Source organism: Melitaea cinxia, chromosome Z (assembly GCF_905220565.1).
Source record: "Melitaea cinxia chromosome Z, ilMelCinx1.1, whole genome shotgun sequence".
In the NCBI taxonomy this organism is placed as follows: Eukaryota; Metazoa; Arthropoda; class Insecta; order Lepidoptera; family Nymphalidae; genus Melitaea; species Melitaea cinxia.
Window position 1 is genome coordinate 9,553,515 of NC_059424.1, and position 72,089 is coordinate 9,625,603.

At 32.1% G+C, this 72,089-nt stretch overlaps 1 protein-coding gene across 1 annotated transcript; it reads right to left on the reverse strand.

Annotated features, from left to right (window-relative positions):
- Nucleotides 1-490: 490 nt before the first annotated feature.
- LOC123668771 (discoidin domain-containing receptor 2-like) lies at nucleotides 491-59,388 on the reverse strand. The gene is made up of 18 exons (XM_045602465.1): nucleotides 59,239-59,388; nucleotides 57,393-57,477; nucleotides 51,990-52,101; nucleotides 49,774-50,005; nucleotides 49,351-49,498; nucleotides 48,979-49,167; nucleotides 48,767-48,900; nucleotides 48,481-48,688; nucleotides 42,694-43,006; nucleotides 42,209-42,312; nucleotides 38,972-39,066; nucleotides 15,385-15,552; nucleotides 2,455-2,573; nucleotides 2,026-2,184; nucleotides 1,560-1,652; nucleotides 1,338-1,479; nucleotides 1,153-1,257; nucleotides 491-789 (listed from the first exon to the last, which is right to left on the reverse strand). Exons 1-18 carry the CDS (start codon nucleotides 59,386-59,388, stop codon nucleotides 586-588), a joined length of 2,760 nt encoding a protein of 919 aa, XP_045458421.1. The 3' UTR covers nucleotides 491-585.
- Nucleotides 59,389-72,089: the final 12,701 nt, after the last annotated feature.

Sequence of the window (72,089 nt, forward strand, 5' to 3'; positions counted from 1 at the left end):
TTCTTAATTTAACTTTATCTATCTACTAAATATGCAAATTGTGCACGTTATTTTGAATATAACTATTTTAAACAACCTTCTTTGAGATACACAACATATTTTAAAACATCGATATGCTGGTTAAAAGTCCAGGACTATCGATATTTGACGAGATCGATATTATCATTCCAAAGGGATTTTAGTAATAATATGGTTTACTTGCTAGTGCTACTAATTATAAAAGACTAGGGATTGATGTAGCGAATAGCAAGTAAACGTTTTTATTTAGTTAAAGCGGTCTTAAACTTTAGTATGCAGTTAAAGTATTAGATTAAATGGCTTACTATATAAATACTGTAATTAATACTGCCCGAATACCCTATCACAATACCTACGCAGTCTGTTATCAATTTCTAGGATTTGACAAACCCTCGGGCTGAAACTAAGAAACTTACGATAATATACTAATCCTAAACACCTCAAAACTAGACAAATGTTAAAAGCTCGTATGAAACTTTCATCGTTTAATCCATGTCACAAAAATTATTATTATCGATTAGGTAATTGATAAGATTATCTGGCAATTAGTGTTACAGCTGTCGGAGTTTAACGATGCGTTGGTGGTTTGTAGCCATGAGTCATTCGATCGAGGAATCTATGCAGGTCGTGAAAGCGCGGTCTTTGGATAGGTTCGCGTCGCCAACACTCGTGCATGAGGTCGTAGAGCTCGCGGCGGCAGCGCGGCAGCGGGGCGGCCGGCACGCGTGCTCCTCGGGCCCCGTAGCGCCAGTCGTTTGCGTTCGTCACCACCTTGCAAACAATGTTCTGAGATAATATACATCAAAACAGCTTGACTCTGGAGAGAGAGAGAGAGAGAGTAGAGGAGAAACTAAAATTATTAGCGTAAATAAATTGTTGCTAGTGTAATGAATTGAAACCGCTTAAACCTTTAAGATATGCGTTATTTATGCAATGCAAATAAAGGGCTTTTGTACGATGGCGTTACTTTATGATTTTATAGATAATGTGCATTATTTTTTCTTGATTATTAAGCTGTAGGTTAAAAGCACAAAAATCGTGTAAGTGGAGTAATAATAGTGTAATAAGTAGTAGTAACGGTAAAAATAGTGTGTCTCAAAGATATTTTTGTGTGTACGTAATAGAACTGCTTACCTGATCATCATTCATTTCTTCGAAGGGTTTTGCTACGCAGTAAGTGAGAACCTCCCAAACTGTTACACCAAATGACCAAACGTCACTAGCTGGTGAGTACATACCCTAAAAAGAAGTAGATTTACACGTCAATAAAATTATAAACAGTTTATATTTTATTATAATTATATTAAGTAACTATTTACCATCAGTAAGCTCTCCCAAGCCATCCAACGTAAGGGTATGCGCGATCCATCAGCCATTATGTGGTAGTCGCCGATAAATTCTTCGCAGAACATTGCGTAATCTGCCACTTTAATGTGGAGACCGTCGCTGACCGTTATATTTCTAATAAAAATAATTATATTATTAGCTTTGCATTAATAAAAAATAATTCTTACAGTTTGCAATCACACATGTAAGTTTACCTGGCTGCAAGATCTCGGTGTACTAACTCGAACGATTCTAGGTATTTCATGCCGCTCGCAATCTGGCAGCACACACGAATCAAACTCGCGTAACTGTTAGGAAATCAGATTAACGTTTATAATAAAAGTACAAAGCACATCAAAAGTAAATATTCTCACGACTTTTTTACTGACTTTAAAATAACAAAAATGAATTACATCTCGAATATAAATTGTAAAGTCATTGAAATAAAATTAAATCAATACATGTAATTAGCCATAAGGTTTATAATACTTAGCGAACGTTAACAATATCTACGTTTTAAATTCTAACAGTAACTTTATGCAGAAAAAATAATACAAAATTTAAAAATTACTACACTTTAAGTACATTACAGGATACTATAGATAACGTTATTCAGCAATTTTAAATCTTATTTAAGGTACATTCAGATTACGTGGCGTATAACGTGAAATAAGGACTTACTTCAATCTGCGTTCCATCTTCAAAATGGTCGGGAGAGGGATGGCGTCCCCGCGGTCGAGGGCAGCGCACGGAGGTTCGAGCAGGCTCAATCCAAGCACGCGTGCAAGTTGTGGATGCTTCAGGCCAGCGCCCCACGTAGCTTCGCGGGCAAACGCCGCCCTGGAAAGTATATGTGCTTTTTAACACTAGTTCTCGGTCGGTCTTCGGTTGGCTGGAAAAAATATCTTAAAGAGATAGGTTGCTATTTAAAAATGTTTACAAACAACAGTACAAAATTAAGTGCAATAAAGAATATAAGAAGAGTATAATCATGTATTTTAAGCATTTATTTTTTCCTTTTTTTAAATATATCTCTAATTATTTCAAAAATATTTTAAGCGAAACATAAAAACATTATTAGTAAAGAAATAAAATGATTTGTACTCTTACTTGATATCGCTATGGCAGCCGCGCCATAGGGTCTTGACGACAACAAGGCGGCGGCGGTTCCCACTGGGTAATTCCTCGTCGCTCAGTTCTTCTATACCATCCGTTTCGCAAATCTGGAGCTGTTAAATAAGAAATAATTTAAAACCATAATCAATATATACACATACTCATACACAAGTTTAGACAAAAAATAGTTTAAATGTTGAAAAAAAAAAAAAAAACAAACAATACTCTAAACGCTGAATAAACATTAAAAAACAACTGTTAATCTTTCAAGTTTTAGTTCTTAAGAAAACATAAAACGTGCGCCTAAAATTAAAAAAAAGGATTTTAAATTTACATTCTCATTCCACGGCACGAGGGGAGTTCTCAAGGAAATAGTTCTTAAGCACGTAAATAGTGAGGGGAGGTAGAGAATTTCCTGTATATTTCACAAAAGCCTACTTTGGCCCAGTTTCTAAGTTTACCGAGCGTGGAAAATGGCTTTGCGTCTAACGGATTTGCAAATCTTGAGAAAAAGCTCGCTTAAAATCAAGGTGCATAGTCTTCGATAGGGTTGTACAAGAACAAGTATATCCTCGCCTGATAATTTACTTTGAGAAAAAATAATAATACATTAATTACAGGAGAACACTTGCCTACAGGTGGTAGTGAAGTGAAAGAAAACATTTGATTTTTTTAATTATTATCGAGTATATAATAATTATTTCATTCCCTAAAATATTATAAAGGATAGAACATATTGTGTGGGCGGCACCACTTTATCCACCTAGTAGTTTAATAGTAGGGATAGGGAAAAGATAAAAGAATCGTGTAGTTATGATTCAACTCACATCGAGGGGTGCGGGAAAGGAAATCATTGGATTCGATAACTGTTTTAGACCTTCGCATAGAATGTCGAAATGGCCGCTGACATGTTATAATATATTTAGTTGAGGAGCACAGGGTATAAAATACGAATAATCCTAATATACCTAACATTAAAATAGGTATTGAAATGTGAAAATTTATGGGAAAGTACCAAACATTTTTCTTAAAGTATTCTACTTTTAATTATTTTTATGAACTACCTGTACGTTTATTTTACTTTACCATACAACCTGTATCAAAAATATTTGAAATTTTTATTCAACAATTTGTAACTGATAAGTAATTACGAAATGCTGACGCTAATAAATGATGCCCGATTATATTGTCAAAATGATATGTGATGTGGTTCGCTTGTGTTTTATTATACGTTACGAGTGGTACGTTTTGTGGCTTTCTTTTGTTCTAGTTTCAATATATTTATCACTTTTCTGTTCGATGTAATTAATATCTGCATACTTAAAATTGCGTAAAAACTAAAAGGATTAAAGTTTAGTATAATGATTACGTAGTTTCCTTCTTTATTTCATCATCACTACTTAGTATAAAACAAAGTCGCTTCCCTCCATCTGTATGCTTAGATCTTTAATCTATATTGTATGTTTATGCAAATATTTCAAGTCTTATCAAAATTTTGCTATTTCTTCATTATTTAGTAGCGATTTATATGAGATTTGGTCAAACATATAACATATATTACAAACAAATATTATATTACATAACAAATATTACAAATGTTTATAATTAAGTTATATTCAGGTGTAAGTAATCCCGATCCACTCAAGAAGTATTTTCTTTCTATGACGGTTACAGTAATAAAACTGTCTCAGTGTTTAATTAATTAGATACAGTGTGCTGAACAAATATTAGATACATCGTAAATAATATGGTAAAAGTATAAAATAAACGTTCATGGCTATTAAGGCGGGAGTTTGGGGTGGTCGGCGGCGGGCGTCTGTGTGTGAGCAGATTGCATTTTCTTGCTATGGCCAGTAATCAATTTTTATGAGCATTTTTGTAGCCCCGTGCTTTCCGTAGCGCTCCCCTTTCTATCCGGGCGGCTGATGTGCAAACTTTAGCCTCGCGACACGCCACGGGCATAAACTAACTCGCTCTCACAATTATTACCTCGTCGGAATTTAATCTAGTGAAATTTAATTTAGTTTACAGAAGTTTCGACGGAATCCCTCTTAACCAGTATTGTTTTAAGTTCCGACTATCATACAAGATACCAGCCGAATAACGTCGGGATACATAAATACGCGAATCTACGAAGTAAGTAAAGACTTTGAAGCTGAGTTTCAGACTTTAATTAATTGCGTTTTTTATCTTTCTTTGTTTTCATTTATATTTCACCGAAAATAAAATATTAAAGACACAGTTATTAAATCCAACATTGACGAAGGCTATGTTGAGTAAAGAGCATAACACATTACATTTGAATTTAGTTATGCTTTTTGAAGTAAATATTCTTTACGCACGCTTGACTTAGGGAGTAAACTGGTGAATGCGTGACGAGAGCGTTACGAAATGTGTGATCGGCCGAGGTGAACGGAAGTTGAGAGGGAGATATAAGTTAGTGAAAATAGAAAGTTTAACTTCAGTCGTGTGGTCTAAAGCACACTCTTTTTTAAATATATTCGTCCTATATTAACTATTCATTTATGAAGTATTTGATTGACAACTATTAAATACCTACTATTATTTTTCTATTTACTTAAAAATATATTTAAATTAAACTTTAGCTCATATGTGCGATTAAATTTACGTATTTATTATCATCCTTACATTTCAACTAACAGAGTTGGCTCTGGAGGCCAATTTTAAAATACATTCTAAGCGTGCAAAGAGCATTCAGCATTCAGCAAATATCGGACAGTGACGGCATTGCACATTGAGCAGAGTTCGCAAAAAAATATGCAGAGCTGGACGACTTTCAGATGCTGTTAAGTTTTATGTGATTATTCAATAGTTTGGTTCTGTATCTTCAACAATGCTAAATATTGTGGATGTTCTTTAGAAAAAAATCTTGTAATTACAAACTCAATCTTTTAATTTTTTAAAGTTATTTACGATAATTTTATAATTAATTATTATCAGTTACTCGCGGCTTGCTCTTGTTTTGTTGATCAAATACCAAAACATCTTTATTTAAATGTGCATATTATTTTTGAAGCTTACTCCTTTAGAGACAATATGAGGCCTAGAAGAATGGAAAAACATAAATAATATTAAATATCACGGTGATATTTCTTAAGGAGTAAACTAGAGATGTGAGTTATCACACACTTTTTTCATACAATATATTATAAAAGTATCATTAATAGGCGTCAACATTAAAAAGTAAAATTTCGAGGAGATACGCAGTAATTTGTGCTAAGTATTCCTTTTATTTAAAAAAGGTTCACAGATAATGTGAGCATTCTCCTAATTTCCTATAGAAACTTTCACGCTCTATTTTTCATCTGCTTATTTTTTTATTTCTAATCAAAAACCCTTCTAGCTCCGTTAATTACAAAAATTTTCATCTTTTCTTTGGCTTCCCAAGATAATTTATTTCCAAAATATTTAAAAAATGGACTTATTTATCTTCTATATAAGGAAAGTTTAAAAGCCCGTATTTCCTTTATAGAATCGTAAACTATGCATTTGATCATGTCATGATCTTCAGCAAAGTGTTGCGCATGAGCCCACAAAGGTTAATGAGTTGGTGCGCCGAAAAAAAAAAGAGCGTAGCAACGTGCGAAGTGTACAACTAGTTTCTAATAATAAGTCTAAATATGGTTATTCCATAAAATTTTGATGTTTAATAACAATAGAGTCATATGTATATTAACTTTCGTCTTTTGTGTTTTAAAAATTTCTAAAGATACTTCACATGTGCTTCGTAAAAGAGTTTTACTGACAAATTTTTATCAATTAGTCACACAGTAGTACAGAAAAACGAAGTCCTAGACTAGTAAAAATAAGTCGTTCATGTAACATTCACTGATAATTTTTTTTTATAACTTCGACAGCTCTTGTATTTTTACATTACATTTTAGTTACGGCATATTTATACGATATAATAGAAAGTAATGGACTGTGTTACATGTTCATATCTGAGATAATAATTTCTATTATTACTCTTAATTAGTTAGGGACATGAATGGCTTCGATGGATGTGATTTCTGGCTTCATTTATTTCTGATCTCTTGGTATAACATTTGGCCTATAAGACAACAACACTCGTAACTGAGTATTTTTAGAACTTCTGGTCCACATAGTCATATTGGAGCGACCTTGTGATTCTTTTTATGGAATAGCTATTTATATATGGTCTTGACTTTGTTTTTTATAATTTGAAATTAAGTCTAAAGTTGTTTGTTTTATTGTAATGAGCTAAATTCGCGTAAGTTCTTTGGGTAGTTTAGAATTTTATATTATTTTACTAGCTATGCCCGCGACTTCGCCCGCGTGGAATTTTAACAAAAAGTTATTGTTCTGTTCGTAGAGTTATAAAATAATTAAATTTCTAAAATAAGTCTAAATTATTCTTTATTACCTAAATAGTAATATAAATTACCTAATATATCTAGCCTAAATTACTCCTTATTACATCAGCTATCTGCCAGTGAAAGTTCCGTCAAAATCGGTCCAGCCGTTTCAGAAATTAGCCGGAACAAACAGACAGACAGAGAGACAAAAATTGTAAAAAATGTTATTTTGGTACATGTACCATGTATACATGGTACATGTACCAAAATAACATTATAACATTAACATCCATATGAATTTAGTAAAAAGCTGTTATTTCAATATTACCAATAGACACTCCAATTTTATTTATTTCTATAGATAAGTTTAATTACGACGAGAAGGAAAAGAGACAACATAGAGTGTTGACTTTACCTAAAATAAAATTATGGTATTATGGTAGTACGGTACTCTTAGACATAGAAATAAATAGCTTCACAATATCAATTATTCAGGTTTATGCACCCACCGAAGAGTGTGAAGTTTCAGAGATAGATGATTTTTATAATACTTTACATAAAGCTCACCAAAATTGCAGCAAAAATGTAATAGTAATGGGCGATTTTAATGCGAGAGTGGGAAAAACGAACCCTTTGGACGGTCATATCTTTGGAAAATTTGGTTACGGATTTAGAAGCCCAAGAGGACAGCAATTAATACATTATGCTCAAGAATATAATTTGTCCATTATGAACACTTTTTTTAAGAAAAACCCCAGCCGGAAATGGACATGGAAATCGCCAGACCAAAAAACTACAAACGAAATAGATTATATATTATCAAACTTTCCTAAACGATTCCATGACGTGCAAGTTCTAAACAGCATTATGTTTTCATCAGACCATAGAATGATTAGATCAAAAATATCACTTATACCAATGAAAAAAAGCCGAATAAAATACAAGTCTCCAAATTACACACTAACAAATCAAAATCATGCTGATTTTTTTTTACAGAAATTAAAAAATAACATAGAAGCTATAAAGATAGGTAATACATATTCGGGTCAAACTGTTTATAATATATTAGAAAAATGTATATTGGAAAGCCTAAAAATGGATAAAAAAGTAAAGAAAAGCAAGGCAAATACAATTCTTACTGAAGAAACTTTAAATCTAATTAAACAACGCCATCAGTTACAAATTTTGAAGCCAAAAAATTCAGAAGATAGAAGGAATCTTAGCTTAATTTACAAAAAAACTAATAAAAACATTAGAAAAGACTACAACATGTACAGATCAGACATAATAGAGAAACATCTAGTTAAAAGTAGAAGCTGCAAACGAGCATATAAAGAGCTCCGCACATGTAAATCTTGGATATCAAGTTTAACAGAAAACTCTACCAGTACAACTAGTAGAGATAATATACTTAAAATAGCTACAAAATTTTTCGAAAATCTCTATGATCAAAAAAGCACATGCGACCACGTTGGACCTCACAGTTTCTACTCTCAAAAAGAATCTACTGCTCTTGTATGGAATGAAAAAGAGATAGCGCAGAAAATAGAGAAACTAAAACCAGAAAAGAGTCCTGGCCCTGATGGAATCCCAAACGAAGCAATAAAACTCGGAACAACAATTCTAACACCAGTAATAACCATGTTATTTAATAAAATTACCGAAGAACAGAGAGTGCCTGAGCAATGGACAAAGTCGAACATAATATTATTGTACAAAAAAGGCGATCCAAAAAATATAAAAAACTACAGACCTATTAGCCTTTTGCCCAGTCTATATAAACTCTTCTCATCCTGCATATTAAGTCTAGTAACTGAAAAAATCGATGAAAATTAGCCAGTAGAGCAGGCAGGTTTTAGAAAGGGCTACTCAACAATCGACCACATTCATGTCCTCGAAAATATTTTAGAAAAATATAAAGAATTTCAAAGGCCTCTCTACCTAGCCTTTGTGGATTATCAGAAGGCATTCGACTCTATCTCACATAAATCAATCTGGAAAGCCCTTGCAGATAATAAAATAGACCAAACGTATTGCAACATAATACGAGACATCTATGAGAGGAGCACAAGCAGAGTGAAATTAGAAACTAGTGGTCCAGAAATAAAAATCAAAAGAGGTGTGAAGCAAGGCGACCCTCTATCGCCTAAACTCTTTATAGCGGTGCTAGAAAACATATTTAAAAACCTCGACTGGAAAGACCTCGGTATCCAGATAAAAAATACTCACCTTAGTCACCTCCGCTTCGCAGACGACATAATATTATTCTCAGAATCCAGTGCACAACTTGAAAAAATGATTCAATCACTACAACTAGAAAGTGAACAAGTTGGTTTGGAAATGAACCTAGAAAAAACAAAACTGATGACAAATTCTACAAAAACACCTATTAAAATTGGAAACGTATACCTAGACTATGTTGACTCCTATATTTACCTTGGAAAACAAGTATCATTCCATTCTAACAATAATTTTGAAGAAATATTAAGAAGAATAAATATATCATGGCAAAAATTCTGGGCCCACAGAGAGATATTTAAAGGAGAATTGACACTTTATATTAAAAAGGTAGTAATGGATAGTGGTATTCTTTCCTGCCTTACGTACGGTTCACAAACTTGGATATTCACTAAACAGATAAAAGAAAAAATACGAACATGCCAAGCAGCAATGGAAAGATCAATCCTATCTATAAGAAGAATAAACAAAACACGTAACAGCATCATAAGAAAAAGAACAAAATTAATAGACTTTTTACATCACTCTATGAAATTGAAATGGAAATGGGCAGGACATCTGGCTAGAATGCACGATACTCGATGGACCAAACGAGTGGTGATATGGGAAGGACCCAAGGGGAAAAGAAAGAGAGGAAGACCGAGCAAAAGATGGGTCGATGATATCCAAGCTATAGCAGGAAAGGAATGGCATATTGGAGCAAAGAATAGAAATCTGTGGTCACAAATGGAGGAGGCCTTTACCATATAGAGGGGTTCTCATTTATTTTTTAAGCTATTGATAATTTTAATTTATTGATCAATTTTTTTCAATATTTTCTATTCATATTTCGCAATTATTAATAAACTTAAATACTTATTATATCGTTTATATATATATTTTTATAAGAATGCAATTTTAAATGTAAATTTTTTTAAAAATTAATTTTAAAAGCTATAAACATTTTATCGCAATTATGATTTTAATTTAATTTATAGAGATATTTTTTCTTTTAGTAAATTGGTAAGGTAATTATAATGTAACAAACTATATGATAATTTATTTGTCAACGAAAATGTATGCTAAATGAAATGAGAAATAAAAAGGGTTATTTATTTATTTATTTATTACGGTATGGAAATGATAATATTAGTATTTAATTTTAAAATGTATTCTCTAATATTTTTAACTTAGGTTGTGCAATAAATAATAGATTAAATTAAGATTAATTATTAAGAGTTAATTAAAAAATAATTTTTAAGTCAGTGATAAATAGTGGTAATAAATCCTTTTACTTTGTGTTATAAACTTTTTAGTCAGTATAACTTACGTTACGTAGTTAAAAGTATCTACTCAGCAGTGAATTAAAATAAGGCAAAATTATCGTAATAGTACACTACGAAGAAGTATTTTTAGTTCATATACCATATAGTGTTCTTAAATACGCTGTTGCTGAGATGGTTCTTTTTCATTTCTCCTAAGTATGTTAAATACGATCCAATCAACTCAAATCGATTTTAATGTTAGTCGCGTTAGTGTAAGCAAGCTCATAGCTATGAAAACTTTTTCACGAAGTTATTTTTCCATCATAAACTGTAAAAGATAAAATCATGACAAAACGTCGAAATAAAATCAGGACAAACGTCAAAATTAAAACGTGTTTGTCCCTGTAAGACGCTCAAAATTTATTTGTGTACCATTCACCTAGGATTTTTCTAGTCACATTTGTAATATTTAACAATGGAAGATTTTTTAAATAATATTAAAAATAAACTAACCATGGAAAATGTAGTTGAACTCGTGGAAGACGGTAAGTCACACAAATATTTCATGTGAATATGTAAATATAATAACAGTTGTAATCGTTTTTCATTATGAGTATTCCATTATTATAAGATTAAAAACTTAAATATTGTGAATAGTCACCCAAATCGCCCAGGATTTATCCACGATACGGTTTTAGGTACATTGATCTATATAAAAAAAAAAAAAAAAAACTATGAAACTCACGTTTATTTTGTCCCCGTAAACCTTTTACTACATCGATTATTTCAAATATAAGCAAAATACTTTGAAATCGCCACATAAATATCTTCTGCGTCGTAAAACAAATAAGTGGCTAAATTTCGAAACCTTCAACCTCTAGTAGGTAGTTTAATGGTTATTATAGTAGGCCGTATGATGATTAGCATAACTGAATAATAGTAAACTTAGATGATAAAATCATCCATTTTAAACTGTAAATATACGCCTAAGCGTCTAGAGCGAGGTCCCGAAATGTCAAAGGGGAAATAATTAATATCAATGATAGAAGTTTGGTACTAGTTCACGAAGTGAAGGTTTCCACTAGGAATATTGTCTACTAACAATGTTGATAAAGGTACAATTATATTTTTTATAATTATCTTTTTAATGTTAGATTTATTTTTATTTTTCAATATTAAAGGAAAGGTCATTGACCAAGATGATTTTAAAGAAAAAATTAAAAGTGATACCGAAAATGATAAAATTGATAATCTTATGAAAATAGACAAACTTGCGCCAAAAATAAGTGAAATAAATAAAGTAAGCCAGATTGAAGAGAATGTTAAAGAAGAAAATAGTATTAATGATTCTGACACTTCTAAACCCAATTTCGTGGCTGAAAATCCTGGGCAGCAGAACAAGTCCAAACCTCGAAACACAGACCTGGCTTTCTTCTTTTAGTACTAAAAATAAGATTGCAAGTTTATTTAGCATCGTGATTGAAACCCCATTAATAGATCTAAACAGAATTGATACTACCTACTACGGCTTTGAATTGAACGGTATCAAAATCATCAAAACGTAACTAACGTTTAAGTTTTTCCAATTAAATAAGAAATATCTCAACCTTACACAAAACTATGTAAGTTTATGTATATTATTAAAAATATCTAAAACAAAGGATAGTATTTGAAAAAAGGTTTTTCATTTTTAGATTTCTCAGTTGAAAGCGATCGTTAGAGCTATTGTTTCACTTGTTTGCGATGGATTATTCGGTCTTACAAAAATATTTCAAGGCTATTGAAACCCAACTAACTCATTCAAAAGTTAGTAAAATTAATTTAACAACCGGGACTTTATTACAAAAATGCGATCTATATTAAAAACTAAATAAAATTTCGATGCTGTAAAGTTAACATTATTCTTCGCTCCGTTGTAGGCGAGCTACATATGTACGTAATCGCATTTTTTCCGACATTATAATATATATATATATATATATATATATATATATATATATATATATATATATATATAACATATTGTATATTTTAAATTACCATCTAGCGATTAATTGCCATATATTTTTATAACGTATTGGGTACTTTCACCTTGGCGTTACTTGGCGGTAAAAAATACTTGGCGATAAGGTTGACTGATCATTATTACAGCAATAAAAATTCCATTGGTTGGCTCGACTTGGTTCCCGACATTGAAAGTTTAAGGTATGACGTGGTCATCAAAATAAAAACATAGAAAATATCTTCAATTTAAGCAAAACAAGAAGTATAGGCTGTATAAACACTGATATGTGCCGAACCGATCCTAAAATTTCCATCTGGTGAAGGTATGTCGATCGGGTGTTCGGAAATCTAGCTAGTTTAAATTGTAACTGGTGATGTCTGTACATAAGAGATATTTCATATTCAGTCTGTAACATTCCACTAGAGAAGGATTCTCTTTTACGAAAATCGGGGACTTTACCCAGACAAAGGTAGGATGGTTTACAGAGGTAGCTTTTGCCAATATGGATAAGAGTTTTTTGTCTGATTTAATTTAGTGCAGTCTTTTGAACTTACCAGACGTCTTTAATTTTTATTGACATAATAATAAAATAATAATAAAAAAAATTCTACACATCTTGTCATAGAAATTAAACGCTAAGTATGGAGTAGACGTAAGACACTCACTGGACTTGTCCTTGAGCGTTGCGATTGTATTTTAAGTAGAATTCTATGTTTATGAAATGAGATACATAAATACGGCACTACAATCGATACAGAAGCTAAAAATATAGTTTTTAGAATTTTTGTCTGTTTGTCTGTATGTATGTCTATGTTTGTCTGTATGTATGTCTTTGTTTCTTTGTTTTTTAATTTATAAATTTATTTATTTTATAACTCTGTGAACTGAACAATAACTCTTTGTTAAATTCCACGCGAACGAAGTCGCGGGCACAGCTGGTAGTTGTAAATAATTTGAGTATGTAGATTTTGCAATTTGTGTGCACTAGGTTTTTAAAAATTTACCAAATGTAAATGATTTTTGAATTTTTAAGCATGTGATCGAGACGTAATAAAAACGTGATTTCTTTTCTATTATGTTAACTGAAAACAGCAAAGAAAAAATGAGATGTCAATATTGAAATTTTCATGTGTCACATAAGTGTTTCGTGTCATGTCAATTACAGAATTTATTTATTACTAGCTATGTCCGCGACTTCGTCCGCGTGAAATTTGACAAAGAAGTTTTTGTTCAGTTCGCAGAGTTATAAAATAAATAAATTTCTAAAATAAATGAGGCCTAAGTTACTCTTTATTAAATCAGCTATCTGCTAGTAAAAGTCCCGTCAAAATCTGTCCAACCGTTTCAGAGATTAGCCGGAACAAACAGACAGACAGACAGCCAAAAATTGTAAAAAAAGTTTTTTTGGTATAAGTACCGTCTATAAATCTATTTAGATTTACTAAAAAGCGGTTATTTTAATATTAAAAACAGACACTCTAATTTTAATTATATGTATAAACTAGCGACCCGTTCCGGCGTTGCACGGGTGCAATGCTGATACTAAATATAAAAAATATATTTGCGATGTAAGCGCAAAAAATATGTATATTTACGACATCACATTAGAAACCTCTAAAACTATCAGTATTTCTCTACTATATTCTGCATGTATTATAGATATGAACCGTCCTCTGGAATCACTCTATTTACTAAAGAAAACCGCATCAAAATTCGTTGCGTCGTTTTAAAGATCTAAGCATACAGACAACGGGAAGTAACTTTGTTTTATACTATGTAATGATAGTGTTTAAATTCATAAGTGGATTTGCTTATTTTGAACATTTTTAGAATGATTAGGGTTAAAGAACTAAAATCTTATAGCGAAGTGCGGCGGTACAAAGCAACAATCGCAAAAAATAAACACAAAATAATATTTTTAAAAATAGTGTAACTCAGTCGATAGTTTATGTAAATTTTTGGCTTTAAATCGTTATAAGTACCTATCCCGTTAACTCCCGTGCTACTGTTATTTTGTTATCAACTATGTCAATTATCTAATTAACTTCGCTTGGGTAGGTTGCTCGTACGAGTTAGTTAAAGTTGCAACCGATGTCGATTTTGATTTACCATAACAGCAACTAAGACGGGACCGAAGGTAAAGTACGGCGTTGCACAAAGTATATTTTAACGTTCGTTAAATTTAATGATCTTGTGACAGTCACTATTTTTCTTCAGTTTGATGTGTAAGATTTTAAAAAACCATGAGACAGTGTTATAGTTTTAGCGCAATTAGGAAAGTTACTTTTATGTAAATTTTATTGATCATATTCCATTTCATATGATTATAGTTAAAGTTCTGACTAAAAATTGACTCGACATATCTTAAACAGCCTAATCTATTATTTTCAAATGTTACATTTAGCATTAATAATTTTCTGATTTTAGCGGAATTATAACCGCGAGTTAGTTATATATTAGGCAGCCGTAATAGGTTATTAAATGCTCAAAAACATTCAGTATAACAGTTAATTTTTTGTTTGAACAATTTTAAATACATTGATGAAATTTAAGCGCTTGGACATGAAGCTAGATTAAGTAGACTAATTTGGATTCTATGTTCTAGGATATAGGCTTATATAGTTAAAAATATAAAACTATATCAACTATATGTATCATCATTACAGCCTATACAGTCCACTGCTGGACATAGGCCTCCACAAGTTTACGCCAAAAATAACGTGAACTCATGTGTTTTGCCCATAGTCACCACGCTGGGCAGGCGGGTTGGTGACCGCAGTACTGGCTTTGTCGCACCGAAGACGCTGCTGCCCGTCTTCGGCCTGTGTATTTCAAAGCCAGCAGTTGGATGGTTATCCCGCCATCGGTCGGCTTCTTAAGTTCCAAGGTGGTTGTGGAACCTTGTTATCCCTTAGTCGCCTCTTACGACACCCACGGGAAGAGAGGGGGTGGCTAAATTCTTTAGTGCCGTAGCCACACAGCACTATCATAGCATATCAACTATATGTATATCCTAGCTTAATACCGCATAGCATTGTGTTAGAAATGTTTATATAATATGCAAATGTTTATTATATATTATAAAAGGATTAGTACTTACTGTGCCATGTGGGCCCTCGCCAAGGAAAGTGACTGGTCGCATACGCCCCCGCGGGAAATCCAGCAGGGGCGCTACCCCGTTTGGGGGCTCGGCTTCTGGTAATTTTATGGAAGTAAAGAGTCCTGGTTGTGGTCTTTCTCGCCTGTACGACCGTTCGTCAGGATAGGTCTGTTGACAAAAATAAGAATAAATTATGCTTGAAGTACACGAGAGAAAACCTCAAGTGTCTGGAGAAGTTAAGTACCAAATATCCTGATTAACAAAATAACAATTCCAATTGATTTTAAATGTCCATTATAAATAAGAAAGCAATTAAAACTCATACGTATATTTTGTGTTTAGGTTTTAAGTTTGAGCCCTTATAATATTACAACGTATAGATACAGTTAATGAGATTTCTATGTCCCGTTTGAGATAGTACTTAGCGATGAGTTCTTTCAGCCAAACTAATTCAAAATATATATTTAGCGTGAGTAATAAGGACTAGCTGGGCCCCGTGGTTTCACCCGCTTTGATTGGAAATTTTTTGAATTGTTTTTGAAGGAAAAAATTGTCTTTCTTCTTCTTAAATCATACCTAACCTTCCTTTTTCAATAGTTTAAATTTCTTTGTTGTGGATACCGGTAGAGCAAGAATTATCTATAAAATGTATAGAAATGTGAGGAGTAATTATGAGGTTTTTTTCTAAAAAGGGAGGCAAACATTTTATCGTAGCGTATATATATAATGATAGGATGATATAAGAAAATAATATTTATTTACTGCTATATTAAAGTTATAAGTCTTTATATATATCGAAATAAAATAAATATATACATTTACCTATTATTATATTTTAATTAAAAATTTTAACAATATTTTAAAGTGAAAGAGAAAACCAGAAAATTAGATCTTGCAGTCTACTCTATCAACATAGTCACATAGTTATTGTAATTCTTGCGTTTCCAACAAAACTTTGTGTCGGCGTTGGTTCAGAGTTATCACAATTCCTGGCTTCGGGGCATTGTATGCATACGTAATTATAAATTCCTATAATACATTCTTTAAAAATGTTTATAATTACTAGTAAATAAAATTTGCATGTGTAATTACTACTAGTACTTGTTAATATTATTTACCAATAGTATAGTCGTAGACCAAGAAAAGATTGTCCTAGTGTCGGTTATTACGCAAACAGTCAGGCTTGATCCACACTCTAGGCAAATATTTGTATAGTCTATAAGTTGTTAGTTGTGGTCAGAGTGTTTGTGTTTGAGTTATTTCCGGATCCCTGACGCAGTTGACACTAACGGATATATTTACCTTGTTGTTATTAACTGGAAACTTCCCTATGTTTTAAACGTTACCTGTTTCTAGCCACTTGATATGGTTGGGCTTTAACGCTTCATTCCCATCCATTGCAGTCAATTAATGTTTTTTTTTTATACCATGATAGGCTTGCGTTTGTCCACTATGACACTGATGATAAGTGAAAATGCGGTCTAAGATGGAGCACGTTTACCTAGAAGTAACCTATTCACTCGCGAATTAAAAATCCTCAGGTTATAGTTTTCCGGAAACACAGACGCTGGTAGAGAGTTCCATTCTTTGGCCGTACAGATCAAGAATGTATTAGCGAATCGCTTAGTGCGTATAGGAGGAATGTCAACCATATAAGGGTGGCGTAACGCAGAGCTGTGTGGTTACGGCAGCAAAGAATATAGCCACCCCCTCTCTTCCCGAGGGTATCGTAAGAGGCAACTATGGGATAACACAGTTCCACTACCACCTTGGAACTTAAAAAGCCGATCGATGGCAGGATAACCATCCAACTTTTTTGCTTTGAAATACACACACCGAAGGCGAGCAGCAGCGTCGTCGGTGCGACAAAGCCAGCCCTGCTGTCTGCCCATCGTGGTGACTATGGGCAAAACACATGAGTTTACGCCATTTTTGGCGCGAACTTGTGGAGGCCTATGTCCAGCAGTGGACTAAGATAGGCTGATGTGTGTGTGTGTGTGTGTGTGTGTGTGTGTGTGTGGGTAACGCAGAGCGTCTGGTTGTACGATGGTGGAAGGAGGAGGGGGAAATTAGCTCGTGGAGTTCTTGCGCATACTCCTCGAAGTGTATCCGATAAAAAACCGACAAGCCAGCCACCCTACGCCGATGATACAAGCTTTGCAGCTTTGCGGCGACCAGTGTATCAACACCGATGAGCCTCCTGGCTCGTCTCTCAATTGACTCAAGAAGCTCCAGCTGGTACTTGACTGAGCCATCCTAAAGATGAGAGCAGTACTCCATGCATGATTGAACTTGCGCTTGATATAAATTTAGAAGCTCTTCCGGAGTGAAGTACTATCTCACTTTCGAGAGGACGCCCAGTTTTTTGGCAGCTGTTTGAGTCTTTGCCTCTATGTACGAGCCAAAATTGAGGGTGGATGACAATGTAACGCCAGAAGCTCCAGGTGGCCGGTTATGGGCATGGGCACACCTCGGAAAGAGGGAGTCAGATGAAAAAGACTCAGCTTTACCGAAAAGAGACGCGCTTGGGTCTTAGAGGCGTTAAACTTGACCAGGTTTGCGTCACCCCAATCAGAGACAGCTTCAAGGGACAAGTTCAGACGCTGAATCATGGCTTCCCTCAGCGATTGGATCTCAGACCCACTCGCTCGTGCGTCGAACACGTAACACTCGACAACGGTGCTACCATCTGCATACCCAAAGGTTCCGGGTTTGAGCAGGTCGTTGATGTGCAGCAAGTATAGCGTTGCCGAGAGTATATACCCCTGAGGAATCCTGGCATTGATGGCCAAACGATCGGAATCGCAACCGTCTATGACCACGTGGATCGATCGATCCCTCTAGAAGTCAGATATCCAAACACAGAGAGAAGTGGGTAGGCCGTATGAAGGAAGTTTGCTAGTAAGGCCGTCATGCCAGACCCTGTCAAATGCCTTCGAGATATCGAGCGAGACCGCAATGGCAAATATAACAATACTGTAAAGTAACAGTAGTCGAAATGTTACAGAAAAAAATAAAGCAATTTTTTAAAAATCATTTTTTGAAAAGTAAACTAACTCAATATATGTAGTTATATTGAGTATACGTAATGAATTCAAGGTATTTTGAGTATACGTATTGAATTCAAGGTATTTTTGTACCACTATCAAAGCAAATGAAATAACAATTTGTCGATGTATAAAAATTGTAGATTAAACTTTGTTGCTCTGTAAAGTGAATTAGGAAATAACAAAGGATAAGTGAAAAAATTTAAAAAGAAAAATCACAGATCATACTAATTATATATTAACGCTAGCTAACACCGCAAACCTTGTTTTGCTATATATGTTAAGCACCTTATTCCCCCTCCCCTATAGGTAATAAAAATAGATGTTGACTGATTCTCAGACCTACCCGATATGCACAGAAAAATTCATAAAAATCGGTCCAGCCGTTTCGGAGGAATATGGTGACATTGTGACACGTGAATTTTATATATTAACGTTTCCAATTTGAAAAAAAAAAAATTGGTATATAGCCCTCATTAAAATAGTTTTTCCAAACATTGGATATCAAGTTTAACGTCTATATTTTTAGTTTGTTACTTTTTTCTAGAATTCTTGTTGAACTAACCGTAGTCCTTTAAAAACCGATAAAATATTTTACAAATCATAGCAGTTAATTTTTATTTGTTAATACAGCCATCAGGCCTTAATAGATCACTGTTAAGATTGAAAACATTTTAGGGCTACGTTTTTTTGGGAATTTAGAAATATTCGTTGTTACTATAAACCATGTTTACAATAATACAAAAGAAAATATGTTTTTCTAAGTACTGACAAAATTTCTTAGGATTTTCACTTCGTCTAATAATAATGATTAAGTCTAGACTACCTAAAAGTAGAGATGCTATTGCAGTAATATAACATCTCTACGTTTAGATAGTGTAGTAGATACTCAGTATATATATATATAGGCAGCCATATAGGCATAGACGGGCAGTCAGTATATATATATATATATATATATATATATATACTGACTGCCCGTTGGCGCAGTTTGTAGTGCTTTCTGCTCCGAGGGTTCTGGGTTCGATTCCCACTCCAAGTCTGGGTGTAAAATAAATATTTATTTATATATGTATTATTTATAAGTATGTTTATCAAAAAAAAAAAAAAAATGTAGCTATATACCAGTCGGCTGTTACCTTTAACACAAGCATTAAGTTGCTTACTTTAGGAACAGACGACCGTGTGAGTATTGTCTAGATATTTATTTATATATCTTTAACACATTTCCATCTATACAAAGCCGCGGACAAACGCTAGTCGTGCTTAAAACACAAGAGTATTTTAAAAAACTTTTTATAACAAAATGGTATAACTCATCTATTTAAATACCTTTAATTTATATTTTATTCCCTTGTTCAATAATAATAGGCGGTCTGCTAAGCCTTTCAAAGCTGTAGTAAAACATTAACAAAACACCGAGGTGGTACGGTAGGTAAGTCGCTCGACTAATGCCGTCCTTACCCATTTATCATTTTACAAGCGACCGTATAACATCCCTAATGAGTAAAATCCAAGCATACCTTGGGCAATACCATTAATATTACAAGCCCCAGCCTTTCCCCTTTATAGATGCCCGCCTTAGCAACGTTAAATGTATGCTATGTTGAGTTGGGAGTTATTAATTTTGCGGTTTTCCTTTAAGATATGTTCAAATATTTTTCCTGTATATTTTTTTTCATTTAAATTATTTTTCCTTGCGCTTAAAGTCTTTAAATAAACGCCGATTAGGTTGATATCAGTCCCTTCGAGTTTATATCTTTACTACTGAAGCGGCAGTTTTATAGAGATCCATTATTTAATTCAATGTTGTGACACCCCTGCTCGTAGTCGGGGAGGGGAGTAGGGGTTTGTTTCGGAACATGTGACATATTCACGCGCCACTCGGGTGTACTTACGGGAGGTACTACTGCGGCTACGCGGTGCTGTATGTTACATATAATGAAGTGCCGTCAGGAAGATACTATAACCAGTAAAATAATACGTTAAAATAAATTATATGTTCTGTGTCCTTAGCTCCCACGTTTTTGTCCTAACTCGTAATATTTTTAAGTAAAAAGTTACAGTACTCAACAACGCAGTTAAAATTCGTCAAATTAAATTAAATTAAATTTCAAAATGTAATTCTTTAATCTATTATAGCTAGTATTTTTAAAGCAAGTCTTACGAATTGCTTTAAAAATACTAGCAAATTGTGAGGTGAAAATTCTTATTATTTAGATAAATTTACTTCTCTCCAGGATCTCATTAAATGCATTCGCATTTACGCGACTAACAATGATTACAAAAGTATTTCATTTTGAGACTCGTCGGAGTTGCTTACTGACGAAAGTACATGGATGTAGTAACGACTGAAGGAATACTTTGCTTGAATTTAGTTTGGAACATTTAAACAGTACCGACGTAGTGACGTAGTCTTTATAACCTTGTGGAGTAAATGAAATACCAAGAGTTTCAAACTTATTTTTTGCGAAGTTTTAATATTAATTAAATTTGGTTTTTAGTTCTTTTGTGATAGAATTTTAACATCGACATAATTTTTTTTTGTATTCAACCATCATTAGTGATTCTTTTGAAGCCAGAGTTTTTCGTTCAATATTTTATCATCTTCCGGGAAAAATCTCCAGAAATCGCTGATTCATCTCTTTGTATTAAGGTATACGGTAGCCAAAACAATAATTTCTATAATAATATTTAAAATACGAAACGCTTTGAAATGAAATGATCGATAAACTCACAAGATAAATTAAGGAAAAATTCTCCTCTGGATCAGAAATGCTATAAATTATTAGATCATACATTTGTGAACTTTTTATTTGAAGAAGATCAAGTGAAAATATGTGAAACTGATGCGAATAGTTAATATTTTATGTGACAAAAAATAGTTGATGTGACAATTATTATGTAACAATTGATTAAATTGATTGATGATTGTGTATAAGCTTGAACAAGAAACAGAGAAAGTATTCTTTTTAGATTTGAAGGTTTTATTTGGCGGGATAAAGCAACACAGGACTGTAAGTGGCAGTTTAATGGAATAGCGAGTTAGAATTAGTAATTTTAACTTTGCTAATAATAACGTAGAGAATGGAGGTGCAGTATTAGCAATTTATGTACAGAGAGAATAGAGATGTTGCATTTTGCGCTTATCATGCTTTTAGTTTATCAAAAAGTTGAAATATAGTTAAAAACAGCTAAAACTTTTATATATACGTTTATATACGTATATATATAAGTTTTGTATATAGGCTATCTTACAGACCCTTTTAAGTATGCGGTACGTGCATTCTATATACTTTTTTCTAAAATTTCTATACTATCTACCAAAAAAAAAAAAATCTTCAAAAGTCGCATTTCACTATTCCTCATTTATTTATTATCATACATTAAAATTATTAATTCTTATGTCTTAATTTGAACTTTATGAAATTTCAGCTAATTCGGTTTTTTTACACAAATAATCAACCATCTTGCGACATATCTTGACATAAAATCCAGATTTAAATTGACTTTTCTAGAAGCTACCATTTCATTCCTATTTTGTGGGTACCCAAGATTAAAGTAGCAGGAAATATGGCAGAAAAGCAACATTGACAGTTTAAGTTAAAAACGTAAACCCTTACGTAGTCTTTGTAACGTAATCTTTGTGAATGTGTAATATGTATCCTTGTAATATGTTTGTATAGTAATAAATAACAAAAAAATCGCTCACATAAAACACCACTAAGCAAAAGAGTGTCTCACCATAGTGCAGAAGTGGCGAACCAAGGCAGTAAATTTCCTGAACACGATCTTAAACGTATATCTGTTAACGTAACTGATATACAAAAGTCAATAACTGTCGGTAGTCGGTGTTTCGAGATCAGCAAGTTTCGCATTGCCTCCGATTCCTTTCTGCATTAATTGTTCTACAGTAGAGCCTGCGCATCCTACTCAGATCGATTTCGCGGGACTTTTGAGACTTTTGAGACTTTTGATTAAAGCCTGTTACGCGGCACTTTGGAAACGCAAGATACTGTTAGATCTTGGTTAAAATATTAGTTTGTTGTGGATTTGATAATCTTGAGGCATCGCAAAAAGAATAGAGTGCAACCATATGTCAAAAGTGAGTACTGCCGTTGTGATGCCCGTTTTTAAGTTTTTTTTTTTTATTTTACGAAAGTAGTTAGTTTAAGAAACATTTAATGTACGTATCTAGTGTAATATTCCACTTTTTTCTTAAAACGAGACATTTGTAATAATGACGTTAGCATTCAGCTTCAACATAAAAAACATCGGGGTCAAAAACGGTAGCACACAGTCTTTACAACTTTCAATTGGACCTTCCAATGTAGTAACCACTCCCAATAATGTATTTAATATAATAAATCCTCATATATGGCTTCCCTTAAGCATCGCACCGAAACACTGTAACGCATAATAGAGGTCATATGATGTATCATTTGGTGTATCAGTTTGCTCACCTGGGAAATACGTAATCACCATAGCCGAAGCTTGCTGTTATTTAAATATGCAACAAATTGTCTATCTACAATAATAAAGGAAGTGAAATCAGTAAATTATAAGAGTTTGATTTTCTCATTTGAATATCAAGAATTTAAAGGTGCCGTTAATATAATAAACTGAGGCGATATATATTTTTAAAAATGTTGAATGTTAATAAAATGAATATTGATAAAATATTTTTATACAGTCTCGCAACGAATTATATTAAAACTCCCATTTGTTCCGCATAGCATAATTACATTGCAGCATTAACTAGGCCATCATTCCGCTTCTCATTTGTTTTATTTACAATAATAATACTGAAATAGATATAATTAAAAAAATAAGAAATGAAATCTAAAATGTGCGAGAAACATAAAACATAACTTAATATACATAAGTGCGCCCCGAGAGAAACGGCAAGAAAGTTTACGTAAAATAGTTCCATAATGTACGCCTCCGCCCTCGTGAATATTTTATAGATATAACGAAAGAGGCGGTCACATAACCCATTACTACGATATGGTTTTACGAAATAAATGTATTATGTGAAGTTTATATATTATTTATTTACTAAGGACGACCAACAGAACTACAATATGTTTTAATACATAATAGTTTGGTAATCAATGATTATTCTACTTCTCTTTATAAGCAATCACTGCATGCTGCTGCTCTGTGTAAATGAAATTTAATCAGTAATTTCGCAATAAAATACATTTATAAGGAAAATAAAAAACAATAAATACACAAAAATATTAAACTGCGCCGCTAGTTTAACCACGACCATATGTATACAAAGATATAAATTCATTATTTCACTTTAAAAATGAAAATAAAATATACCAGTTATTAAAAAATTACTACATAATACTAAAAAATAGCCTATTGATTAAGACAATGTGTTAAATAGGTTTTGAACATGGAAACACCTTTTAATTTGGTCTATTCACGGCAAAAAACAGCAACGGCAAATATCGTCTTTAAATTGATAAAGGCGTGTATCGATCACACACCACATACGAATATGTGTTCATTCTTATGTTTATTCTTCTATATTGGGCGAATATTTGAGCGTGGCATTATAGATTTCTAAAAGTGTGTATCGACATTTCACTTGAAATATTACAGGGAAGTTTACTGACGCAAACCTAGTTATTTCTCAATAAGAATTCTACCGCGAAAGAAGATTATCTAGGGATCTATCTAGGGGGGGAGGGGGGGGGGGGTTTGTTGGTGATATAATTAACATTTTTTTTAAATAAATTATCTTATATATAAAATTCTTGTGTCACAATGTTAGATACCATACTCTTCCGAAACGGCTGGAACGATTTTTATGAAATATTGTGTGCATGTCGGGTAGGTCTGAGAATCGGCCAATATCTATTTTTCATACCTCTAAGTTATAAGGTGGAGATTAAGGGGGTTGATAACATAATGGTAAAACAACGTTTGCGGGGTCAGCTAGTAATTTTATGAAGAAAATAGATATACAAAAATGAAGCGTGCAATCGTTTCGTTTTAATACATAAACGTTAACCACCAAGTCGAGTGCACACATGTGCTCGAGCTTAAGCCACGTACTCAACTACAGCGTAATTAAAAATTAAGCACCACCGGGACCCAGGTGTTCTTCAGCAAAATGCATTAATTAAGATCGCTGGGAAAAACTTAAACAAACTCTGTAGTGGTACACTAATTACCTTATTTACGCTTTACGAGCAGCGTAATGTTACAACGAACTTCGTCTGTTACAAGGCTTACAGTTCAAGGTCATGAAGCAAAGTGGTCTGCAGTAATCAGCTACAAACTTTTACATTTTTATACGCAAGTTTTGCATGACATGTATAGCTTTGCTAGCTAGTTGCTTTACAACTATATTTCTTATAAAATACTGGTTTTAAGAGAGCTTTTAAAGAATACTGGTGGTTTTAAGGAATACTGGTATTTTAAACTAAACAGTATCATCGTATCATAAAGTAATCAAAATTAACGATAGATGTAAATAATACGTTTGCAAATCTTTTCGCAATTTCTTAGTAACAAAATAAGATCTTATTTTAGTTTAATTCAAATAAAGTCCCTGGTTGTATATTATTCAATATATAACATCGATCGCATTTTTTTACATTTAATTGTTTGCTATTCAAATATTAACGTGAATTTTAAATATGTAAATTTAAAAGGCTACTTTTATAGTTCCTTTTTGAGGACGAAGATGGAAAAATTATAAAAAACTTCCTTTCATATTAAATACCCTTTCCTTGTAGAGTAAATTTCTAAAGTTGCTCATTATGACAAAATTAACAATTTCCCAATATTATCCTTAGCTACTGCAACTAAAACTTTAAAAGAGAAATTTTAAGTCGCAATGGTTATAACGTACATTGCATTAGCGGTGACGGCAACAACATATCAGTCTTGACTTGGTACAATTTTATTTTTGCAGTTAGAATACGAGTATATGGGTCATGTAAGAACGTTTTAAAAGTATGCGTAGTACAATGATGATTATGTTTTTTAATAATAAATTATTTAACTCACGTATAAATACTTTTTTGTAATTTTGTAAAGTGATAATTATTATAATTATTTAGTGCGAACTATTCGCACGGGTATACTCGTGTCTAGTGTCTTGTTATTTTTTAGTAGCTATATTTGTAGTAGATCGTTAATGCTCTTTTAAGATGACGTACCTACCTGTTTTGAATTTAAATAATTTTTCATAAATTTCATAATTTATAAATTACCGTACAATATTTAACGTGAAAAAGCATTTCACAATCGTATTATGGAATACAAGTTTATTATACATATGATACACAGACCATAGAATAAATACAACGAACGAAATTGTTGAGAAAACGGTCTATATTTCCTTTGTAAAATACTTGATAAAGACTCCGAAGAATAGTAGAGACGCCTTTATATAATCCTTGAATGAACCTCGAGCGTATATAGTTTGTTCAAAGTCCGAGTGTCGTTATAAAATACGAGCCGCACCGTGGATTCACTCTGAGAAATGGCGGGCGGGCAAGGCTGGCACCTGGTACCTTAGCCATAGAGCTGCAACCTCTTTATTGTTACCATTACACGTTTTTGTGAAATGAAAGTCATTTGGATAAATTTATCACAATCCCCGAAGTAAATGGGATGCTATTTTTAAATAGTTATCTCTTAAAACGATTGATTTTAATATAATTTATATACGAAATTCACCGAATTATTAAAATTTAATTTTTTTGGTATTAATTATTAATATTATATATTATTTTGTGTGCATAAATAACAAATTTTACTAGGTCAGTAAAATCATGAAAAAACATTCTTTAAAAGCAACGACATTTTTTAAAAATTGATTATACACACTGTTATATTTATGGCAAATAAAAATTATTAAAAAATTAATAATAATTATAAATAAAATGTATAAATATAAAAACTATTTTAAATTTATTCTCTGTTAATGTACCAACACTAGGTTATAAGAAACATTGTTACTAACCCTATATGGGCTAGTCCCGAAATAAATGTCATTATTATTATTATTATTATTATATAATTTATTCTTTATTTTACACCAGAAAGTAATTAATATAAATTGTATTAACAAGTAAAAGTTTAAAACAGCTGCCTTATCGATTAATAAATTTCTTCCAGGCAACCTTTGGTTGAATCCTAATATGCTAGAAAGTAAAACATTGCAGTCAGAGCTTAAGAAAAAAATCATTGTAAACGTATTTCTTTGTGTAGGATATTTTAGTTATATTTTATTACGTTTATTTATTTATTAAATATGGCGAAAAATTTATTTCGTAAAGATAAAGCTCGAAGCTTTGAACCTTTTACACGTACTCCTTTAATCATCTTGTTATCACGTTAGCACACCTGGCTTAGGAATAGCATATGAAATTAATTTATATTCAAAATTGTGTTTTAGGTAGTGCACTGTAAAATATAAATCCGCTCGGTTGGTGAATTTCACTACTTTACAATTAATTTTCGACAACCTTCAGACGCCTCACACGCCATATACTGATTTAATTTGCATCAAAATATATGAAAACAATTACTAAGTAAGGTGGTCCCTAATGTTTAATTTGTATGTTATTAATTTGGCGTGCTCATATGCTGTGTTATTAATACACGGCTGCTGTTTTTGATAATATCAATATTTTATTATAATTTTGGTATGGATATTATTTAATGTTTGTGACGACTAGATTTATAACACGCACAGGTGCATATTCATATTCGTTTAATGAAATAATATTGTAATAGGTAGGTACTTAGCAAATATTTTTTTTACATTAAATTTATTCATACAATTAAAATAAGAGTGTTAAGTTGTATACTCCTGTATAAGATATTATTAATCATCAGATAATTTAGACATACATATAGATAACATACATATGTGTATACTTAAACTGGGCTTTTGAGTTCACGTTAAAAAAAAAATAGCGATATTTACATTTCTTTAAATGGGCGTGTTGCCAAGTTTTTATTTGATATGGCACCGTACCTGTTTTTTTGTATCGTGTGACCTGACATTTTTTATGACCGTATTCTGGTAACAAAGGCCGCGTAATAAGTAAAGGATAACGTTGGGGCGTTGAGGTATTACTTTGGATTTTATCTATTTACTTTTAATTTATATTGAACATTATGCGTAGAGCACGCTTATTGAGTTTATTTCAGGATACACATAATATCAATATATATATTGTATACAAATTATCGCCTTTATGTCACATACCTATATGAAATATAATTAGGGCATAGCTCGAGGCATTTGGTTTTAGGAGCGATTCCACGAGTCACGGTCACGGATAAAACAAATAACAAGTTATGATTTTTATTTATTTAGTTATGTGAAGAAAAACACAAAAGAGGCATTTCGTAAGAGGTCAAAGGTGTTGGATTACTCCATGTTTATATTTTTATTACACATACATAGCTCTGTTCACTTTCAACAAGCAAAGAAAAATAGAGTTAAAATTCGGAGATCGAACCTGCAGAACCGTAATAAAATAATCATACTAAAACTCGACCTAACGGGAACATCTTTCCATTGATTAATTGGCTAAAGCACCGACACGGTAAGTCGGAGATGCAGGTTTGTACCCGCTGGTACCGTCAATTTTTTATACGATATTTAAAAAAATGTTTAGGATTCCCTAATGTGTGGGTTATTCAAAAATAAATAATACGAATTATAACAATTATTCTTTTATATAATTTTATTCTCAACCACTACTACAATATATACTCAAATATAGTTTAATCATTCCATAATTTCATTTGTAATGTTTGCAATGCAAACTTTCTTAAATATTAATATTGTAATCTCTTATTTTGTAAACCATTACTAATTTTTTTTTTGGGATATTCCACGTTTGTAGCTTGTCTTGCCTGTAATGTACCTTTTAGTAGGCGTAAATTTTTTTAAAAAAATCAAGAATAATTAGATCTAATATTCGCGATAATTGGCACGTTTTATTAACCGAGACGACTTAATTTGCGTGCTAGAAAACAGAGTAACAAGGCAGCTCTCATCTCATACCACTTGACAAGAACAAACGCCTGGAAGCGTTGGCTTTAACGTTAGGGTTGTAGTGTTTTTAAGCACTAGAAACTGGAACAACATATTTAGAAATAAAGCACTTTTTTAAAGTAATTAATTGTACAATGTAACTATCAATAATAGTGATCGCCCAAAGGTCGATTTCGACCATTATTAAAAATTTAAATTAAAGAAAACCAAAAAATAATCAAAATAAAGAACCATTTATTCAATTTGACTACAGATTTTGACGATCAACAAAAGAGTATAATATGCGCGCGTGTGTGTGTTTCAAATATATGGTAGTGTGTCTAATGTTTTTATTTCATTGATGTAATATATTTTCACGCATAATTTAAAACAAAAATTAGCATTCTGCACTCCTCTATCTATGTCCTCTATATAAACTAGGTATAAGTATACGAAATTTCGTACTCCTCCGTCCGCGCAATTTTCGTAAAAATGAGCACAATGTTTTTACTTCACGTATTAATATATAGATTAATTAAACTGAATCGCTAACACGTATATATCTATAATAGGTAACATAACATCTAAACGACTGCACCAAATTAGATTATTCTTTCTTTTTCTGTTCGTGATTGTTAGGAGTATGTATAGTACGAAGTTCTAATATGATTTAATTTTAATTATTGTTTATTTCTTATAAATTTTCCGATGTTATACAAAGTCAAAGGTATCACTTTATCTTACCCATGTCACTCAATAGTAACATCTAATATCCTGCTTTTCTTATCTTATGCGCTTGTTTTATCAAAGAATTTAAATTATCTATAAAGGCTTAGTTTTATTATAAAATACTGATGTTAGCAATGCTTTGAACTGTGATGAAATTTTAATGAATGCACTTATTAACGTTTTAATAAGTTTCTGAAATTAATAACGAGTAACGGTCGTTACACCATCACTTGTTTATTTATCTATACAAATAAATAAAATTGGAGTGTCTGTTTGTAATATTAAAATAACCGTTTTTTACTAAATGCATATGGATGTATACATGGTACACATACCAGAATAACATTTTTTACAATTTTTGTCTGTTTGTTTGTTCCGGCTAATCTCCGAAGCAGCTGGACCAATTTTGTCGGGACTTTCACTGACAGATATAAGCAGTAACATAGGCTTACTTTTATTTTAGAAACTTATTTATTTCGTAATTACGAACTGAACAATATTTTATTTTATTCCACGTGGACGAAGTCGCGGGCACAGCTAGTTGCTAAATATAATGTAACCCACAAAATACGCTATTATAGAAACCCAAATAAGAAGATTATTCAAATATATGTGGTACTTTTGATCAAAGACCTAATATAATGCTGATAAACTTGTAGTAACTGAGAGATTTTATTTTTTACAAGAGAAAAACTTTTCACTCAGCCATGTAACGTTTACAAACTGTTATTTTATTTCCAATACTTATTGCACCCGCAACTTCGTTCATGTGGGAGATTGTGTTTGGTCAGTAATTATTGTTTTAGTAGTGTGAATCTGGTCCTGTGGGAATTATGGGATACAAACTATATGTTGCTATGTGACCTTCTTTATCTTATTTTAGGATTTTAGTGGCTTTTGTTCGCAAAGTTTGTCGTATTTAATAGAGAAATGTTTCGTTATTTCATATCTATCTGGGTGGTAGGTATTACCGCGTGGTAAATGCTGGTTCTCACGCTCCCCCCCATTTTCCTACACTCAAAGTCCCTTATAAAATCGGTTCAACCGTTCCGAAGTTTAACCGTGACAAACGAAAAGACAGACATACAGACAATATTACATCCATATGCATTTAGTAAAAATCAGTTATTTTAATATTATTACAAACAGACACTCTAATTTTATTTAGTTGTATAGATAAACGAGTCAATTTACTATAAGATAAGAAGAGACTGAGCACAGAACTGTCTTACATAAAAAAATATATTGACTTTTATTTTTACATTAACTCCATCCTAACAACGTTTTGTCTTACCTTTGTTATTTAATCAGATGTGATATTTAAAAACTTACAAAAACACAAACCCTAACTTTTCAATTCAGACGCATTGCATGCATTCTATTTCTTACATGATTGTTGACAGTTGTTTTTGTTAACCGACTTCAAAAAAGGAGGAGGTTACTCAATTTGAAATATCAAATATACATATATATGTATGTTCGGGGATAACTTCGTCGTTTATGAAGCAATTTTGATATTTTTTTTTTGTGTTGGAAAGGATACCCCAAATGTTGTATCATGATAAGAGAACCAGGGTCTGATGATGGAATCCCAGATAAATCGAGGGAAACCCTCGAAAATCGTAATTACGACTAGTGCGTTTATTAATTTTTTTCGTCTACTTACGTTGTATTACTTGTCGATGTAATTGAAGTCTGTTTTTTTCGTTTGCGAGCAAACAGAATTATTTTTAGACTTAATTTTAGTCCTATCTATTGATTTTTATTATTGCAATAAGTAAAACTAAAATATTTTTGACAGTAAAATTGTATTTATTACATTCTATTCTTATCTTTTTATGATCCGTTTATACTAAAGTCATGAACGGAGTGGACTAGAGTAATTGATAAGTCGGGCGTTTGAAAGCTTGTCCATTATTATTTGCAATTCTTTACAGTACACCTCTGCAGTAATGGATGTGGCGGGTTTATTTTTGCAATAACTAGGTAATTGTATTTACTTAGTGATCCGTAAACACATTGTTCTATAAAAGCTTTATTTTATACTATAGCAATGTATTCTTTTTAAGCAGAACTAGCTGCCTATATTACCGAAGCCGGTCCCCTATAAAAGCACGGAGGTTTGGGCGAAATTGAGTTTTTCCAAGGACACTACTGCAAAAAATATTTATATACATAAATATTAAGCAAGAGATTTTCTAAAAAAAAACAGAGAGAGTCTTTTGAAGCATCAATAACGATACGCATAAGGATGTTATTGCAGTTGATAAGGGCTTTACTCTACTATCCTTAGACAAAGAGGAATAATGTAAACATGTAGTAGTGAGTGAGTGAGACTATGTGGACATGGCTGAGCGAAGAATTACGTAGTCGGTCCTACAAAGTTCTGACAGAACCGATATAGACCAATCTAGCTCTATATCCTGGTTGCAACACGGTAATCTCTTTAGAAAAACTGAATTTTTTTTCTGTGCAACTATGTACGAAGTTATTAAGACGAACAATTACCGGAAACATATCATGAAAGATGGAATTCCAGATATATGCCGAGCGTGTCATAAGTCTGGAGAATTCAAAAGACATGCTGTTTACGGTTGTAGTCGTTTTGCTAACGTTGTGTACTTGTACTGACATAACCAAGTAGCCAGGATTATCTACCAATAACTTGCTCCTCGATAAGGCCTCGTTGTAAATGAGTTGCCTTATTATAGGTATAATCCAATATCATTTCTTGAAAAAGCTCTTATATTGTTCTACTGGCGTCGGTCTTTTGTCACTGACAGGTTTATTGTAGCCAATAAATCTAATGTTTTGCTAGTAGACTGATCATCGCGAGTAGCACTTATTGTTAACATTTCAGACCAACATGACGATCATCTTTTAAGAGCGGAAAAAAATAAGTAAAAATGTAGCCCTCACCCACAGGAAAACCGTATTGTGGAATGTAGACTCAACAACAATCGTTTCTGTTATTGTGTCGATCAAAAGTCTATTAGCGAAGAGCTTCCACCAACACCCTAAGGAACTCTCGCTTTACGGTTGGAACAAAAGTCGGATTAAAAAGGTAATGTTGCTTAAAACGGCCAGCTTTATGAGGAGGTTCCTCAGGCTAGAGCGTTAACTACCGATGACCCGGCCCTCGATCTGCCACCGGAGGACTACTTTTTATGTTTTTAAATATTTTTGTTTGTCTGTTTAGTGTTCCGTACCTCAAAAGAAAAACAATAGAACCCTTATAATATCACTTTGTTGTCCGTCTGTCTGTCAAGACCCTTTTTTCTCAGGGACATGTGGAGGTATCAAGCTGAAAATAATATATCAAATACTTAGATCTGCTGTCTTTTGGAGCTGTGAAAAAATCAAACTTCTAAGCCAACGCATTCAAAATATACATCCGTTTATGCTGCAAATTTTCGACACTCACAAGGGAATCAAAAGCTACAGGGCACTTCCTGTGAACTCAGAATCTTGAAATTTGGTACGAAGCGTCTTATAGCGCAGATAAAAAAAAAATGAAAAGCATACATTTTTAGTTACATCATATATATATATATATATATATATATATATATATATATATATATATATATATTTATATAATACTAGATGTACCCTGCGCGCGTTGCTTGGCTTCTTATTTATTTAATTTTTTTTGGTCATGCCTACTCAGAAACCTTTGTGGGCTCATGCATAACACTTTGCTGAAGATCATGGCATGATCAAATGCATAGTTTATGATCGTATAAATGACATACAGACAAACATTCATTTTTATATATAGATATGTATGCAATACCTAAATAGGTCTCATAAGATCCTCAACATACAAAAAAAAAACACAATATTCACATCCTATACGATAAGAACGTAGGCTACAATAATATATTTATTTGAATAATAATATAAATAGAAAAAATTAAAGTTATTTTACCAAGTACAGTAACATTGGCTCTTATGTCTTATAATGTCAGTGAGGTAATTTTAAAGTTGCTATTATACAAATATAATAAAAATATTATAAACCAGTTTTTTAAAAAAGAAAAATAAAATTGTTTTAAAACAAGGTTTTATTCAAAAAGTACCGGAGTTACGGGTAAAAAATAAAATAGAATTAAATGAAATTCAACAGTAAAGCTGCAAGAACGCTAAAAAATAAAACGATTTCTTAAAAGCTTGAGGCGTGGAAAGTCATTTCACTTATAACAAAATTGCTTTATTTTTTTTATTTGTAGCTTCAGAAAATAATAAAGTTAATAGAATGACCATATAGGAAGATATAGAAATGCCAAAACAGCTTCATTAGGTATAAATAAAGCAAATTTTTTATAATTGTATATTCGTTGGTTTCGTATGCTTCAGTTACAATAAAGTTATGTATATCTTGTTATTACTCTTTTTTTATTGTGTAGTGGACGACACTTGATTTTAACACAATTTTTTCAAACATAAATAAGTATTTAATCTTTATTCATTAATTTTATTTTTGTATTGAGAATTAGGGCAATATTAAAGTTACAACCGAAGTCGGAATTGATCTTAAATTTTTGTTAATTTACTTCCACACCCACACAAGGTTGTGTGGCTGTGGAAGCAATATAATATTGATACTAAATTACGAAATATCTTGGGTAAATGTATTAGGAATAATTTCAATTAACTTAGTAAAGACCGAATTTTATAATTAAATTACGTTATCTTTAAACTAAGTTAATTTATAAAGTCAAGAGAAAATATTTATTATTATATTACAAGTTTGAAAATGAGAATAACAAACTTAAAATAATAAAGGACTAATAATAAAAAAATAATTTATGATCTACTTTGGAGACATAACCGTTTTTGTGTAATATTAATTAAAAGGTTTTGAAACGATTTTTAATCCGAAACGGCTGGGCCGATTTTGATTGGACTTTCACTGGCAGATAGCTGATGTAATAAAGCGTAACTTAGGCTACTTTTATTTTAGAAATTTTAGAGATTAGCCGGAACACCAGACAGACAAATAGACAGAGAGACAGATAAAAATTGTAAAAAATGTTATTTTGGTATATGTACCGTGTATACATCCATATACATTTAGTAAAAAGCGGTTATTTTAATATTACAAATATACACTCCAATTTTATTTATTTGTATAGATGTATAGAATATATAAATTATTTAAACGAGCAGGCAGCTTTAATAACGACGCCTTACGCTTTAGTCACCCATTGTCTTTGACGGCGCGATTGCAAACTGTACAAAGTAAGCAATTAGATTTAATGGACGGATAACTATAATTAATAATACAAATCCTAGCGATAAGCGAAATTGAAAGATTAAAAAGTTTTATTTCTTTGTATTATTATTTGCTAGACCAGGATTTGATATTTTTCCATTGTGCCATATAATATAAAAGTACCACATTGAATTTAAGCTATTGTTATTTGCGTAATAAATATAAAGTATAATCTCCTTGGAGGCGTGTAAGTATAATTGAATTTAATAAGGTTTGATCATCACACACTTGGATCTGACGTCTACTAACGTATGCGATTCACGGGGCTCAAATCTCTATACTCACTAGCTCAATCGCTCACGGCTTTAACCCTTGGGGCCCAGGGTCGATAATTTTTTAAGCAAAGCGAATCAGACGTTTTCCGAGTTTATAAACAAGCCGAATTTTTAAAACAAGAAATCTTTGGTTCGGTAATTTTTGGTATCATTGAAATAATTAAGTCTAAGATCCTTCAGAGTTCTGCCAAAACAATTTTGTCATAGACAAGCTGAAGGTACGCCTTTTCAAAGCTTTATTTTAAGGTAGCCTTATAAGTTAAATGAATTCTGCATGGCAAGTTAAATAAAAACTTTTAAAAATATCCGTGAATCATGCGTCAAAGCGTTGTCAAAAATTAGACATAGATAAATTAATTTTAAGCGAGTGTTTGAATGTATGTTTTTTATTTGAAACGAACTTTTTTTAATTAATGACTACTATTTTAATGTTTTAACTTTACTTACCTATATTTGTACTAATAATAATTAAAAATGCTAAGCACCATTTTAAAAAGGATTTCGTGATATTTTAGAAATATTTTAAATCTTAAGAGATAATAAACTCAGAGTCGCAAGATCTGCTAAGGCTCGACATTGGGCGACTTTCCTTTGAGATGTATTAATATTTTGCTAATTGTCTTAATAAATTATTTATAAACATTTTGGAGAGAAATAAAATAGCTGTCTGTATCAACAGTCGATATTATTGAAAGTAAGTAGATTATATTCATTATTTTTTTTTGTATAACAACACTACGTATAACATTTTACATTGTTAACTAATGGTTCTTTGTCAAAAAATTAAAATTTGGTAATATTTTATAGAAGCACTTATTTTATAGAAGAAACTGTTTTTACCGTAAATTTTAAATTAAATAAAAAATAATAATAATTCATGTCTGATAAGGTAAAAATTAAATCATCGCAAGTCATTAATTTCTACTTTGTGTAAAGATTTAGTTTGTTAAAGTAATAATTAAATATTTGTTTTAAATAGCAAAATATTAAAGTATGTATAATTTAAAGTGTTTATCCATTGAATCTTGTAAAAAATTAATAAGAAACTAGCTGACCTGGCGAACTTCGTATCACCTTATTTTTTTCTGAAATATAATAATAACATAATATATGAAAATAAAATATAGCCTATCTTTTAAGTTGGATCAAACTGCACACGGTGTGCAAATTTGACTAAAATCGGTTAAGTAGTTTAGGAGTCCATTGAGGACAAACATTGTGACACGAGATTTATATATATTAAGATTAAGAATAGTACTAAGACTGATAAAGTGTAATAAAGGTTTTTTAAATTATTTCTAAAGAAATAAAGAAACAAAAAGACATTGAAAAAATTGTCGGAATATCAAATAAATTACTATACAAAATTAATTATAACCATGCACTACACATCCCTAATTTGTTGGAATTTTATGAACTCCGGTTATGCTATCAGAGTTCACAGACAACAAATAACTTGAGGCCATACCTGGCTACTGTCCGTCTTGTATGATGGCCTCTGTGATCTCTATTTTCATTATAATACCCCTAGCCCCTCTATACCCTTTAGACTACTCAAAAGCTTTGATGTTATAGTGTAGTGTGTACATATATAGTATTGAAATCCGTTTACAGTCGCAGAAGAGCTCAAAGGTTGTTGAGAGAGGCTTATTGTTACAGGTTCGTTGTATTGTTAAGCACGAGAATAGTTCCAAGCGAGTTTTATGAAATACTAGCGGTTTCCCGCCGCTTCCCTGGATATAAAAAAGCTGTAAAGTTGTACCTATCTATGATTATATTACAATAATTTGGGACCTCTTTTTATATTACTTTTATGATTCGATATTCGAACGCCAGAACGACCAGACTGCTCACAGAGCTCGCTTTCGATTAGACTTCATAGAGTATTCGTGCGAAAAACACTCTTATTATCTCTTATTTTACCATGGACTACTAATTTATTTAATATCCATACAGCCGCACTGGTATTGCTCTGAATTGACAGACAAACTTTTAAGGCATGGGGCGTAAAAATGTCACTTTGACTGGAATATTTCGTTGCGTTTTATTTGAAATCAGTACCTAACCCGATCTATGAATAAAAGAGTTTGTATATAATTTTAAAGAGGGAGAGAAATATAAGACGAATTTTCCCACAAAATGTCTATATTTAACAGGGTTCACCTTAAAATGCTGATATACATACCGATGTATTCGTGATCGACTGCCAAATAAAGTTATTAGTCAGTAACGGAAAAAATATGTTATATGTATGTATTTCAATAGAAAATTATTGTGACAATACTAACGTTTGTAAGGTGCAACAAAAGTATAATTTGTATTATAACAACTCTTATAAATGTAAAGGTAATGTTTAATGTAAAGTTATTAATAAAAGGACATTTCCGACAATTATCCCAGAAGTTCTGAACGTATTTAGATCTTAGCAAATTGTTTATATAAAATACACTTTTTATATCGTTTAAGCAATTAAAATACTATCAAACATGTTCGAAAGTTAAAAGTGACGGTGGTGTTTGCCTATGCAAATTTAAAAGCGTGTGCAACGTTTAAGAGAATTTTGGTTTAAACTCGCCTATGTGGATGGGCTTGCCCCCTTTTGAATAATGGTGCATAAATTTAAAGTACATTTACTCACATGATTGCCTCTTGTAATACATTCACTTAGCTTGTAAAGTAATTGTATCAATATTAGCTAAACGTATAGCTTTGTTTAACGGAGGTTCTAAACAAAATGTTTTTGTGGTTGTCGAATTTGTTTCTTAACGAAAATAGGTCAATAAACTTGGTAGTCGTTAGAATATGTGATTTCGAACTAGACTTCATGTATGCTATAACACTAAAAAAATGAAGTTAGTATATGTCGAATGTCAATAAGATACCCTTAAGGTGTCACTTGTTCGTTTACTAAAAAAATAACTATCAGTAAGTTCAATGATCAAATGATTGTTAGTTAAGTTCAAGTTTTAGAATAGTTTACTCATTTTAGTGTAAGTATCCAATATGGGACAATAATGTCTTTCTACATAAAAGTATGTACAAATTTAATTCAATTTAAAGGTGATATTTTTAGATGCCCGACGTTTCGGATACTTTATAGTTACTACCGCGGTCACGGGAAGACTGACATAATCTTATAATCTAAAAATAAATAAATTAATAAGCCGTGATAAAATCTGAAAACGTTACTTTATTATAATGAGTACAATTCGCCAAAATATTAGAAAACAATATGCAATATTTTGTATCTTAAATTTCTGTAATCTTGCACTTGTCTTTTTATCTGTAAATAACAAAGATGTTTCAATAGATATAGCTATTATTAAGATAAAATAGTTTCTAATTAACAACCGTGGCTACAGAATTTTAAAAGAATCCATTTACTCTTGAACGTTGAACAATAGCGTTCATTACAAATTAGCAATAAATTGGTATGTTTGGTGCACGGCGAGAGCGTGCGACAACTCCTGCGGGAAATCAGGGTACCGTTGTTGTACATTAGAATAAAATACTTAAAAAACTTGGTTGAATCTTTTATTACTGACACGAAAGTTTTTATTAACAGATAACCTACTTTATACTACTTTGATTTCAATATTTTATTCCGTTCCTACAATACGTTTTAATACCTTGCATTTACTGTCTCATACACAAGACAAAAGTTTAGAGATATTATCTTGCGTTGTCATTTTACTTGATCATTAAATAGTTTATTATGGTATGCGGTAATAGCAGGCATGTTCCAGTGTTATTACGTAACTTTCTCTATTACCATCATACATGAGATCTGTCTTTATAAACATAATATGATTGATTACTCGATTTACAACATTAGTCACTTCCTGTAACGTAAGTACAGTAAAAGAACGGTTTGGCAATAATCTAGCTATATACGGCTGACATTGTGATACATAAATTGTGCAGCCCTCTGAGCGTTTGCGTGACAGGGATTATAATTTGATCCTAATTTGGAAACTTGATTAGATGTCGTTTTAATTATTACAGCGAGTGCTTACAAAATTAATGTTAATCATGGGTGTCATCAATATTGGATAAGCGGCTCTGCAAATATGTTGACCGAACGAAAAATAACAAGGCGGGCAAGTTTTTCAATACACCACGTATAAAAATATATTCTTTTCTAAATATGTATTACACAAAAAAGAGAGTAAATAAGTATTTTACGATTTCCTAAAATAAAACTATAAGAATTAAAATTGAAATAAAAACTCACATGATGGATGATGTCGGTAGCCGCGTAGAAGCTCTCATGCGGATCCGGTCGTTTCATCATGTAGGGCCGCGGGAACTCAGGGTCCTCGCAAATCTCTGTTGACATCGAAAACGTTGAAAATGCATAGTGGGATTTCGATTTAAATATCGTACGAAATATTGGCTATTAGGATAATAAAAAAAACAAAGTTTTAATCTTACAGTTGAAAAATTAAATAAACAAAATCAATGTTGTTATTATAAAGATTAAATAAATAAGAGTCTAGTAAGAGAATTGTAGTAAAGTGTTTTATAATGGTGTTCAAGCATGAAACAGGCTGTACCCCATTATCGTTTACTAAAGGCGCATCATCTTTTCAATACGGCGTCTGAACAATATCTGTCTTTGAGAGCGGACGTCCGGGCGCAGTAACGAGCGCAACCTGAAATATCTTTGTGTCCAATATAAGTGGGATTATGTTGCATTTGTATTGAAAAGGGGAGACAGCTGATCCTTTCGTTATGAGATGAAAAGGCGCCACAAAAGGCTTTGTGTATTCTATGTTTACAACGTAAGTCGCTCGTGTATATTTTTACTTGGATTACTGATTTCAATAGTGTTATGGGATTCATAATGCCGTGGGTGTCGGCCGAGTAGAATAGCACCACCACATTTCTTCCCGTGGGGGTCGTAAAAGGCGACCGAGGGATAAACCTGCCTCAAAATCATCAGGGTCCTGGAGAAGGAAAACTATATTTGAAGCCCGGCATGGAGTCTCCGTCAAGCATTTGTGGTATAGCTCTAAAATGTGAAAGACTCCTGCAGCCGAACTGGTTCCACACGTATTGACTCGTCGTTCCTGTGGGCCTAGCCAGTGAGGTCGAGAGGGTGGCGCAGAGCTTAGGCAACTCTGCGTTTTCCTGAAGAGTGTCCTAGGTGACACAGTGTCTTTCTGACACTGTCTAAATCGTCTACAATAGACGGATAAGGCCAATAATGATGATGATGGGATTCAAAAGGATCTAAAGTACGGGCTTTTGTTCTAGATATAAATAAAAATTAGTAATGTAATCGTCTATAAAGAATCATAATGTAAACTATTAAATCCTATGATTTATACTGTAGTATGAGTAGTTTTACTTTTAGTCACTAATAGTATTAATAATTTTAGAAATACGCTTCGTTATCACTTAATCAATTTGCCCGGGTAAAAATTACATTTTATTAAATTTTTGTCAATGAATTAAATAACATTTTTTAAAAATAAGTTCTGACTAATTAATAAGAACTTGATTAATTTATATGAATACCAAACAATAAAGAACAGAACATTTTTTTTCATATCGATATCGTTCTAATTTTACGTAAAAAAATTAAAACTCACGATAGTTGTACGGTTCATAGATTTAAAGTACAAAAGGTAAGTAGGAAATGACACAATCCTGTTTTAAGGGCTATTGAAAGAGTAACAAGTGCAGCTAAGGGACGAATGTGGAGTCGTGCGTGAGATCTCTAGAGCTGGGAGATACCCAGCCCAAAGAAAATGTAGAGATAATAATATGAAGGAAAATAGTAGATTTGAATTTAAATACATCAATATAATAAGTTGTTTTGCGTATATCAAATCACAGTGATAAAGTGTATTAGATAAAGCGATAAATCTTTTTCGTTATTGAAGTAATTTTAGAAAAAAAGTAAATTAAAAATAACTGCAAAGAAAAGCTAGATACTCGGATGGGATATAGTCTTTTAATATTAATTATTTAATAGGGTTTTAGATAAATTAGCTTGTTCACTGTGTTTAGTTAAAAACATTTATATCGGACAGGAAGTTACTACGCAAAGGAGAGTTACTTCTTTATAGGAAAAAAATCCTTGTCTTCTCGTAAAAAAAATTCTAGTAATGTTTATAGGTGAAAGTGAATTCTAAAATTGTCATTGATCAGATATCATGTAAAATATAATAAAAATGAAAATCGACCGTTCGAATATGGACCTGACTGAATTGAATGAAATTGTATCCTTAGCGAAGTTAACTCTACTTTTTTATCTGATTGTGGGTTTGAGTCTCACTCGAGTGTATGTTTACCATTCGGCTGTTTTAGGTACCATAGCGTGTACAGCAATTGCTTTTCCTACCTTAACAATAGATGAAAGTGGGTATATGTTAAGCATGTTAAAATTAAAAAGTATTAAATCTTCTTTACTTCTAAGCATAAATTTAATACGTTAATACAACAATTTTCAAAACACACATATTTTATATAAACGACAAAATTGAAGAAAACGCAACGGTATTCATTCACAGACGTGACGAACCCTAAATATCAAATTTAATCTACATCGCAAACAAAGTTATTTGTTTGCTTTAAGTCAATATTAGCATTTAATTTGGCAAAGTTTTTTGATTTAACAAATAAATGCTTTTAAGATTTGGGATTTTTTTTTTATTTTGAATTACCTTGTTGTATTTTCAGATTACGTTTCTGATTATTTATTCATGTTTAAGTATTTGTAAGGCTTTTTTTTGCTGCATATACCAACTTGTGTGCAGTTATTTGCGATGTTTTGGCAATGTGAACTGTAAAAGACACTAATACTGTATACTTAATCGCAGTTTTGTTAAAATAATTAATAAAAGCCATTGCTAATAATAAGTAGGTTTGATAAAGCGATTTTAAAAAAAGGCTTTAAGTATCTATTGTGTATTGTGTTATACTCGTAGTATGTAGGTTGTATTGTGTAAACTTCTGAAGTATTAGAAAATCTATAAACGTTCTTGAACTGGACAAAACCCCTTACTTATATGACTGGATGAGAATACATCTACAGAATATCATTCGAAACATGCATAAAAAATAAACGAATATAATAAAAAAATAGTAATCGAATGACAGTTTTATTTGAACCTACCTTCTAATGTCGACGTGATTTACATTGTTATTTATAATGATATCAAATTTTAAATTGTATTGTAAAGGAATGTGTTATGTCGCATAAAGAAAACGAAAAGTTGTTTAGAAAAAGAAAAATGTTCTTTAACTTTTTTGCCAAAATCGTTTTATAAATTGATAATTTCTTCCATATCGTTATTCCAATACCGTACTCATCCAATTTAATAAAAGTTGTTCGTAATTTAGTCTTTTTTCAGAAAAAGAATATATATATATATATATATATATACATATATACTTTGCTAAAATATTTTTTTTTTTTTGTAACCGTTCAGATAAAAATGCTAACAAGATGTAAACTTACCGTTGTACTCGTTCTGGTCGTGGATTTCTCGTTTTTCTCGACGCCCTAAGGTCTCTCTCCATATATTGTAGGGTTCTCTATAATCTTCGTCAACAACCGCTGGACTACAGTGAAATATATGCATTACATTAAAACCTTATATTTACAAGATTTATTACAAATTTCGCGCTTTTGCAGTGGCACAATTCAAATACACATACAGAGTAATACGTAAATTTCAACAAAATTTAACACTTTAAATTTTATTTAGAATATGTTTATCGTCACGTTCAAATCTTTTGCTTTGTAAACGAATGTGTTTTATGCTTGTTTAAAGAAAATGGTAAAATGGAGTCTGCCAAAATAATTTATGTAATATTAGCTATCGGCAATTTTAATATTTTTAGTAAAAGAACCTGTATACTTGACTTTATACAAAAGCTGATACCACAATATGGTATGATATGATTCGTATTCCTTTTATAGGTCTTATACAAAATACGTACCGTAGCATGTGTATAGGAGGACAATTTGCGAGGGCTAAAGCTAGTCTTGGAGCTCTTCGATTGTTCCTTGCATTAGAGTTTCTAAGAGCCGGACAAAAAGGTTTCTTCAACAAGTTTGCGATCGGCCTTCTAGTTTTCTTCGTGAGCAGTACTGCAATGACCGCTATCAATATTGCTCCACCGACCACACCGCCGCAAGTAAGGCCTATCGATATTTTAAGGGACGAGTTTCTTTTTCTTCGAGAGGAAGGTGAATTATCTGAACGGTAGTACTCTTCTAAGAATTCAGCGGAGGAATTTATTACCGTTGGAACTGAAAAGAAGAATATTTTTTTTACTACTTCTCATATGTAAGCGTTGGTTCGGTTGATTTAGCCTGTAATGTCTCACTGTGGTAAAAGGAGAACACTTAATTCATTACGCTAATCCGCTGCAGCTTGGCGTATAATTTTTGATGATTATGATTTGTGGTTAGTTTTAGAGAGTATGGCTATATGCATATGCTATGGTAATTTGGACTCCCGAAAACAATCCAAACGATTGACAGTGAAGAATTTTCTCATGGAAACAGTGCATGCTTCTATTGATAACTAGCCTCAACGTTTAAAGGACTGTATTGCAGCCAATAGAGACCACTTTGAATAAGCTTGATAGATTTTTGATGGTTTTGTATTAATGTATTACTACACTATAGTAATAAATACGTGCAAAAGAAAAAAACGTTATTCCTTTTGTAACAATATATTTAGGACAAGACTGTATATTCATGGAATAATATATATTTTAAAATCGTGATCTTTGAAATACCTTAAGATTTTAATCTATTTTCAGTCTCTAAGCGACGAATTAAAGGTAGTTTAGATAGGTGTTTTTAGATTAACGTTAAGAGACTTATAACTCAGCCTATTGAATGAAGGCAAACAATCTGCCTTAGGCAAGACAAAGCCGGGAAATGAATAGGTGTCGAGCGCAGAGCTAATTGTTGTTTCACAAAGGAGCAGGAGCTAAGTTGGGTACGGTAGGGTTTCGTGCTCAGCCAGTAGCCGGAACGACGGGTGATTATTTGAATTATGATGTTTTTTTCCCAAATTCTTGGTAAAGCCGTTTTACTTTAGTAATTTGACTACTACTATTCTTAGCTATAATTGTATTAAGGTAAAGAAAGAAATTCATTATTTTGATGTCATTGTTCATATTTCATTGATATAGTGCGCTTGTTCTGTTAAAATGCTCCCATTGAACATATTTAATTTGTCCGTGGGACACAATCTTACAAGTTTTTATATTTCATAACAATGAAAAATATGCTTATTTCATGAAATAATTTATTCGATTAAAATGTTTATACTAATTAATAAATTTTGAAAACACATTGTGCTAGAAAAACAAGCACGAATTTACTAATTGTTATAAATTGCTTGCAGCCCATATATAGCGGAGTTAGTAAGGCAAGCTCGCTAGTTTATGTGTCAAACTAATATAACTAGAGCTAAGCCTAAAGAGAGGTGAGGGGTATGGCGTGGTGCCAGTTTTGTTCTGACTAGATGCCAAGAGTCACTTGATACTCTTCTAATTTCTAATTGTACACAGACTCTTGTATGTCACTAGGTTAATGTTATATGTCGAAACAAATAGTAGTTATTTTCTGATAGTTTCTTTCTTGTTACAAATTAAATATTATTAGAAACAAATACTTACTAGTACTTTTTAATACGTCAATATCTACATAAATATATTCAGGAAATTTAGACGACGCGTTAGTGCAGCGGTCACAGCAGTGGTTGTTGCGCTGGCGGTCGCGCGGGTTCGATCCCTGCTCATGACAGACATTTGTGTAGCCATACAGATATTTGTCGTGGTCTGGGCGTTTGTGCGTACAACAAACAACACAGGAGAAAATCCTACTGGGGTCCGTTGAGGGTGAAGTGTTCATTTATTTATTTTTTGATTTGATTCTTTTTACTATGTTTGTAAACAATATGCCTTCTACAATTAAAGCATTAAGCAAAACAGAAAAATACATAACAAAGCTTAAATGTAATATTTTCTGCAAATTATAAGTTTAAATTTAATTGAACCTGATACTGTACTTTCAATATACTTGTGATCTTAATGTTTATCTTTAGTAGAATTTCCGCAAGAATTTGTATGTCAGTTGTTGTGATTGTCATAAGCGAAATAATAATTATTATATTTAAAATTTTCCTTAAGAACGATCGAAATTTTTCCAATGTTCTTTCAAAGGCTAACTAAAATTCTGCTACATTCAAACCATATTAAATTTGGAGCAAATTTAGATACGTTAATATTGATTTGAATCGTATTTTAATTGTATTATAGTGTAATTCAGGTGTTTCACTTCCTTTGTATTCTATTGCAAAATAATAAATACCACGCAAATAAATTATTTACTCTTTGTTGCAAATAAAAGAGAACAAATAAATGATACGTAAATAATTATAACTCGATAAAAATGGATACAAGTGGATTGTTGAAAACTTTTACTTGTTATTGACTTTAAATCACAAAAGTTCTGTTATGAATTCGAGCGACTCGCATCACTTTCACGTTCATCACTTTTAATGAATCAAAATTTTATTTTTTGGAATATCAATTATGAATCAGATCGATTCGATTCACTTTCATGTTTATCACTTTTAATGAATCAAAGTTTTACCAAAATTGATTAACATGAAAGTGATGTGAATCTCGCTGATTCGAAATTGAACTTTTGTGATTTAAAATCAATTACGAACAACGAAACCTCGAAGCGAACGTTTAATAAAAAATACCTAAAATTTTTCAAGCGTCGCACTGAAATAATTAAATGTTTTTATACCCTTTTTTGTAAAAACTACGATGAATATTACAATTAAATGCGATTTCTACAAGGCATTTGCATAGTAAACGGATCTGTGGCACAACCGATGACTCAATAATAAGCTAATCAAAGCTTCATTTTATTTCGTCTTTGTAATAGTACAAAGTTTGTAACTGGTAAGATTAACATATTTAGGATTTGCCGGTGTAGAAATTGATATTATATACAAAGAGGGGCTAAAATAGTGTATATTACAACTATTTAGGTTTTCTTTGTCTACCACATTTATGGATCACTTTGCGTGTTGTATTCATAGAGCTGTGAGATATAAGGTAAACCAACCATAAAACATATGAGTCCACTCCATTGTTGTGCGAACTTGTGGAGGCCTATGTCCAGCAGTGGACTGTATTAGGCTGAACTGAACCATAAAAAGGTAACTTAAATGTCACAATTGATGAACTGAATATATTTTTAATTATATACTTAAATAATAATAAAATATATAACTAAAACTACTTCCCTGCCAAATCTCATCTTTATGCGTCCAACGGTTTTTAAGTTTTCGCGATGAGTCAATAGCTCAATGATTTTATAAATTAGGACTGAGAAAAAGTTTCTTTGTAAAGTACAACAGAAATTCAAGATAAGATTATACAAAACTTATTTAGATTAATTATAACATACATGTACCATTTTGTTCAAAAACTTGCCGAAAGAAAAAAACCGTGAGAAGTACTTTTGATAGTCCTCCCTTGATGTTAACTTTACACTATCTAAAGAAATCTGAAGAGACTAAATAGATGAAAATCACTAAAGAAGCGACTTAAGATCAAGATAAAATATATTTTTATACCTAACACTTAACACTACTTTTTAATATAAGAAGTTTGTCATAGTCAACCATTCTGACACTGTGGTACAAAAGTAACAGTACCTAAAGAAATCATACATTTCACCCCGACACGAAAAAAAAAATACATTTTTCACCAGATTATCAAATAGTGAAGAGCATGTCCACTGTCTCGGTTGATATCGTAAACATCTGTTTACGACTGTTAGTCTTAGTAGAGAAAATGTCGGAGAAAGTAATGTGTATGACTATCTATCTATGTTCTATAAAAAACTCTAAATACTACAATGAGTGAATCAGTCAACAACTATAGATTTTTATGTTTTTTTTTTAACAAAATTTCATCTTCGTTAAATCTGATAAATGAAAAATATTTATTGTTTTTACAGAAATAAAAAACACCTTCAAATTAAACGATCTTAGCAAATGGCGACCTTTAAGACGGGCAAAAAAAAATGCTTTTGATAAACATTTCCTATTTGTTAACCGACTTCAAAAAAAGGAGGAGGTTGCTCAATTCGACCGTATATATAAATATATATTTTTTTATGGATGTTCGGGGATACACCCGTCGTTTATGAACCGATTTTGATAATTCAATATGGAAACCGGGATCTGATGGTAGGATCCTAGAGTAATCGAGGGAAACTCTCGAAAATCCGCATAACTTTTTACTGGGTGTACCGATTTAAATGATTTTTAATTTAATCGAAAGGCGATATTTATCATGTGGTCACATTTAAATTTCATCGAGATCTGATTACAACTTTTAGAGTAAGTAATCTTTGATAATGCGTATTTACTTGACTATTTTTTCGTCTACCTACGTTGTATTACTTTTCGATATAATTGAAGTCATTTTTTTTTCGTTTGCTTGCAAACACAATTATAACTACAAATGTCAAGAAAGGTAAGCGTACGCGTTTAGTCTTATTAAGTTGCAAGGAAATTGGGAATAATTTAAAATGGGTACAGTTTAAGAAATTTATTGCAAACATAGTTTTTTATATTTGTCATCTGTGTATGTACTATGATTGTGCTTTCTGTTGAAAGAGTTGTGGGTTCGATTTTCGATGAGTATGAATTTATCAATAAAACAGATATATCAATCGGCTGTTACTTATGCGAGAAGCATAGGCTTAAAGTTAAAAGTTCTAGTTAAAGTTAAAGTAAAATAAGTTAAAGTTTCTAAAGAACAGTCGACCGTAGTTATGATAAAGATATGTTATTACGTGGATGTTAAAGATATTTATCAGTTAGGTCAGCCTATTGCAGTCTACTGCTGGACATAGGCCTCCCCAAGTTCGCACCAGACATCCCGATTTTCTGCAATCCTCATCCAGCCTACACCGGCAATCTTACGTAGATCGTCGATCCAGTGGACCGGAAGACGTCCTACACTGCGTTTGCCAAGACGCTGTCTTCACTCCAGGACACATACGGCCATCGGGCCTGCGACACAGGTGACCAGCCCACTGCTACTTCAACTTGCTAATTCTGCGAGGTATGTTTTTCACTTTCGTTCTCTCGCGGATAGTCTCATTTCTAATCCTATCTTTGAGAGAGACCCCAAGCATAGCTCGTTCTATTGCACGCTGAGTGACTTTAAACTTGTGGACCAGTCCCTTCGTCAATGTCCACGTCTCGGCTCCGTATGTTAACACAGGCAGAACGCATTGCTCGAACACTTTTGTTTTCAAGCATATAAAAATATATAAAGATATTTATCATTACAGCCTATACAGTCCACTGCTGGACATAGGCCTCCACAAGTTTACGCCAAAATAAAACGTGAACTCATGTGTTTTGCCCATAGTCACCATGCTGGGCAGGCGGGTTGGTGACCGCAGTACTGGCTTTGTCGCACCGAAGACGCTGCTGCCCGTCTTCGGCCTGAGTATTTCAAAGCCAGCAGTTGGATGGTTATCCCGCCATCGGTCGGCTTCTTGAGTTCCAAGGTGGTTGTGGAACCTTGTTATCCCTTAGTCGCCTCTTACGACACCCACGGGAAGAGAGGGGGTGGCTAAATTCTTTAGTGCCGTAGCCACACAGCACATAAAGATATTTATATTAATGCTATAATGAAATTTTGTTATTTTAATGTAATACTTACCAGAACTAAAAGTAACTTCGCTGAGTAGTATCCATTCATGTTGAAACTTCAGTTTGAGCATGATATTTTTTGCGGTGCGATTCTCAAGATCGATGTGAACAATACGCGCGTGTTCTGATACTTTGTCTTGTTTGGGCTCATTAGAAATATAGTCCTCTTGCCAACGTTCTCCTTCGAGAGAGAAGTAAACTTCTGCTTCTTTGAAAAGCTATTAGAAAATATTTGCTATGAAAATGAGATCAAAGTATAATTTTTATTGTATATATTGTATTTTACTGTATAATACCTGAACGTCTTTAGTGAACATGTTATTTGTGTGTATATCCATGTGGTGAAATAATCTGTAATTGCTGAAGTTAAACGTTATATTAACTTCGTCTTCCAGTAACATAGATTTATTCCAACCAACCCATCTAGTGCCTGGAAATATTTCGAACGTTAACTTTATTGACGTCGTTTGGAATGTAAACATTATTATATATGTGAACATAATAATACCTTGAGTATCTAATGGATCAGGCAATTCGAAGTCGTTCGGCCCAGTGTACGAGTCAGTTATCTGGCCGAGCCCGTCAATCATCCTACCGTTACGCATAACACCGTCATATGAAAGATCTTCAAACCGAGCGCCGCCTGTCATCGATTGCATATCTCCACCTTGCGGAGCGGAGTAGGAAACAAGTGCCTCTGTGGAAACAATTTTTCAATGAATACTCCGCCAAGGCGGGGTCGATCGCTAAGCTCGTAATTAATATCGAAAATAAAGTTCAGCACAAAATTTTTAATATTAACTGTCGCAAAGCGCAAATCGCATTGCATCAGGTCCCAGGACAACGCCAGCAATTTAAATCTTACGCTTGTTGTACCTACGTTTCCAGCGGCAGCCGTATATTTCAACTCTCATGCAGGCAGTCCTAGGGTGCGAAGCATATGGATAGAACCGTACTTTAGACGCAACGAACGGGGCCTCTAAAGTTGTCTTCCTTGCTGTGTATGTGTTGACATTTCCGGGTAATTGCTGTGAAGATAAGAGTTAATTAATTCGAAGAAAGGAATTTGTATATAAATTATTAAATAATGTACCTAAAATCCGCTGTAGAATATTTATGTACTATGCACATTATGTACATGTATGTACTGTACGGTACATTTATACATAAAATGCATATGACAATAAAAATAAAATGACATCACAAAACTTTCATACATAAAGCTTAATTTTGAACCGTACTCATTAGTTAAGATATGCATACAAAAAAAAGTAATATTTGAGAAAACTAAAGAAAAACTTACTCGGCTACCATTGAAGTCCTTATATTTAACCCAGCGGCGAAGTGCGTTCCTCCAGTATTCAACGGCGTAACTTTCCACAAATTCCACTCCGATAGAGTTAGCGAACCTGCCTTGAGACTCAGTAGCAGTGATCAGGTATTCGTCATGTAGGTCTATTTCTAAATATTGACGACTGCGTGTCGAGATCAACCCGTTAGGACACCATGCGCCACCGCGTATCTCTGTCCTTATTCTGTTACAAAAAATTGAGAAAATTTTGTATTTTAAAACCCTTTATTTATTTGCAATATATGTAAGTATATAAGTATGTATGTTAGAGTAGGTAGAATCTTGTTAGTCAGTTTTTAAGCATATAAAAATTAACCGTCTGAGCTGAACTTTTGCATAAACGTTTAATTGGTGTAGTCAGGTGACGTCATTCTAAATTCAACATGACGTCCACACCCAAGATGGCGGAGTAGTTAGTTTTAATGAACTCCTACAATATGTATATCAATTGAAAGGGCTTGCTGAGAATAGCTCGAAGCATGAAGTGACGTCACTCTAAATCCAATATGGCGGACTTTTCAATATGGCGGGCTAAGTTTTTTAATCTTTTCTATATTATGGGTATCAAATAAATGGATTTGCTGAGAATACGAAATTGAGAAACCAGTCCAGTAATAAATAAAAAGTAAAAAATTAATTTAATTTTTTAAATTATTGTTACTATCGATACTATGTACAAGAAACTAAGTACAGAACTCTTACGATGATTACAATTCAAGTGATCATATTATGAATAATTATAAGCAAATATGTCTTGATAAAATATTTGAAATTGGTTAACAAAAGAAATATATCAGTGGTAAAATATATGCACTATGTGTTTATAGAGAGTATGTTTAAGTATATAACTTCAATTATCGTTGATGAAAGAGCTTGTTGAGAATGAGCTCAGACTCACTTAAAACCTTTAATAGAATAATAAGTAGTAATCCTAATAATTAGCTCTTAGGCAGTCAGTGTTTGATACATCAAGAGAAAGGGTTCAGGTGAGACTGTCAGTTACTGACGTTTAATTTGAATATCTTCACTGCAATCTCATTAAAGGTACAACAAGAACAAAGCGTTCTGAATGTTATAATAGCGTCTACTGAATGCCTTTTGACCCTCTCCGAACTGACTTTAGCGATAGTACTGGTTCATTCAATCCTACATATATCTTGTAACCTTTCAACATTCAAGAATTATTTCGCTTGAAATCATAGGAATAATTAATTTTCTGTTACCGAATTTCCCTAACGAGTGTGAGTTTTCATTCTATTGTCTCGTCCGAGCTTATGTGCGGCTTATGACTCGTATATGAAACCCTCTGTTAATTGTTTGAGCTAAGTATAAGCGTTTTGTGGTCGCCGGATTCACAGTTATTGTAACAACTCCGCTGTATTATAGCGCTTTGTAGACAGACAATGGCAATTTAAGTCCCGATATCGATTACATGACAAATTTACGTTTTGTTTTCGGCAAATTAGATAAATTTACTAATTACAATTTAAACTAACATTAATTATTTTTTTGTAATGTTTATGTAAAAACTTTTTTAATTTGTAAAACTTTTTACGCGGATTTTTTTTTAATTTATACTAAAAAATAAATTATACTCTTATATAGTTTATTTTTTTTTTGTTTTAAATATATCGTATACTATCGTTATTAATTTCTGTTTGATGTGTTTGTGTCCGATCAACTTAAACATCTAATTTTTATAATTAATTTCAGTTGGTGATATATAAGAATAATATTTTAGTAAATGTTTTTCTCAGAATTTTAGTTTTTTAGTGTCACTATTCGCAACAGTGTGTCTGGGCTTTCTTTCACTGCATTCCATTTGTTTCTTTTAAGATGCTTTTACTCAAATAAGCATTTAGAACGAACGCTAACTGCAGAAAAGGAACGCTAAAGACAATGTGAGATCTGTAATGGTATACCTAGCATAGTTTATGTGACTTTAAAATAACTAGTTTTCAGTCTGGTTTAGGATGACAATAAAGTACAATGGTATATATTTTTTTGTTAGTATTTTCTTTTAAAATGTTTTGCAAAAACTGACAAATATAATATGCAAAGTCGGTCATAAGGCGTTGTTTATTATAATAAAAATATGTATTGCGGCGTATAATTGTACAAAAAAAAATTTAATATTAAAACTTTGCTTATTAAGGCTAAAATTTTACCTTGAGCTGAGCGGAGATACACTCTGGTCGTAGCTCGAACTGGCAGCGAGGGACTCATTTGATATCATGCCATTTTCCATGCCCAGCGGTACTTCGCAACTGCCTATTTCGGCTGCAAAAAAAATAAAAGCTATTATTTCTGTTATATGTGTATCATTTAATACAATGCGATGTAATTAAAATAAATTCACAAAGATAGATACAAAAATAAATCAATGAAAGTAACACGTCCCGTTTTTCCATGGGTAAGAACTAAGGTAAGTAAATAAAGTATTTGTAATTGTAGTGTTAAAATTACTACAAGTAAAAGGTATTTTGAACATTTTTTAATGTTTCAGGTTATGTTAAAATTTATTTTATAAAGTTTTATTATTTTAATTTGAAGAAGATTATAGTCGAAATTGTTGTTTTAAAATTTAGGCAAACAGTCTTTTACAGCAGAGTCGTGGCGTAATATTATTTGATAACTTTCTCGGCCTTTCAGAAAAGTATAAAAGTAAGAGAAATAGTTTTCTAATGGTAAGTAAATCATTAAATTTAGTTCAGTACTTTCAAAATTTGTCAATTTCAAACAAACCACCTCATTTATTTATAAAATTGGTTAAGCTTAAGAAAAAATAAATTTTGATTGTATTTATATGATGATACATTTTTAAGGTTACACTACAGCAGTACATGTATATACGTAATTATAAAATACAATAAGTTTGTATTTGTATAATCCATTATGTTTCTATCTTTCTGCTTAACCAAAAAAACAAAAATGCTAAAAAACTTTAAAAGCGCGGTACTAAAGTGAATGTTTTTGCGGTATGTCCGGCACATTCGCTCTATATACGTCGACTCGTTGATCGAAAGGGTAAACGGATATTTGTTTATTTTCTTGTTTCTAATAAATCGGAAAATACAATGTACGTTCTCGGTGAGATACAAAGAGAAAAATTTTGAATTGGTTTTGCGGATGTTGTTATTTTATCATACGCGTGTTTGCTTTTCGTTACCTTTCTCTTTTAACAAAAGCCCGCTTCGGATATTTACATATCATGTTTTAATTTCATTATCTCACAATGGATATAATAAGAATTTTTGTATTTACTTTGAGAGGATAAAAAATACCTTCGTATTTTAAAACAAAATAAGTATTTTTTCATTGAAATTTAGTCTTTAAGTAAATTTCGATTAAAATATAAAGTATATACGAGTACATATACAGACATTTTGTAAGAATGCAACGTAATTTGGGTGTTTTTATTATATGAGGATTACTCGTGACAGGAGGCTTGGTTTAATAATAAATATACATATACACCCAAAGCGTCTAATCCACATACTAGCGACAAGTGATATACCTATCACATGAACAAATTACGTGAAACGGGTAAAACCGGAGAAAAACAATTTATAACGGAGACAAATGAGTCGCGAGACCGCTGTCGAGGTGATTTTAATTATAACGTTGTAATTTTCGTTCATATTTTATATTTTAATCAAAGCTTACATAATTCAAATATTAATTTATAACGTGATGTCTATTAAACGAATGAGTGATGGCGTTTTCTATTAATAATTTAACCAAATAAAGGTTTATATTATAGAAAAACTTAAGTAATACATATATATATATATATATTTTAACTTTCATACAGTATATGTAAGTAGTTATTTTTGTTAAAAGAAAAATTAAAAAAAATCCTGCCTTGATTTATCATCTATGTTGAATACGAAACTTCCTTATGTGTTTGTATAATTTTTTATGTAATTTCAAATGTGCAATAATATGTTAAATAAACAATAATAAATAAATAAACAAACACTATACATTTTTCTATCTTGAGAACCAGTTTTAATGAAGTCTCTCTACTTATGAAAGACATTTTCTTTTATATCTTAAATCTCTCTCATTTGTCATTCCTAAAAAAAGTTTTTAAATTTAATTCATTATTTTTGTGAATTTTGTTTTATTTCAATAACTGACGATGTTATATGTGTAATATTTTATTATTTATTTAATGGACAATTAAATACTTTTATTTGCTTATCGTTACCCTAAGGCTGAAAGAAATTAAATCTTTAACCAAAGTTGTCCCTTATCGATAATTTACGTTCCAAAAAATATTTGTAAGAAAATCTGATAGTGAATTAAAGTCTAATTTGAAGCACTCTCAGAGGCGAGCTAAAACTTGCTACCTCATTACAGTAATTGCTCGTCGCAAAAGAGAATAACTATTAAAAATTCAATGTCTTTAGACTCGACCAACTTCGCTTGGATAGCAATGTTAATATTTGATTCAACTGAGACGCTGAGCCTAATGCTTTAATTTAAAATTCTCGGAGAAATTAATATTTAAGAGGGGCTAGCCCCCTAAGGGCTTTAAACCTACTAATAATACTTCATAAGTTGTGAGTATGCGCAGCTATTCGCTTTAGAAAGGTGCATGAGTATGGGCGGTTTTTAGAAGGTAGCGAAATCTGTTGGCAGTGGAGCGCAAGCTACATCGAATAAAGCACTTCAGTATGAAATAATTTGAAGGTCCTTGGTAGAGGCTATCCTTGCACGCCCAGTGGTGCATAAATTTTTCGTTGGTACCGCATCGGAACCGCAGTAGCTACAACGATTGCCGTGTTTCGTACGTGCTACGATGCCAAATAAAATGTTTGAAGGAAAGTGTATTAAATATATAGCATTTTTATACAAATAGCAACATAGTGTGGCTATGGAGGTGACACTAAGGAAAATATTTAATACATACAAAAATACAAAAGCATTTGAAATATACTGTTATATTTATATAAAAAAACTTACTTTGACTTTTATTTTTAGAAGCTTATTTCTTTATTATTTTTTGTACAATATATCATAGTATTTCATAAGTAATTGCATTTAAATAAATCTTTGTGGATTTAAATATGTAAATTAAAGTACTGAACAAAGTTCATTTCTTAGCGGGCGAGTTAATTTAATCTTTGCGATAGCCGTTTATCGCATTGTCCTGTGATCTTTTTATTTTTACAAATTTTTAATATTTAGTAGTTTCTAGAAAAATAAACTCTCTTTAAGTTTCTCTTGTTATTAATTAATTCTGATGGAACTAAATATTCACATTTAGTAAAATAAAAATGAAATTGGTATTTAGTTATTTTACTTTATGAAATAATAATGAAAATGAAATAATAATGAAAATGTAGTGAATTATTTCGTTGCTTGTTCTTAAAAGATAAGTAGTCTTCATAATCCTTAAGAGATCATTTTACGTATAAGAAATTGTATTAAAACAAAGAACCATTTTCCTTAGAAGTATGTACAAGTGTTTTATATTTTTAGCTCATAATATATAGTTACTCATTTTCGATTTCATTTTAAATATTAAACAGCTTATCTTATATATAAAATTCTCGTGTCACAATGTTAGTTACCATATTTTTTCGAAACGGCTGAACCGATTTTTATGAAATTTTGTGTGCATATCGGGTAAGTTTGAGAATCGTCCAACATCTATTTTTCATACCCTTAAGCTACAAGGGGTGGGGAATTAAGGGGTTAATAATATATATGGCAAAACAATGTTTGCTGGATCAGCTAGTGTTACTATAAAAGTATAAGATAAATCGTTTAAAGTAAGCTGTATGACAAGAATTCAATTTAGCGTAAGATTATATGTATATTAAAATATTATTATGATAATTTTGCTCTTTATCTATACAAATAAATAAAATTGGAGTGTCTATTTGTAATAAGAAAATATCCGCTTTTTACAAAATTCATAATTATCTACGGTATATATATCACAATAATATTTTTTATAATTTTTATCTGTCTGTCTGTCTGTTTGTTTCAGCTAGTCTCTGAAAAGCCTAAAGCGATTTTGACGGGACTTTCACTGCCAGATAGCTGATGTAATAAGTAGTAACTTAGGCTACTTTATTTTAGAAATTTATTTATTTTATTACGTGCTAGCTGAACAATAACTTTTTATAAATTTTACGCGGACGAAGTCGGTGGCACAGCTACTAATAAATAAAGTTACTTCTTTTCGAAATTTAATATCACAAACAGACAAACTAATTTTATTTAAATGTATAGAGCATTGATGTACTTTTCAGCCATGCCTGTGAAAATAAAATGTGCCTGTAACGGAGTTCTTCTAGTTTTAGACATTAGGAAGAAATTAATGATGTAGCGCGGTATCTCGCTTCTCTGACAGACGTTAGGTTCATTACATCTCTCGAATACGGTTTGGAGAAAACGTTCTCAAAGATTGTTAAACTGTCGGAAAGTTGTTTCACGTATCTAATTAACTAAACTGATCAAATGTTTTAGTATTGTCTAAATAAAGATTAACTTTCAAATAAAATTTTATATAGCGCCTTAAGCATATATACTATGTTTTTTTATGTACACTAATGAAATTATTCACTACGTATAAATTAAGAAAAAAGTTTTTTAGTGTACTTGTTGTTGTAATGGTAAGATCATAAGTTCAATGGGCAAATACCTTTTTGTAGAATTCTGTAGGTATGAATGAGTAGCGACCAAGAACTTGTCTCTTTATATTATATGTGTTAAAAGTACTCAATAACGGAATTTATTTAATTAGTAAGCTTTATTGCACACAAAAAAGAAGATACATTTTAGAACGATTAGATACAAAAACAAGAAATGTATGCAAAGGCGGCCTTATCGCTTGTATGGGAATTTGGTATTGTAGAAGCAAATCACTTCACAGATAGACATAGAAATTTAGACACACAGCTGATAGGCATGGTAAAATAAAACAGGTCACCAGAATAGGAAATTCTTATAGCGTTGGTGTAACGTGTTTAAGTACTTTAGATCTTGTTATTAGTTTATATCTATCTCTTGCAGAAGAAAAAATATATGCGTCGTAACTTGGTAACTATCCTTAACTACGGTAATAAATAACAAACTATCACTTAATAGTTCTGCAATTTATTTATTAAATGACAAGAAGGTCGAAAGTTTTGAAGAGGATCGGTAACTGTTAGAACTGTAATTGTTTAGTTTACGGCTGCCGTCCGTATTGTTTGTATTCATGATAAGAATTAAGTGTAACTGTAATTGTTTATAGTATTCTGCGTATCTTCTGACGCCCAAATGGAGGTATCCTTTATGAGTTAACGATTAAATTGTATTAGATTTTCCTGGAGGCGAGGATCTTCTTCTTCGGGGTTTATTCTCATACTCCCTTATAAACACTAATGTCTTGACTGCTGACGGGTATATTTCGTTTGAAAATTTCATAGTTTAGTAGGTATATACAAATTTAAAATAAGGTTTTGCTGTGAAAAAAAAAACGCTTAGAAACACTTAAAACGAAATAAATAGAAATGAGGGAAAAGTAATCAAATAGTTGGTTAGAATGTTTATGTGATTTGATATGCAACCATTTCCGTTCTCAGGCCTCAGGTGCTCTCCTATGTCTTTATTCTTGAAGACAGCATAATCAATTATGAGCGTGGATGGCATGATCTTTAAAAAAATTTAGGCTAGTATTTAATAGTCCTTAATAGACGATTTGAAACAAAGCTCCTCGAAATTTATTACTACAACGTTGAAGTAAATTATTATGACGATGACCTACAATGGGTTGGTGACTATATATGTATTAACTACTAAGAGTATCGCTATCGGGTTTCTATGATAAAATTCGAGAGCAACAGCTTTGCGTGCTGTCCAGCACCCGGTTGGAAGACCAACAAGGACCAAAATCCAAACCGGAAACAAATATTTGTACACATAAAAACATCCTTACCGAGCTGGAATCGTATTTACGACCGCGCGTGATTAGGCGTTTTCACGCACCACTACACGAGATCGGAGCTTTTGACGTACCTACATGTAATTATTATATTTATCACATAAAATATATGTTAATATTAGATTATCAAATGCGCATATTTTATTGTTATACGTATGTACGAATCTATTTATAAATGTCTGTAGCGAATATTTATGGTACCATTTCGAATTTCACAAAACGTAAACTCCGCTGATTTAGCATCCACAGTTAAGGCCGCGTATAGATTTTTTTTATTTGAGTGTTTGTGTGTAAAAATGTTATATTGAATAACAATATTTCAAGGAACATGATAAAAAAGCCACTGTTGCGTATTTTTTCTGTTCGGTTTTATTCAAAATATTTTTATTCTTTTTTATGAAGTTCTATTTGATTTGCTTTTGTTAAAAAATTGCAGCAAATTTTTTACTTGTTTGAGTTATTTTTTTTGTGAATATTTTGGAATAACTATACAATAACACAAAAGCAAATAACCGATCTAAAAATATTTATACATAGAAAGAAGATTCAGCCTTAACGAGGGAGAATATGTTATGGCTAAGATAAATTAAGGCTGTAACAATTTTTAGTTAATTTGGAGTATATTTAAGACCACGCGTTGGCGCAATTGTCACAGCACTGGTTTGTGGCTGTTGCGCTGGAGGTTGTGGGTTCGATCCCGGTACATGACAAATATTTGTATTAGCCATATAGATGTTTGCCGTGGTCTGGATGTTTATGCACCTGTGGGTCTTTCACCGTGCCGCGGAGAGCACGTTAAGCAGTCGGTCCCGTTTGTTATCAAATACGCCTGATAATGATCATTAGTCATAGTAGGGAATATATCCGCCAACCAGTTTCGGACCAGTGTGGTGGATTAAGCTCTGATCCTTCTCCTACACGGGAAAAGAGGCCTAAACCCAGCAATGGGATATTAAAGGCCAAAGCGTATACATAACAAGCGTATATATAATACTGGAAATATTACAAGTTAGTTAAAATAGGACATGATTATGTAGTTTAAAGATTGTTAGTTTTTAAAAATTATACTAGAGGAACAACAGTGCCTTTCTGGAATTTACTTGAAAAAACGATGTACTAAACATGTAACATTATCTGCTTTCTTTTTATTCATATTTGACTTTGTTAAGTGTTATACTTGTTTGTATCCAGCAAAGTAATGTGACTCAAAATAATACAAATTCAACTCTCCATTATTACTTTTCATAACTCTAATAATGTTATAAATGTGTAAAGTTTATGAAATTGTGATAAAAATTGCTAGCAAAAAAGATAGTACCTCAACCTCACAGAAGATTATAACTAAAGCAATGATGTGTGCTGTGGTGAGTACGGTGGCCAGAGCTATTGGTGTGAGTCAGGGGTAGGGTCGGCATGCGCTTGCGATGCTTCTAGTGTTGCAGGTGTCTATAGGCTACGGTAATTCAAAATACCAGCTGCTTCGACTTATTATCCAGGGCAAGATCCAAGGCAAGCGCAGTGTGGGTCATAGAAGAACATCTGGCTAAAAACTCTACGCCAATGGTTTGAGAAAAGCACCCGTTCGTATTCAGGGCCGCGGTATCAAGGCTACAAGTTGCCATAATGATCGCTGAACTACGTGAGAAGATGGCACTTTAAGAAGAAGGAGATGGGTTACGGTAATCGCCTTGCCAGCAGATGGACTATACGCTTGTTTTATTATATAAAAGAATATATTGAGGTATATGTATTTAAATAAAGAATTTCATTTAAGAATATTTCATAAGCTCAACACGAAGGTTAATATCATGCATTGTTGTAATCTCACGCAAGTTTCCGGTTTTTAATTTTGATACAATAAACTCTACACGAAGGATTGTTCAGTGCTTTCATTTTTTAATATTAAACAGATTCAAATTTTTCGCATTGTCCGCGTACTACTCGTATATCCACCGCCGTCGTCCAATAACGATTTGCGGAAGTTGGTTTGCTGTTTTTATTTTCTGTTATAGGAGTTATCACTAGTATTATAATTTTAATTTCTTTTAACTGAATGTTCAAAAGAATATCATTAGAATCAATTTGTAATCAACATGTTATTTTAACTATGTATAAGCCGATAAAAAGGGCTATATATTGATCCTTTTGTCGTGTATACTCGTTATATACCTATATGTTCGTTCTTATCTTCTCCCGTTTCCAAAGCGGTTTAGTAAATTTTGATAGGCAATACGAGTACATTTTCAGATTATTGTTGATAGGACATTAAAATTTAAAATAATGTTTTTGATTCGATTAGAAACTGTAACCTGTTGTAATGTTTATACATTCCAAACTTATCGAGTAACGTACCTACAATTTCAATGAATAAATGACGAATGGTTTGTCCATTGTCATAGCAAGCGGCTATTGTATTATCGGTCCACGGTTCGATCTCCAGTCCCGACAAACCATTATGTAGCTTATAGATTTGTTTGTCTTGGCGTGAACATTCGTGTATGTAATGTGTAACACAGAAACTTATTCTGGCGTGAGCCATTAAATTTTTTTAAAAATTTATTTATCAAATAGACAATACTGTACTTATTCATTATAAATAGCATTATAAACCCACGCAGGTTTATATGTGCTATTTAAAAAATTAACTTAGAACAACAAGAAGGTTTGACGTAAAAAATAAAAATATTTCTTGATTCAAAGAAGTTTTGGTGATTTTAGAATTGAACTCTAACGAACGAGATAAGTTCTCAAGGTAACAGTATAACAACGATAACTTTAGGACTTCTCACAATGCCAAATTTATTCATTTTTATTTTATTTTGATTTCGGTTTTTTGTATGTGATATAAATTTTATTTTAATATTAATTTTTCTAAAACTAAAAGAAAAGTCTATTTTGAGTGTGTTTGTTACATTCCATTTAGTTTTTGACTATTTGGTTTCAACTGTTAGAAATAACAGTTGTGTAATAATTACTTATTAACACAACTGAATTAATAAATATGATTCCCATCATACTTTTAATTGAATCGGAATAAGTGAAATGTATTAATAACAGAGTAACGCAGTTCGTCCCGTGGCCGCTGTAAATTATTCCGCTTCATAAAATTTAGTTTCGCTCGAATAAACGCTACAGATGCCTTAAAGAAAACATTCTTACTTTATGAAGTAAGGCAGAAATATATAATTACATTAATCTTATAAACGTTTCTATTTCGTAAAAATATACTCCGAAACTAGTGAAATTATCTTTATCTAATATATTATTAATACGTGAAGCAAAAACTTTGTGCCCCTTTTTACGGAAATTGCGTGGACGGAGGAGTATGAAATTTTGCACACTTATAGTTTATATAGAGAAGGAGTGCAGAGTGCTAATATTTTAATGCTAATATTTTTGATTCATCTCGTAAAGTAGAATATCAATGAAGTATCAAAATGATTAATTAATTAAAGTATCGCATTCAGATGCCGCCCTGCTGGGCATAAGCCTCTTTCTCTATGTAGGAGAAGGATTGTAACAACCCACCACGCTGCTCTATTGCGGGTTGGCAGATATGTTCCCTATAATGAGTTACGATCGCTATCAAGAATTTATGATAACAACCGGGACCGACGACTTAACATGATTTCCGAAGCACGGTGAGGAGATCCACAAGGACAGACACTCAAACCGGAAATAAATATTAGTACAAATAAAAATATCCATACCGAGCAAAAATTGAACCCGCAAACTGTTCAAAAAAGTGACTATTCGCACCACTACATCAGAGTGGTTGTTTTTCAAAAAATAATTAAAGTATTTTATTTATTTATTTAACGCTTAGTTGCAAATTTAGAATTGAATTAAATAATGTTTTAACTTAAAAAAGTGTAAAAGTAATCTTAAAGAAAACTTCTGTCAATATAGAAAATATTGATAGCATGACACATCAACAAACATCAATATCAACAAAGCTGAAAATTTCTCGGTGCATGCTCCCAACTCCGATAGAAGCAATTGCCAAATATGAAGTTTAACTCATGGTGACTTGGGTAGATACCAGGTATCAACGGCGTTTAAAATTACTTCGCACGCGGAGCGGATTCGCACGGGATGGGAGCTATCGAAATCGACCGGCTACTGAAGAAAAATCTTCTAATAGGTGTCACCCAAGTGACATGTGTGAAATTCAGTTTTATACTATGACATAGGTTTAGTTACAAAAGTTTGTGGCTCTGGTTAGTGTGCTATTTAATATTACTTCGAACATAATGTTAAAAAATTACGCATTAAGAAATTACGTATAACCAGTCGTCACTTTTTACGCCTTTGATACCTGGTATCTGCCAAAGTAACCACGAGTTAAACTTCATATTTGGCCATTGTTTCAACCTGTGTAAGGAGCATGCGCTGAGAAACTTTCAGCTTTTATAAAATGACGAGGGTCTGGCCCTCACGGGCTCTTGATTTAGGTAAAGGAAAAAAATAACTTAGAATCTTAAGTATAAAAACAATAATATGAAAATTAATTATCAAAGTACATAATATGTACAGTATTCGTATATCAAGCAGATTAAGGTTATATACGTACAGGAAAGATAAATATCATACTATTATATTTATATTATATTATATATATATTATATTTATATTATATTATATATATTATATTATATATATTTCATACATGAATAAATTAATAATTGAATAGTAAAATAATACATGTTTGTTTTGTTATTCATTGCTTATTGTTTACAATATTCGCAGCTTATGAAATAGACCTTCGGGTGTGACCTGTTATACATTTATAATGTGCCTATGAGTTTCTGTTAAGTATTATTACGTCTATTATTTAATGTTATGAGGAATGTTATTTATTGTTGTAGAAATTTTGTTAAATTTCTTTGAAATATAAGCATTACACAGAACAATTAGACGATTATATATATATTTACAAATATCACGATATAATTGTATTTTATCGATCACATTTTCGTAATAAAATTCATGTATAGGCACGGAATATGTTAGGTTTAGTGTTTGTTAGCATAATAAGAATAATTTAAATAATAATTTGTAAAAGTAGTGTTTAGTGTTTGAAAATATTCGATCATTTGAAATACACATATTATACAGTAACAATAAAAGATAAGATAAAAAATGGAAAAAGTTTGTGGTTTTGCAAATTTTTAATTTATGTTTTTATGACGCGTTGGATCTTCTACGTAAACTGTATAAATCATCACATGACTATGTCTGAATATAAACATTTGTATAACTTATTAAATAGTTCAAAAACTTGCTTCGTTACGGTTTGGTAAAGTGACTTGGCGGGTTTACTTGGCATCTGTTCAAGCATATTACAGAGGGGCGAATAAGTTGAATTCAGTTATTTAAAAAAAATGTGATGCAAACTTTTCTCTTTTTAATTAAATAGTAAGTTTTTTTTATATTTTTACTTGAACCTTTTTTTAAAAGAGATATCAGTATTACTGTGCCCAATATCTGGTCAAATTAATGTATATTATTTTCATTCTCAAATATAAAAAATGTAGTAATAATGATCTCACTACATAAACCATTTTTGAATTTAATATGCCCAATTTTATCGAAAAAAAATTTGACCGTTAGGGGTTTTAGCTCGTAGTGTTGGAAAAAATTTTTAAGCTCTCAGCGGTTACTTCAGTACTCATGCTTAATCTCGTTTATGAGCCGGCTTGGTCGAAAAAAATATGTTGCAGTCTACTCGCGTTTTCAGAGAGCTCGAATACCTTGCTCTTGCGGGCACAATTTGTCACTGTCTTCGTCAATTTCCTCTTGTAACTAGTTTTTTCTAGTGCGAAGCGTAAATTTAATTTCTGTTGAAGCAGTTTGAAGTGGTACACAGTGCTGTTTGTGTTGAAACGTGTGGGTGTTTCTTTGTTTTAGCAACAATTTAGTTTTTTGGTGTAACTTTATTAGAATTTCCTTTAAATAAATTGAAACAATGTGGAACAAATAGTACTTAAATTGAAAGAAAAAAGACATTTATTCTTACGAATCAGTTTCTTGATCGATAATAAAAATGCGATTTGACGATTTTTATTTACAATTTTTAAAACATTATTAAATAGGTCCAAAGTATTTTAAATATGAAATAATTTTACGTTTTTTTTAAATAATAAAGCCTTAAATATTAAAAAGGCTAACATAAGTAAAATGAAATAAAACTTTGTTTGAATTATTTGTTACAGTGGAAATAAAAAGGAAAATACTAGAATATTAAGTTTCACACGAACATTAAAAAGGTGAACGGTCACAGTGGGCGTGAATAAAGGTCTGGTTACATCTTACGATATGTTACCCATATATGTTATACAGCCTCCATCATTTTTGCACGAGCGACTAACCCTCGAAATCAGCCTTTAACGTATAATGAGTATAACGCAACGTTTTTTTATCAATTACAAATACTTCAAGTATTAATAATACAATACGATATTGATATAAAAGGAGTAATGTATAAAAGGATTATAAAAGGAGTGTGGGACTATTTTGGTGTAGTATATTACCATTGGAATATTTAAAACACTAGTATCTCTGTTCGTTAATGAGAGTTTATTTGCATGTATCAAGGTAATGTTTGAAGAATAAAGATAGTTATTAAACTTCTGATTTATGATTAATTTTTTTTTATGTAACTAGATCGGCAAACAAGCGTACGGCTCACCTGATGGTAAGCGATTACCGTAGCTTATAGACGTCTGCAACACCAGAAGCATCGCAAGTGCGTTGCCGACCCCATCCCCAGTTTCTCCCAAGAGCTCTGGTCACCTTACTCACCAACAGGGACACAACACTGCTTGAAAACAGTGTTATTTAACTGTGATCTTCTGTAAAGTCGAGGTATTACCCCCGTCGGGCTGCTCCATATTTTGAGCAGCAACTTTCCTGCTATATGTATTATTTTTGAGTCTTATTTTTTTTTTTTATAGAAGAGGGGGCAAACGGACAGTTGGCTCACCTGATGGTAAGTGAAAAACAACATCCACAGACACCCGCTACATCAAAGGATTAGCAGGCGCGTTGCCGGCCTTTCAAAAAGGAATATGCTCTTCTTTTGAAGGTCCCTAGGTCGTATTTGTTCGGAAATACCGTAGGTGGCAGCTGGTTCCAAAGAGGGGTCGTGCGTGGCAGAAAATGGCGCAAAAATAAAATACTTAATTAAATATTGACTTAACTGAATGTTCTTGTACGGGCACTATTTCTTATTTTTACTATTTTTTTACTATTATTGATCTGGTGCTTGCAGACGTTTGTAACGCTGGCAGTCACAGTTTCGAATTCCACTTGAGGCAGGCATAATTTGTACACATGTTTCTAGTCTTAGTATTTGTCCTTGTAGGTCTTGCCACCATCGACAGCGAAAAAACGATGTGGATTAAGCTCCTTTATCGAGAAAGATGTGGTGTGTGGTTACGACAGTAAAGAATATAGCCACCCCGTCTCTTCCTGTGAGTGTCGGTACGAGGTGACTAAGGGATAACACAGTTCCACTACCACCTCGGAACTTATAAGCCCGACCGATAGCGGGATAACCAAATACACAGGCAGAAGACGGGCAGCAGCGTGTTAGGTGCGACAAAGCCAGCCCAGCGGTCACCAACCCGCCTGCCCAGTGTGGTGACTATGGACAAAACATATGAGTTCGCGCCATTTTTGGCAGGAACTTGGGGAAGCCTACGTCCAGCAGTGGACTGTGATAGGCTAAAGTGATCGAGAAAGAAGCCTTTACCCAGCAGTAGCACGTTACAGTACAGACTAAGTAAAAAAAACGACGCTTTTTTAAAACTAATTTAGGGTACACTTAGAAACTTTACAAGATTACAACACTCATATTATGATACTTAAGAGGTCAAAAGTGACCAAAAATGGTAAAAGAATAAGTACAAAATATTTGAACTCCTTGCTCTTTAAAGATTATGAAACGAATTAAATCCCAAACAAATGTGTATAAGTATTTTCATTAGTGTAACAAACGTGATATTTCAAGAGTCATTATTGAAACATTATCAATTTCATTGCGGTAATTAAAACTTTAGTATAATTTTCAACATGAAAACTTAAATATTTACAAGCTGTGCCCGCGACTTCGTCCGCGTGGAATTTACTGAAAATGTTCAATTCACTTTGCAGAGTTATAAAATAAATACATTTCGAAAATATAAGTAGCCTAAGTTACTCCTTACTACATCAGCTGTCTACCAGTGAAAGTCCCATCAAAATCGGTCCAGCCGTTTCAGAGATTAGCCGGAACAAACAGACAGATAGACAGACATACAGACAAAAAATTGTAAAAATGTTATTTTGCTATATGTAGTTGTATTTAGTAAAAAGCAGTTATTTTAATATTACAAACAGACACTCCCATTTTACTCGTATTTATTTGTATAGATATAGATGTAGATAATTGAATGACATCAAAAACGTCACTTGTGTTCTATATAAAACACTTTAAACGAAGTGCAATAGTTTCAAGTTGTATAGGAATTTTAAATATTCCGCCGTTGTTTTAGATTTTTGCATTTGGATGGTTGTAGTAAAGGTTACTACATGGTTAGACTTCGTGTGTATCGAGGTCGGTTCGGTTTACGTAATACGGAAAACTTGAGGAAAATTGGAAATAGGTGCGCTGCCTCTCTAACGATGTTGAATGCTGCGGTTATGCCGGCGCAATAGAAAATACGTGAATTTTTGCAAAACATACGCTATCGAGTTTCGTTGCAAAATTGATGTTAAATTATAGTTTGGGTTATTTCAACGTACAAAATCATATAAAAAGCAAATACCCATCTCTTATTCATGTGAAAAATTAGTCGAATATTCATAGAATATTATTGAATAACTTTTCTTAATGAAAATTAATCACAATCTTATGACTCATAGGTATACTGATGTAAGAAAGTATAAATCGCTTTTTTACATTGGCCCATCTATCTAATAAATCTAATATTGGTTCGATTCGCGCCCAAGAGCCGTGAAATGACGTACCGCTCCCCGTTGCTCCAAAGGGTGTGTCTTAGCGCCGCAACTTGACCTTTAATTTTTTTTTATCCAAACTCCCGAAAAATCATAATTTTACTTTTAAATAATGAATATTATATCATTAAACAGAGGTAATTCAATACTATAACAAAGATAAAGTTAACTGTAGAAGAAGTCAACAGTAATCTCAAGTAAATTACCTACTTTAATATTCCTTTGTCTCTACAACGAAACGTGTCTAAATTTAGAACACTTGAAAGGCAAATATGGCGATTGCTATAACTCAGCGCATTCCGTCGATGACCGGAGAGTTACACTCTCGAATTACTTTCCTACATTGTCGGCTACAACAATTCAGATGTTGTCACGTTTTGACCCATTCCTTAAGATACTCCCCTAGGAAACTATGCACTTAACGTTCAAGATGCCATTGTTGCCCCTTCGAAACACGCTTCCATTTTAGAAATTACACCCTAAACTTAAATTTGACTACAACTAAACAAATAAATTACATTTAAATCGTTTGTTTCATAAACATGTTATCTGAGTTGTTTTGAATATTTAAATGTAGATAGTATTGAATTTTATTTTAATTAGAGGGATTCTCAGAATTAAATGAAAAAAAAAAACATTTTTATCAAAACTTTTGTGTTACAAAAACAGATCCAGTGTATTTAAAACATATTTTCTCGTTTTTTTTTTCATTCAAAGTAGACTGACAGTGAATATAGTCATTAGTCATTAACCTTGTTCTATAATTTACTCATGATCTAGATTTCATGAAGGCCCGAGCATTCATCTGTGCAGTTCATTTTCAACTGTAATTAGAAATTCAGAGAGGTTATTAATAGGCAATGGCGTAGATAGTTAGAGGCAGTGTGGTAACACCCCCCAGGAAACATGATTACCACCCAAAAACGTGATCTAGACTAATCGAATCTCACTTATTAGCTCTTGATAGGTCTGTTTATACTTAACTTGTTTTTGTCCCCAGAATTCAATTTGCTGTAATCTATTTTTTTAATTAATTTAATTCGAACATTGATCACAATAAATCAGTAGTTCCGCGGTGATCCGAGAAAATATTTAGAAGGCGGTTCGGGCTGATCGGATTTCGACCAAAGAATACTTTTACCACTTGTATGTGAAACAGAGATAACTTGAGTGAAAAAGTGATCAGATACGCGGAAGAACTACTTACTATGATCGAAGGACCTCGGGTCGACAGTGGTCGTCGTGATCGGCGTGGTGTGTTCCTCTTCATCATCATACATCTCGGTTGTTGTGGTAGTGGTGGTAGTAGTTCGACGACGGTTGCGCCGACGCTCTGCTTTCTTCGGTGCTGGTGCTGTGTTCTTTATCGGGATCACGGTTGTGCGCTTCGGGGTCTTAACTGTTGTGAGGGAGCCATCGCCCGAGCCGGGATCGGCAAGGGCCAGCGCCACCAGTGACACGGCGGCCAGCCGAATCACTAGTGGCGCTAAAGGCCACATTTTTTCTGAAACAATAATTTCATCTGTATATACATGAATCACTAAATGTGTTGCTAAGCGCTAAATTCGAGAACGGTCTGACTATATCTAGCCAATTAAAATATATCGAATTTTTAATACTTTTCTAAAAACTCTTATGAATTGAAAGATTAAAAATACATAAAAATTTGTGTAAAGAAGTAACGAATATGTCAACTTTATATGTTTGACAGTTTGTAGAACAGACCAACGTCTGTAGGGTCAGCCAGCCCTTATAAACAAAAATAAATCACTTAATGTGTTAGATAAGTGCTACACTCGATAACGGTTGAATAATTTCCAGCCAAAGTTTATTCCTCAACATCTGAATGTTGTGAATGAAAATGGTAGGTATATAAATATCCATAAAAAGTAATCAATATGTCAACTTTATGCGTTTGATAGTTCGTAGGAAAGTTTAACATCTGTCGCGTTAGCTAGTTTCAGAATAAAAGTTACATTTGGTTTTTACATTTTGTCATTAAGATTGTTTGAAATAATTAGTAGTTTATTTAAAACAAGCTGTGCCCGCGACATCGTCCGCATGTAATTTAACGAAAAAGTTATTGTTCAGTTTGCAGAGTTCAAAAATAAATAAATTTCGTAAATATAAGTAGCCTAAGGTACTCCTTATTACATCAGCTATCTGCCAGTGAAAGTCTCGTCAAAATTCGCCCAGCCGTTTCAGAGATTAGCCGGAACAAACAGACAGGCAGACAAAACTGTAAAAACTGTTATTTATCCATACGCATTTAGTAAACAGCGGTTATTTTAATATTACAAACAAACACTCCAATTTTATTTAATTGTATAGATACAGATGAACAATTTTCAGGAGCTGCAAGGATTTTAAAAATATAATTGTATTATATTTGTTCTATTTTTACTGTTTTCGAGGATGGATGTAAAACACCATACACACACTAAAGCGTAGAAATAAAATCAAAATGAGTTCAACCGCCTACGTTGTCCTATAATTAAAAAAGTCGTTTTACATTATATTAAGGGGTTCATGTTGAGGATAAACGTTGAAAACATGTAATGAAAATTGATCTCGTAATTTTTTTGGCTTGCTTTTTGTGGAAAACCATGATTATTAAAATTATGCTTATAATTATTAAGACATTTTTTTACGTTTTGGTTTACATTTTTATGAACATAATGTGTAGAAATGATTAATCAGTGAGGAAAATTAAAGTTTTTTATCATTCAATAATATCAGTAAAGGCTTAGTAGTCAGTAAAATCTTTCTAAAAACGCACCAATATTAATGTGAAATTATAATTTATAATTTTATCTCATGTATTATACACGAGATATTGTATTCGAAATAATTATTCAACTTCGAAACAAAAATCATAAACTTCAATAGTATTCACTTTGTGATTTTTTCCATTTTATTCCTAAATCTTTTTGCATATTGTTACAAGGCACTATAAGGTTTGCGAATGTATCTACGGGATAATAGAAAAGCGTCTTTAAGGAGGGAGGGTACGATGAACCTTATTGTAGCACCTCTCGTTGTTCCTCCTGAGTATTACGGCACAGTGGTATAGAGCTGAATGTTCTTTATTGTTTTTCATTTCGTAGAGGATAAACTTTATTTTTTATACGAATAAAAAGTTTTTCTTATTTTAAATTATGAATGATTACTTTGGTCTATATTGACGTAAAACCACAAGGTAAGTTTACTTAGTCTATACAAATAAATTAAATTGGTGTGTCTGTTTGTAATACCTAAATAACCGAGTTTTACTGAATCCGGATATACACGGGATATACTAAAAAAAAATTTAAATTTTTTAAACTTTGTCTGTCTGTTTGTTCCAGCTAATCTCTGAAACGTCTCGACCAATTATGACGGGACTTTCACTCGCAGATAGTTGATGCCGTAAAGAGTAACTTAAGCTTCTTTTATTTTAGAAATTTATTTATTTTATAACTCTGCGAACTGAACAATAACTCTTTTGTTAAATTCCACGCGGACGGAGTCGCAGGCATAGCTAGTATATAATAAAATGTTATATCATTGATTACAATAGCAAATTAAATGCTTACAAGATGTTATGGTGCAGTTTTGTAAAGCATATAATTGCTCTAATGTGAAGAAGAAATACTTTATATTTAAAAAAAAGAATAGATCTTACTACGCAATAGGGCTTCACTGCTTTATGGTTTAGATAAGCTTAGCAATAATGTTACAAAGATTCTTTCAAGGCATGTAAATTTCCCGCACAATTCTTATTTTCATTGTTGAGGACTCTATCTAAAAGTTTACAAAATTAAAAACGAAATTTACATGGCACGTATCATAAATTTCGTATGTAGAAATTTCTTATAGTAAGTTATAATCATGGTAAATAGTACTGAAAATGTGTTTATGTACTCATATTCAGGTATATATGAATATGTATTTAGAAATTAGCATGTTTTAAAGAGCGTTATACTGATGAAAAATTAAAGACTTTTAACAGTTAATTCGTCTGTCTTTTCTGTTGTTGTTCTAAATACTGTGACCTTAGATGCAATATCTATAAGAAATTGAAAAAAAAAATTAGTAAGTTTACTGAAATTTTAAATTTTTAAAAGTTTAAAATATAGAAGTATTAAAAGTATAAGAATTTTAAAAACATTCGTTTGAAACACGCCCTGTATACTCTTTTTAGGTTTGTCTGTCTACTATTATTGTATTATTGTTCATAATTTCAAAATAAATTTTAATACATTTTGACATAATAATTTTGATGTCCTATTTGAAAGATAATTGTGTTTGCTCGAAAACGAAAAAAACCAACTTCAATTACATCGATAAGTAATACAACGTAAGTAGACGAAAAAAATTAATTAACGCACTAGTTGTCCCCCTCGATTTCTCTAGGATCCCATCATTAAAATCGGTTCCTAAACGACGAAGTTATCCCCTAACACACACACACACACACACACACACACACACACATATATATATATATATATATATAGCGGAATTGAGTAACCTCCTCCTTCTTTTTTCACCTCCTTCTTTAAATAATTATAAATATATTATCTCATGCAACCAAGAATGCGGGTATTACAGGAAAATGTTTGCTGACACTATCGAGCGGTTAAACTAAAAGAAGTTAAAATTGAAATGCCTACGTGAAAAGTTTTATTTGACATATATTAATCCGTTGAATGTCTAAAATAATAATAATAATAATAATAATAATTTATTTCAGACGTATGTCCATATTTTTGTTAGTTACATTTTTTTTTCCTTAACTATGTTAGTTTCAATAATTGTGACAAAACAAATTATACTAAATCGTAAATCCAATCAAATAACACTAAAATATATGGCAAAAAGGCAAAAAGGCTAATAATAAGGCAAAAAGTTTAATATTAAAACATTAAATAATAATATATAAAAGATCAGATAATAATATCAAAAATACTTTTTATATGACTTACCCTTAAATCAGAATAAAGTATTTATCAATATCTCTTTTGAGATTTGAACTTCAGAAATGGGACGACATATTATATACGTATTTGTAAAACAAACCTTTTAATGTTTAAACTCAAAAAGGAAACGATAAACGAGATATTAATAATCTTAAACTGGATCACGGAGACATAGTTCATAGATTTTCATTCGGTATTCCTTTTTATATTTCTATTTGAAACTTCTCTAATTTTAAAATATGACGTCTGTTCGCTTCCACCGATGACAGGACAGGGAGAGGCAGGTTCATTTTTTTTTTGCTCAGATAATCGGAATTGCGATTCAACAGGGAATGGTGACAGCTTTCTTGTTATCATTCCAC

Coding starts and splice junctions, on each gene's coding strand:
- LOC123668771 (XM_045602465.1), bottom strand. CDS start 59,388: ATGGCAACTTGTAGCCTTGATACCGCGGCCCTGAATACGAACGGGTGC. Junction 49,168..49,350: donor ATACGGCTGCCGCTGGAAAC/GTAGGTACAACA, acceptor TTGTTTCCACAG/AGGCACTTGTTTCCTACTCC. Junction 48,901..48,978: donor TGATCCATTAGATACTCAAG/GTATTATTATGT, acceptor AAATATTTCCAG/GCACTAGATGGGTTGGTTGG.